This window comes from Solanum verrucosum, unplaced genomic scaffold (assembly GCF_900185275.1).
Source record: "Solanum verrucosum unplaced genomic scaffold, falcon-dt-bn FXZP01000049.1, whole genome shotgun sequence".
Lineage (NCBI taxonomy): Eukaryota > Viridiplantae > Streptophyta > Magnoliopsida > Solanales > Solanaceae > Solanum > Solanum verrucosum.
Window position 1 is genome coordinate 8,548,933 of NW_026020221.1, and position 72,089 is coordinate 8,621,021.

At 31.5% G+C, this 72,089-nt stretch overlaps 4 protein-coding genes and 3 non-coding genes across 7 annotated transcripts; 1 reads left to right on the forward strand and 6 right to left on the reverse strand.

Annotated features, from left to right (window-relative positions):
* Positions 1 to 4,743: 4,743 nt before the first annotated feature.
* LOC125831718 (uncharacterized) lies at positions 4,744 to 9,204 on the reverse strand. The gene is made up of 2 exons (XM_049510904.1): positions 8,751 to 9,204; positions 4,744 to 5,545 (listed from the first exon to the last, which is right to left on the reverse strand). Exons 1-2 carry the CDS (start codon positions 9,053 to 9,055, stop codon positions 5,071 to 5,073), a joined length of 780 nt encoding a protein of 259 aa, XP_049366861.1. The 5' UTR covers positions 9,056 to 9,204; the 3' UTR covers positions 4,744 to 5,070.
* A 2,480-nt stretch (positions 9,205 to 11,684) lies between these two features.
* Positions 11,685 to 13,277, reverse strand: LOC125831705 (delta(8)-fatty-acid desaturase-like). The gene is made up of 2 exons (XM_049510890.1): positions 12,917 to 13,277; positions 11,685 to 12,812 (listed from the first exon to the last, which is right to left on the reverse strand). The coding sequence occupies exons 1-2, from the start codon at positions 13,107 to 13,109 to the stop codon at positions 11,686 to 11,688; spliced, it is 1,320 nt and encodes a 439-aa protein (XP_049366847.1). The 5' UTR covers positions 13,110 to 13,277; the 3' UTR covers position 11,685.
* A 4,298-nt stretch (positions 13,278 to 17,575) lies between these two features.
* On the reverse strand, positions 17,576 to 17,659 carry TRNAL-CAA (transfer RNA leucine (anticodon CAA)). Its single transcript has one exon. It is a non-coding gene; the product is annotated as a tRNA-Leu (tRNA).
* Positions 17,660 to 22,100: 4,441 nt separating this feature from the next.
* Positions 22,101 to 22,184, reverse strand: TRNAL-CAA (transfer RNA leucine (anticodon CAA)). Its single transcript has one exon. It is a non-coding gene; the product is annotated as a tRNA-Leu (tRNA).
* Positions 22,185 to 22,610: 426 nt separating this feature from the next.
* On the reverse strand, positions 22,611 to 22,681 carry TRNAG-GCC (transfer RNA glycine (anticodon GCC)). The gene has a single exon. It is a non-coding gene; the product is annotated as a tRNA-Gly (tRNA).
* A 7,092-nt stretch (positions 22,682 to 29,773) lies between these two features.
* LOC125831701 (uncharacterized) lies at positions 29,774 to 35,249 on the forward strand. The gene is made up of 8 exons (XM_049510886.1): positions 29,774 to 30,032; positions 31,207 to 31,474; positions 32,582 to 32,683; positions 32,807 to 32,889; positions 32,988 to 33,104; positions 33,927 to 34,029; positions 34,104 to 34,770; positions 35,043 to 35,249. The coding sequence occupies exons 1-8, from the start codon at positions 29,914 to 29,916 to the stop codon at positions 35,120 to 35,122; spliced, it is 1,539 nt and encodes a 512-aa protein (XP_049366843.1). The 5' UTR covers positions 29,774 to 29,913; the 3' UTR covers positions 35,123 to 35,249.
* A 1,030-nt stretch (positions 35,250 to 36,279) lies between these two features.
* Positions 36,280 to 39,206, reverse strand: LOC125831702 (1-aminocyclopropane-1-carboxylate synthase 4). The gene is made up of 3 exons (XM_049510887.1): positions 38,829 to 39,206; positions 38,072 to 38,232; positions 36,280 to 37,357 (listed from the first exon to the last, which is right to left on the reverse strand). The coding sequence occupies exons 1-3, from the start codon at positions 39,144 to 39,146 to the stop codon at positions 36,346 to 36,348; spliced, it is 1,491 nt and encodes a 496-aa protein (XP_049366844.1). The 5' UTR covers positions 39,147 to 39,206; the 3' UTR covers positions 36,280 to 36,345.
* Between the last annotated feature and the right edge of the window lie 32,883 nt (positions 39,207 to 72,089).

A 72,089-nucleotide genomic window follows, 5' to 3' on the forward strand; every position in this document is an offset into this window, starting at 1 on the left:
CAATATCTCTATTTCATAAAGAAAGCAATAAAATATGTGTACATTATATTATTTCTCAAATTCTACTTGTGATAATCAACTAGGGTATGTTAAAGTTCTCCCGAATTTTCAAAAAACACTTTAACTTTGCAACCGTCCTATTACCCCACTAAATAATATTGAATTGATATTATTATATCATTTTTCGATTAGCCCCAGATTTTAAGAAGCAAGTGTGTTCACACACCAAATCATTACATGACACGTGTTAATTTAATTAATATATTTTTTTCATTCTAAGTTTTTCTTTATTTCTCCCTCTCTTACTTTTTGACTTATTTTAATTTTGATTTCATTTTAAATTCCACTTCATCTTCCACACACCCCTCCCCCACGTCAAGTTGAACCTCTCTCCCATTTTTTTTTCTTTTCTTTTTCTTCTTCATCTCCAATCAAATTCTTTATTTCAATGTTTTTTTATAAAAAATAATTATACTATTTCCTAGACTTTATTGAATTATTGATAACAAAACTAATTATTTTTCTAAGAAAATTTAAAATTTTGAAGGTATCAACTTCAAAATTAGAAATGATAATTTTAAAAGAATCAATGAATTCCCCGAAAATTGAAAGAACTTGATTGAAATCGAATAAAAAAAAACTAGATATGATACCTCCTAATCATCTTGAAATCTAATGGGTTTATCAAATGTTCGAAATGTAAGAAAATATTTAGATAAAGTTTTAAAATTAAAGAGAGTAAAACTAATAGTAGTAAAAAGGGGATGATGAAGTTGTGGTAAAAATGGATGACATTGAGAATGAGAAGTTTCAATGGAGATGACAATGAATTTGTGACGAAGAAAGAAGAAAGAGAAAAAATAAAAATAAAAAGTTAAAATAATAATAATAAAAAATTTATAATAAAATACTTGTAAAAATAAAATTATATTAGTTATTTTAAGTTTGCTTACTCTCTTTGAGAGAGTGCACCCACTCTCTATGTCGGGTGGACAAAAAATGATGTAATAATATCAGTTCAAGATTGTTTAGTGGGGTAATAAGATGCCCGCATAATTAAGATATCTTTTTGAAAATTCAGGTCAAGTTCAGGTGTCACTTTATGTCTTTTCTCTATAAGGAATACTGATATTAAGACTTTAAAGAATCTAAAATCAACGAAGTGTATAAATATCCATTTTTGGAGTCGTCATTTAATTGATGTTTGTTGCATAATATTTTTATAAGTTTATCCAATTTTGGAAATAATTTAGGCATACGCAATTGAGGTTGAAAATTCGCATAGAAGTGCATGTAAAAATTGTCTTAAATCTTATGCATGTGCATCTCAATTTGTTTTTGTCAAAATTATTTGGAAAAATTACCTTATTACACTTTTTTTTTAATCTTATTTTCTATTATTCCCTACCATTTTAAAAAATTACTAAAATTCCTTTTTTCCTCAAAATTTCTCCTTTTTCGGATACATTACTTTTCCAAATCAACTCCACAATTTATCTTTCTATTTTTACGCCAGCAATTACCTCCATCAATCAATTTTTGAATTTCAAATATTTTTTCTCTCTAGTCAATCAATTTCAACTTCCTGATCAATAGGTAGTTCTCCTTCTTCTTCTTCTCCAATTTTTAGTTCATCAGTTTTCATCTTTTTTTTTATAAATATTTTCATCTACAAAATTTCGATACTCATAGATGATGCTCCATCTTTTAGTATTGAAATTACTCAATTAGTCTCATCTAATGAAATCTGTTGCTTAATTTTGACAACGAAGATTTTGAAATCGAAGGTGGAAAAACACTCAAAAAGAGAAGAAGAAAAAGATCAAGTTATTCGTGTTTATGGTAAGGGCTTTGGATCGAGATCCATAGATGACGTCATTATTAAAAATGGAAAAAAGCTACCAGAGTTGATATAGAGCAAAGGAGAAAGTGTAGAAAGATTTCTTCATCATATTTTTTTGCTTTCAACAAATCAGATTATTGATTTTTTTTCGATTTTTCGTTGTTTATCTTTTTCTGATATATATGGGTTCTCTGTCAATCGTTTAATATTGGTCTTACCCAATTAGTTTCACAAACGGAAGATCTCGTCCCTCGTGTTTGTGATTCAAAATTGATGAAAGATGCATTGCAAGTTCTAAATTACTCATTGAGAAAGATTCCAAAAACTAAAGGGGAAGCAAAACGTGTTACTAAACATTCTTCTCTACGCAAGGTTCATATCTTCAATGTATCTAGTTGATTTTGATTCTTAATTTAATGTATATTGTCTTCGTTTCAACTTTATGATACATTACAATTTTATCATGTATAATGTATCGTGTTCAAATATTATGTATATGACACATAACTACGTCAAATTGTCTGATTGACTATGTATTAGATGTTGTTATGTATCTGCAATATTGTTTTATAACTAAATGAGTGTTTATCATACTTATAGTTTATCATAACTAATTTTTTTGATTTTTTGTTGTTCAACTTTGTCTGATACAAAAAAAAGGAGGAGTAGAACATGTTGCTAAACATCCTTCTCTATCCAAGGTTTAGTTTTTTAATGTATCTAGTTGATAATGCATTTGTTTCAACTTTATGATACATTAAATTAACCTTTATTAGCGTTTTCACTGATATCATACATCACTGCTACAGTAGCTTTTGTTGTTATGCAATGTATCATGTTTATATTTACTGTATTGATACATAATCATGATGTTATTGAATCTTCAATTAGTGTTTATCATGTTTAATATAAATGTATTTGAGTATAAACACCACTTAATGTATCATTTAGATGAATCAAGTTATATAACATATCTTCAATCTTGATACATAAATCATAATGTTCTATAACTGGAGCATTGTGTATCAGATCCAACAATAAGTATATTATACATATCAATGACAATCTTTTACTACCAGATACATATACCCAAAATTATTCAATTTTATGAGCACGATACATAAATACATAAAAATTGATACATGTAAATCTATCAAGTCTTGTTTTTTCTACTTTGAAAGGATCTTCGATGAACTTGAAGATTCACAAAAGAAATCGTTTGTCCAACAACAATTCCATCACTTTTATATCCTTCATAACTCACCTCACTTAAACAAGGGGGACGAAGCAATTTGAAATTTTGAATTTCTCTGTTTTGTTAGGATTTGCATATAATTGAAAGTAAGAAGAAACGTAAGAAGATCGAAACATTCATTATGTATCTTATGAAATTTTCGAATAATGGATGAAACAGAGAGAACGATGAACTGGAAGAAGAAATTTGAATTTTGATTTTTTTGATTTGTTACGCTCTATGATTTAATTCTTGACAGTAACTTGGAATGGAATAGCACAATTTATGGGATCTTAATTTGATTTTTCAGTTTTTTCCCTTAATTAGCGCAACGGATGGATACTATGAGATCTTAATTTGATTTTCAGATTTTTTTCCCCCTTAATAAGCGCAGCAGATTGATACATAATGTATCAACAATAATGTATCCGGATCCTTATTATGTATCCGGATTGCCTAAAAAACATGGGATTTGTGTAATTAGAAAAAAAATAGGGATAGAAGGTAATTTAGATTTTATATGGGATTTAGGTAAGTTATACAAACTATTTTTGTTCTTCGAAATTCAAATATTCAACACCCAAATCTATTTCAAATAAGCCCAATTTTAAACATAAGTTTCATATACAATAAAAAGATCAAACTTCAATGAACAATTTGTCAAACAAACAATAAATCTTACAAACTCATTATCATTTATATTATTTCTTTTCATGCATCTTTGAGTTTCAGATATACATGACTGAAACACATGTTAAAATTATCTAAAATTCAAGCGTGTACATTGGAAATTCTCGTTACATAAAAATTCGTCTTGACTCAAAATATGACAAACAAATTGAAATGAACAAAGTACAATATTAGAGAAAGAATAAATATTAAGGTCTAAAATCTAAATATGTCACTAGCCTAACTATATATACAAGTCCGAAGCCAAAATGATCACCATTCTTTTTAGAGAAAATGTCAACACGAACCATCCTTTTGATCACCTAGTATTTTTTGTCTCCATTGCTGAAATTTGAACCACATACCCACTTAATTGACTATTAGATGAAGTTCAAGTGGCCGATAGTAATTAACTCATTCACTTGTTATACCATTTGTGAGGGGTTCTAATAAGTATGGAGGTTTCATGCATGCTTTGGAACATTTTTTAACAATAAACATATTCGATTTTGCAAAACGATTTGTCACATGACTTCTTGTTAGAGGTCCACGCCATCAAATTAAACTGGTTAAATATTTAATTAAAATCAAAATGAAAATCCAAATCCATTAATGAGGGTAATTTTACAAAGAGTGTACCACTATAATGAATGTCATTATTGTTATACATAAAATGTTGTTATAGAAAAGCAAAACAGAACGTAAAAAGATTGATTTTGGAGAAAATCCAATTGTTATAGTAAAATGATGTTATAATGAGATTTGACTGTATTTGAAGTGAAATAATGACTTTGATTGACAAAATTTCCATTTTTTTTCAAGTGAAATACATGTCCAAACGCACTACAAAATCTACACAAATTGAAGTGGATCAACACCTCCTCAACCACTGGGTAATATGTCTGCTGGGACCATTTTAGATTAGAAATAGTAGAATTGTGAACTCTCCAAAACTATTTTATGAGTTTGGATATCACAATTTCTATATAGGGAAATATTTCATTATAAATTGTGTTGAACATATTCAGCCAGATAATAACTGCAAACTCAGTAGTAAGATATACTATACAAAAATATACACCTGTAAAAATTTCTAGCCCAAGTCAGTAGCTGGAGTTCAAAATGAAGAACAAAACACTGATAAGTAAAACCCAGAAAGACGAGAATGAACTCCAGATACGTAGAGCTGATCCTGAAAACGTTGTATATAATGTATATGAATAAATACCTATAGTTCTGATGCAAGTTTGCAACCCACTGCGAGGATTGATCAAAACTTTTAGCACTTTGTCACAATGCTGTTTCTTGCTGTGATTGTTCCTCTTCACCTCTCTTTAACAGAGGCTGAAAATTGAACCAAGGCGATGTCTGTATCTGCAAATTTCGCCACTGGCATTGTGTTAACAAAGTAAGGGAATGAGATCTTAAAGAAAGTAGGCTTTGGCGTGGAGGGACGGCTAATATATCCAATTAATTCCTGTACAGCAAGTACATGGAACTTTGGGGGTCCCTTTAGTGCAATGTTGTGAACGCGGTGTTCATAAATCTTTCCATCTTTGTCTAGTTTATACTCTGAAGTGCCATCAAATCGACCACGGCTTTCCCATGGAACACGGGGAATGCCATGAACAGTCCATCGGATCATGATCATGCCTTCCACCGGCTGCCATACACTAACAATGTCTATCCACAAAGCCCTAAAGAATATCCTGCCATGAAATCGTAAAGCCCAAAAGATCGATTTATAATTCTCAATGCCAGTAAAGGTGTTGAGGGGATCTTTGAAGACTATATCATCCCTGTAGAGAATAGAAGAACACCATCAAGAAATAGAAATATTATATCACGACAATAACAGCATCAATAACATTTGCACCTTAATCCCAAAGTAGTTGAGGTCACCTAATGAATCCTTTATGTTCATTCCGCTTTATTTGAGCCGGTTCCATTTCAGTATACATTATTTGTCTTGATCATCTAAAACTAGAGGTTCACCAATCTCACCTTGTTACTACACTGACATACAAAACTAAAGAAATTGAAAAGACTACAGAATGACATAACTTCCATGCATAAAGGAACCTTTTGGATGCACCGAAAATAAAGTGATAAATTACTACTCCTCTACTGAATAAAATACATCTCTACACCCTAAAGCTTTCTTATTTCTTTCCTTCCAGGCAACACACATAAGGTCTAGCGGCCCCAAAACAACAGCACCAGCTGGCCATTACCTCTTTTATTGTGCCAAGCAACACCAAAAATACCGAACCAACATGAGAATTTCCCGCCAGTCTCAAAATTACCGGATGATGAATAAGGAGATGATCAATGTCTTCACCTGAATTCGTGCACATAAAGCACCAATTAACATAGGTAATATACCTCTTTGAAAGATTCTCAGCTAGCAAGATCACCCCTCTAATTGCTAACCAGGTAAAGAAACACACCTTTCTCATCTGCAAGATCCAAAACAACCTATACGGAAAGCAACCTCCTCCCTTTTCAAGAGTTTCTCATATTAGGACTTAACAAAGAACACTGCATTATTTCACACCCTCCATCTCCCTACATCCTGAATATCCTCTGGTGCACTCTGTTTGTGGAATAACTCGACCAAATTTTAAAATTCTGCAACCTGTAACTCGTGTAAAAGACTCCTAAATCTCAAATCCCAAGAGACTTCACCACCTTGTAATCTTTGGACTTATTGGACTGTCATAACCTTTTCGCATGATATCATGTAGATGTTTAGGAAAGTGATGCAAAAGTGTTGTCCCCATACCATGTGACCCCCAAAACTAAACCTGAAACAGAGACACAAAATATGTGGGATGCTTGATAATGTGCTCTTAATAAGTATTCCTTCCCATCTTTGGATAAGTATATTTTCTGCCATCCTGCAAGTATCTTTTCAACACTATGTAGTGACATACTTCAAATTGTTTGAACCTCTTCAGACACACCTAGTGGCAAGCTAAGATAGGTAGTGAGAAGTTCCCCAACCTTACCATTCAACACCTATGCCAAAGCACTTTTTGAGGTTTATCTTTAGGCCTGACATTACCAGAAACCACGTTAGCATATGTCACAAGTTTTCCGACTGAGACTTGTCCACATCAGAAAAAACCCAAGTGTCATCCCTATTCGATTAAATGCTAGTCGCCCTTAGACCATCAAACCACTTCCTCTTTGAATAATTGACTATAAGAGTCTAGAATAGCCCCTTCTACGTCCTCATTTCCCCTCATGATGTTCAACCCCATTCACCTCCATAAATTTATGAAATTTTTCATTATATTTGCAAGCTAACCCTATGAAAAAATTGAAACTCCTTACTCCAATTACAAAGTTACATCGCTCTCAGCTTCTGTCTCCAACCCTATTTCCTCTCTTTATCACTCCCTCCCCTCTTCTTCCTTCTCTAGTTCCCTCACCTCATTTGTGATTTCCTTCATTTTCACCTTTACCCTTCCAAACACCTCCTCGTGCTACACTTCGAATTTTTTTTAGCATCTTCAACCTTTTCACTAATTTGGATGACAGACTTCCCGCCACTTTGTAGTTGTTCCATCATCCAGCCAACTATTATATCAATTATCAAAGTCCATCTCTCGTAGCCACATGTTTTCAAATATGAAGGTAGTTCTAGTGTTTTTCCTCTTCCTATCCTTGAGTTTATTTCTCTCAAGTCTAAACAGCCGATTCTGAGATGCAAGTATAGATTGAAAGCTACTAAAGGCATAGGCAATCTTCTTGCTGACTAAAGACTACAAAAGGGTACGATGAGATCGAAGTTGAAGTATTAACTAAAAGAAGCACTTGCCCATAGGCCAGATGATGATAACTAGAATTCTAGCTAGTGTACATAGAACCAGTTCAAGAAAAAGGAAGCTACTATCACTACAATTTCCCACAATGAAAAGACTGATAAAACAGCAAACCAAAAACACAGGATATTTCAACTAATTAACCTTGATCACAAATTAGTTAGGGTCAGGTACAAGAGTTTAAATAAACGAGAAGTTTCAACCTCCTGCACCAAAACTTGATTAATATTTTGTGTTCATCACCTGTAATCCCAACTCCCAAAATGTGTCTACAAAATTCTGTAGGATATTGTTATTGGGCACACTCGGTTGCTCACAACTTGAATTTTATTATTGCAAAGTAAGGATCTGCTTTGGTGTTATAGTTCTTACGCACAATTCTTCTTGCACTAACACTCTAGCAACTCTAACTTATTTCCCACTCACTTGTTGCTTGCTAACTTGCTTTCTCTTACTTGGCAACAACTGAACTGACCACTTCTATTTATAGGTAGTGATGGAAGGATCTAGTGAAAGATATTTACTATTCTCTTCTAGAATACTCCTCCTAGTTACGTTTGTCTAGGATCACTCTATAATTCTCATTCTAGAGTGCTCCTCCCAATTCTCTACAACTCTTTGACTATTCTAGATCCTTCATGAAATGACTTAGATATTAACTAAGTTGGTGATGAATGCTTAACACTCCCCCGTCGACACCAACTTAATTTGTTCTTTGCATCCGTTGTAAGTGATTCCTGAAACTCAACAAGCATCATCATATACATGCCATTAAAGGATCATAGCCTTTGTCAAATTACTCATTCCCTACTCTTTAAAGCTTCTTCAAAGATAGTAATCTCTTTGATATTGACCACCTCAACTAACACTGCATCTATATATTTGCCGTTTGGGCGTTTCACCTTCTCAGTTGAGGTTCAGAGCTAGCATTCCAATTACGAATTCGGCAAAACTCAATAGCTTTGGCATAAAACCACTTAATATGTATAAGTAATTTATCAAAAACACAATAACTTTCTTGTTTTAGAACTTACCACACATAACCTCAAAATACAGCTCCGTCCCTATCAAACTCTCCTACTAATTTACTAGAGTTGGATATCTATGCCTTGCAAATCACATATATAGATAAAATTCAAACAAAATAGGATATTTTTCAAAATAGAATTCTAACCTGTAGATATCAAAGTTTGGCTCCTTATAAAATAGCGCTGGAAACTCTTCTCTGAGAATCCGAATAGCAGAACCCGTATTCAGATAGTAATTCCTCTTCTGCTCTTCCTCCTTATCAAGTTTGGAAGACGACATCGTATTAACCTTCAACGGAGCAGAAAATTGTCCGTACAACAATCCAACATCCTCCAAATCCTTCACACTCGAACAGGCCTTAACAACTCTTCTTCGTAGCACCAGTTTCTTTAGGTGTATTCGTCCGGCGGAGAATGAAGAAATGTCCGGTGACGGCAAAAGAGTAGCCATATGATGACGTCAGATTCCGGCGAAATTAGAGATGGTGAGTGAACATTTTTGTTTGTGCGTATAATTTAGGTGATGAAGAAGAAAGAAGAGAAATTGTATGCGAATATTCTAGAGAGATGGATTTTGTTTGGTTGCGGAGAAAATGAAAAATCTTATCGGAAAAAGACATAGCGCGGCTGAGAAGGAGGGAAATAAAAGGATAAGCTTTGTTAGGATAATTTGAAAAATTATGAATTCTATTGGTGGATGAAATTCAATATTCAACTATCAATATGTCTAATCAACATTATTAGGAGTTTTTCCTAAATTTGTTGTTTTCACATTTTCCCCCTTATTTGTATTTGTATTCTTAAATATTAACTCTTATATAGATATATTTTTTTCGAGAACATATTCCTTAATTAGAAAATATAGTTATCGAGTAATTGGGGAAAAGTGATTAGACAGGACATGACACTGCTTCATATTACTGAAGACATGATTATAGATAGGAAAGAGTAATGGTCTCGTATTAGGGTAGAAAATTATTAAGAGTAGAGTGTTGTCTTGTCAAGGTGGTATGTTGTATGTTGTAGAACTGTTGAGTTTTAAAGGTGTGAATAGGAAGTGAAGGGTTGTGGCCTGTTGTTTGTGGTAGGATTGTTGGGTTTTAAAGGTGTGAATAGGAAGTGAAGAATTGTAACTCTCCTGAAGGGTTGCGACTTTTACGAAGGGTTTTGACCTTTACGAAAGATTGTGTCTTCTCTAAAGGGTTTTGATCATTCGAAAGGTTGTGCATTTTCCAAGAGGTTGTGACATTTCTGAAAGGTTGTCTCTTTTCTAAGGGATTGTGACATTTCCGATAAGACACAATTAACACATTCTCATACTACCTTTTGTTGGCTATAAATAGAAAGACTTTTTCTCATTTTTCCAATATTGAATTCTTCAATTCTTTTGCATACATTTCTTACCAACAAAATCAATCGATCATGTATGTGTGTGTAATCTCGTTGTTGTCTTTTTGAGTTAATTGAAACTATCAAATTAAAGTTTGAGGTGCTGCTACTTCTTTAATGGTTAATCTGTTTTATCTTAGGAGGAATTAATCTACAACCACGAGTACTTGAGGAGATTAAATTTCTTAAGGACACACAGTGGGTTCTATGGGATTGGATAGTTCTTTATTTTTTCTTTTCATCTTTAATTATTTCTGATTTGCTAATCTTAATACATGAGATAACAAGGACTAGCCATGCCATGTAGTTCTCGTTATCCCGCATGTTGTTTAGTGTATTTGAATGATCGACTATTTTTTGTTGTTTTGTTTTTGAGGGTAGAGTTTACGGTACTTTTCTTATATCATTGTTATGCTTTCTTCCATTGTTTGCTTCTTCTTTTACTTGGATTTGATAAACTTGAACCAAGGGTCTTTCAAAAACAGCATCTCTACCTCCACGAGGTAATGACAAGGTTTCCGTACACTATGCCCTCCCAGGATCCCACTTTAGAGAATTTCACTGAATATGTTATTGTTGTAATTAAAAAATATAATTGATATTGATACATTCAGATGTCACGACTTCAATAAATCGCTTACTCTCATTCATTTTAAACACAGAATAGAAATGTATAAATTTCTTAAAAGATGGTGCGTAGATAACTTGTAGATGCAGGCTAATTATTTTTGTCGAAGTAATATAAAATCATGGTATAGATTTTCTTTCTGAAAATTATTACTAGTAAATTGAACTTTTTTTTACTTTGAATTTTGTATATTAGTTAACATACACAAAAAAATAATTACGATATTCTCTATGACGTAACAGCGCAGACCAAAAGTATGTGGCGAAGAGATTTGGTTCACTTTTTTTAAGTGGCACGTTCGAGCTCAAAAGGCCACAATTTCCTCCACGAGGATTGCAGTTATATATCCACCAATTAGAATTGAATGAATAGAATTTCTCCGTCTTCAATCAGATATCTCGAATTTAAGCTTGAAGGTATGATAGAGAATGGACCTCAATAGAAAAGTATATACAGTAGTTTTTCGTATAAAGTTATTGATTCTAGAGAATTAATAATATGGAGAACACAAAAAAATTTCAAGCACGATAAAATCGGAAGCCCACTTCTTTCAAAGAGAGGAGGACGGGTTGTTCACATTTTATTTAATGGTCAGAGACGAATTGAAAGTTAAGCAGTGAGAATTCTAAAGATCCTCCGGAAGAACAATAGAGACGTCTCTTACGTTACCTATAATATGTGAAAGTATCGACGTAATTTCATAGAGTCATTTGATCTCAATGCTACATGAGGAACATAAGCCCAAAACCAAATTCGGGAGCACTTCTCTTTTAATGGGCTTAACATGAATCAGCGAATCCAGATTAGTCGAGCATCAATACAGATATCATACCCCGAAATGAGAAATAAAAAATATATATATGTCCAACTAATACCAAAACCATATTTTTTTTTGCATAAATATATGCTGAAGCAGATCCAAGGAGGTTGCTTAAAACAAAATCCCATATCAACAACACAGCAAAAAATACATCCAACAACATAGATTAAAATACACACATTACATAAACAACAACATACTACTTAGTACTTATTTGTTAAAAAAAATCTCCATGTCCCAAATATTAACCATGAGTATTAACAGCTTCCCAAAGAAGACCCCTGGCTTGCATTGCTGCTGTCTTTAAAGTCCTTAATGTCCAAACATTAGCCTCATAAAATGACAAACTCCTATATGGCAACTTATGTTTTTTGCACAAATCTTGTACAATTGGTGACACTTTCCTCAAATGGCATCTAGGCAACCTTGGAAACAAATGATGTTCAAGTTGAAATTGTAATCCTCCATAGAACCAATCCATCCATGAAACACACGCGATATCGATAGTACCACTTGTTTGTTTCTCAAACCAATCGTTCCCTTCTGGCTGTCCAACGTATACATCAGCCGCGAAATGATTAAGAGTGAATTGAATATGTTGTAGTGATGTAACACAGAAACTTAAAAGCACAAACAAGAACCTCTCAGTCCAATTAGGTAATGTACTAACAAGAAGAGGAAACCAAGTCCAGAAAACAAGTATTCCCAATATGTTCAAAGCTCTGTCTGGTACTTTCCTTGTCGAAAACAATAACAAGAATGTTTGAACAAAGAGATTCACTCTTGCTACGCACATTATAGGGTAATACGTAAAATGTTGATAACTCACAAAGAATTTTGCAACTGAATCAAAAGTCAGCTCTCTTCCATAAAAACTAGAGTTCAATGATTTGAAAAACTTTGTAGAAACTGCAAACACTGGCAAATGTTGTAGATCAGGGTCGTGATCAAGGCTATTACACGCGACATGATGAGCGTTATGTGTCCATTTCCACCAAGCAATACTTATCCCAGTAAGACAATTTCCTGTAAGAATCTGTGCCAATTTGTTGAATCCCCGATTTGTCATCATCACGTAATGACCCGAATCATGTCCCAAATAAGATATTTGCATCCAAGCTAATCCCAATAATGCAGCAGAAAGCATATGAACCAAGAAATTTTGGCTCAACAAAACACCACAGAAACTCAATGACATTAACAATGTCACAAAACAGAAGGAATAAATCACCCCATGCCCCTTTTTTTCAAACATCCCTGCTTTCGAAAATTCAGAACAGAGTTTCCTGTAATCTTTAGACACCTCTGTTACCTCGTAATCTTTTAGATGATATCCGGTGAAAAACTTGTCAAGATATTTCCAAGCAGTACCTATGAACACATTTCAAAATCTAATTAGTCAAATACGAAATGATCATTAATGTATAAATTAATTCGAATTCTAAAAGCAATGGATTCAGTTGAACTCGTAGAACCTGGATGAAAAGCAATGAATGCATCAGTAGCTTCTTGTCCAGCCAAACTACGAATCGGAATATCGCCACCTGGATGATCTTTCACCCAATCTGTAACATTGTAACATTTTCCTTGAATTGAAATCCATAAATCATCTTGTTTGTCATGTTTCTTCAATTCCTCCGATGTAATGTACTTTTTATCATCACTCATGATGAATAAATTAAAATTAAAATTAAAACAAACGATTATTAATTAATTAATAAGATCTAACAATCAAGAACAAAAACCAACCCCTTTATAATATGATTAAACAATAATGTAACGTAGGAAAAAAGGGTTGGTTTTTTTTGGGGGGGCTGATTAGAGCAACCCTAAAGATGTTTGTAACTACTTTAGGGATGTTTGATTTTTTGTTTTGTTTTTGGTTTTATGAATGAAAAAGAGTGAATTATATATAGAAAGAAAAGATAAATGATTTTGAACGTTAATATATGTATTATTATTATTATCCTTTTAAAAATGGTTTTTCAGTTTGTTTTGATTTGGGAAATGGATTTGTGATTAGAGAGAAAAGTACGGATAGAGGAACGTCTAAAACGGTATTATTTATTTATTTATTTATTATTTTTTAAAAAGATATATATATATATATATATTATTATTTTTTTTAATTTTTATTTATTATTATTTTTTATTTATTTATTTTATATTTGGAAAAAAATAGGGGGATAAAGTAGCAATAACATAACATGTGGTTCACTGACTTTCACGTCTCGCAAAATTGCAAACCACTATCCACGTAGGGATTAATTGGAGACCTTTTTGTCTATCACGATTAAAAGAAAGAAAAGAATGGTATTTTTTTTTACCTTACAGGATAATCCGTTATCATTTATGTCACAATTTTTGTCCTTCGAGTGAGCACTTTGTGCATATTGAGTAAATCTCCTACTTTGTAATAGCCTGCAAACCATATAGAAGATGTAAACCGCACTAGACAAGCAGGGGGAAGCCACGTGGTTGTCAAGGTGTCCAATTGGACACCCTTCATCGGGGGAAAAAAAATACATAAATACAATTAAAATGATACATGTGAGCTAGTGATCACATGTTCGAAACTCACAAACACTAGGCAAGTCCTATGCAACAGACTCGAAAAGAATTATTCTACTTTCCTGCTCAAATTATTTATCCTTATTTTATTTATAAGTTTCTAGAGTATATGAACCTATGCAACAGACTCGAAAAGAATTATTCTACTTTCCGTCTCAAATTATTTATCCTTATTTTATTTATAAGTTTCTTGAGAAATTAGTTAGAAGAGTATATGACTATTTTACCTTTATTTATGTCTAAGTCATAAGTTTTTATATTGAATGTTTATTTTATTTATGTGTCATCTCCATTAATAACAAAAAATTTACTAAGGGTGAAATGAGAAAAAATAATTAGTTATGTTTGAACTTCTAAAATGACAAATAATTTAATATATCTATTTTTAATAATCACAATAGATAATTTGAGATAAATAAAATAACAGTTTAATATATGATATGAGACTATGAGAATAATCTATTTACACAAATATTAACTCTATTTTTTAAGGAATGAGGCTCACTATGATAGCTTGCAATTGGGGCCTGTAAGTCGGGGGTGGACTGGGAACCTAAATAAGCCACAAAAACATAAAAGTGACCAAAATAAGCCACTACTTTAGGAAGTAACTAAAATAGGCTTAGTGGAAGAAAAAATTCCACTTTATCTAATATTCTAATCGTTTTCCGTTAGTCTCATAACGTGTATATTTTAATATATAACGGAATTATTTTCTACACTTTATAAAATGGAACTTTTTCTTACACTTTATAAAGTGAAACTTTTTCTTACACTTTATAAAGTGAAACTTTTTATTACACTTTTTATAAAGTGGATGGACATTGACCGATAAAGGAGAACGTTGTTGACTAGTCTTAGGCTCCTTCCTAACATAGATTTCAAGTATTGTTAACTTGATTTGATCTATGTAGTCATCTGGAACCCTCAAAAAGTCGGTCAACGATTCGTCATTATAGATAATTCACTCTCCAAAATTTACTTGTCCTTGTGATAAAAATGAAGTAGGGTATTTTACGACTATAATCAAATTATAAACAGTACTGTTTATACCCATTCTTTTATAAATTGATGAAAGAAATTTATGATATCGGACATTAATTGAATATTTAGCATTGTGTTTGGGAGGACAATTATAATAAACGGTATTTCCATCATGTATAATTTCGCCATCCCAATAAATCAAAACTCTAACTTTTGGTTTAGAAGACATTTTTTTTTGAGATTGAAATGAACAAATATAGAAAGTATGTTGTAGGTGCTACCAGTTAATGTTTGAACGTCCTCCTTAAATAGAGATTGGAGGATTTTTCAGAATAAAAAAATAAAAATACATAGTGTAATAATTTTTTCCGTTTTTATGATATGTCAAATCAATATAATTGTATGACAAACACTGCAAAAGAGATAAAAACGTGAAAATATTTCTCTTTGTAAAGTGGAATTTTCTCTGCCACTTTGTAAAGTGTAAGAAATAGTTCCATTTTATAAAGTGTAGAAAATAATTCCGTTATATATTAAAATATACATGTTATGAGACTAACGGAAATCGTTTAGAATATTAGATAAAGTGAAATTTTTCCTTCCACTAAGCCTATTTTAGTTACTTCCTAAAGTAGTGGCTTATTTTGGTCACTTTTATGTTTTTGTGGCTTATTTAGGTTCCCAGTCCGTCGGGGGTGGATTTACCTCGACAATTGATAGCTTGCAATTGGGCCTGTAAGTCGGGGGTGGATTTACCTCGACAATTTGGTAACTAAATAAGATTTCAAATTCGTACTTTTTTTTTAATAGTTGGTCACTTAAAAAGACGGTCTATTAGAATTGATGGTGAGACCTGTTGATATAATAATGCACATTAAAACGTGACAAATTCATTACACATAAATCACTATAGATATATTGAAATTGATCAGTAACCTACTAACCTATAATAATAAACAATTATCTTGCTATGGTCAATTAAAAGCGCAATGATAATGTAATTATTTTTCAATATTACTGTATATAACTTAAATCCGAACGTTATGATCTGGAATTCAATTTCCTGATGCATATATTTATTTCTATCCAAAATTCTTTTTGGAAAAAAAAAGAAGAAAAAAAAAAACCCTTCTAATAAGAAGAATAACACCTCAACTAGTTGGACTGCATGCGACTTGGAAAGTGAAATGACCTTACGAAATAAACTAGTTAAGTGTTGGGATTTTATCCTATTTTTTAAAAATAAAATTTGAAATTTAATTTTTTACCGAAAAAAAAGTTAAACTCTAAAAGAAAATATAATTCCTTTCCATATTTAGGTATTCTTTCCGGAAAGCTTGAAACTCAAGATCACTATTCTCATACCAAGAACATAATAACATCCACGATGTAGTTATTTAGAGAGTTTTATTTAGGGGGAGATTTTTCTCCCAACATATTTAAATATTTTCTTTTATATTATAATTTTTTTATATGTAGGTGAATTGGTCAAACCATATAATGATATTATGCTTTTAAGTATAGTTTTGGTCAGCTAACTTATCACTTTTATAATTTACAATTTTAAGCTTCCTCATGACATTCTAATTCATTCAAATCCAATATTAAGCTGCTAAAACGCCAAGGAAAATTCTTTGTAATAATCACAAGTTAGAGTTGCAATGTCTGTTGGGAAGAATCCGAAAGTGAAGGAAAAGAGGAGGAAAGGGGATCGTAGGCCAACCATTAATCACACGTTAATTCATCGATATTTTTTATCCATCAAAATAATAGCCAAAAAATATATATACTTGTACATAACTAGTATTTTATATATATATATTTAGTTAGCGACTATAATTATTCTTGGTAAGCAAACAAATAAATATGATTGTTTGTTTGATTGATTGATTGGGAGTATTGGATGCCCCTCTCTTCTCTCTAAATGGACATTTAATGAAAAACTAGGAAATTTCGTTTAGATAGACCATGGGAAGATTTACACATCATTTCACAGGAATGTTCACTATTTCTAAATCTTGAATAAATTAACTATTATATTAAGTGAGATTAGTGTGTTTGCAATTATAAATGTCAATGTGAGATTTTATTTATACAGATTTAACAATTTAGCTTTTTCCTTAAACTAAGTTTTGTATGACCTGTCATTATTCATGAGCTAATTTAGAGATTTATTGTGAACGGAGTATTTTTCTTCATCAAAGCTCACTGGTGTATTTTGTGTGTATGTCTTTATTGTACGCATGAAGAAATCAAATCGAATATAGATGTGTAAAGGTACTAAGTTGAGCCCTATATCATTACTTTGTCATTTTATTATTCGTCTTGTCACTATGGGACTTTATTCATACGCACCTAATATATATACTATGGGACAATTTTCCACATACATTTTTTATTGACCTGTGTAATGATCTTGGGTTGAAAAAAAAAAATATGACTCTCAATTTAATTTTGTCTTAGTTAAATACTACTTAGATAATTAAAGAATATTTATTCTTCTTATAATTTTATGTACCATATATACTCCAAAAAATTTGTGGCATCAAAATGATGAGTTAGGAAAAAGGAAAAAGAAATGTCAGAAGTGGGATTTGAACCCACGCCCTCTTACGAAGACCAGAACTTGAGTCTGGCGCCTTAGACCACTCGGCCATCCTGACTTATTTGTTGTTTAGATCTACGATTTTAGTATTTGTATTAGTTGTTATACTCATTTTGAGATAAAACATTACATATATATATAACACCAAAGTGCATAATATAAATGGAATAGGAGGACAGAGTGATTAAATAAGAAATTATGTCTGAATCGTCGTTATTCAACTTAATTACTCTCACATTTGATCACCTTTTGCTTATAAAAAACTTAAAACATACTTTGAATAAGATTTTTATAGACATTCTTAATATTAGAGTTTAGAAAGGTGTACTATAACATCCTTCTATAAATTATAAATACTAATAATAAAATTTTCAGAAGGCAAGAATACAATGCATGGGAATCGAACCCTCACTAACAAAATTTTGACGCATCAACAAGGTGATAATGTTGGTCGTGCATCAAGTGAAAAGGGGCTACAGATTCTTGGTGGACACGAATTATTTTTAGCTTCGAAGCAATACGAGCTGAAAATTCTAGCAAAGAACACATTTGAGAATTTTGGGCAGAGACTAATTGATGGTGTTGAAGATGCTAAAAATATATATGTAGATGGTGTTTGGATTGATTTAAGAGTTGGTCAAATTTATTTTTAAGTCACTTTTTGACTTCTGAAAGTGTTTGACAAATATAAAAATAACTTAAAATAAGTCAAAAAAATAACATAAAATAAGTTAATAAATGTTTGACAAGGTTAAAGATAACTTCAAATAAGTTAAAATTAAAACCAAAAGTAGGTCTCCCTTACTTTTTAATTTTTTTGACTTAAAACTCATTTAAGTTTGACTTTTTTATTTTTAACTTAAAAACTATTTTTTTTTAAGCCAATCCAAACTTATTCGCAAGACAAGAATTTGAACAAAGGGAGAAAAGTTGACAACAAAGAACATTGGGACATAATAATATACATGATATAATGCTTCTACAGGTAGTGAAAAGAGGTAGGATATTGTGATGGAATCAGGTTAACAAAGTAATGCCTCAAAAGACCTATAACCTATTGATGTTCAATAGTTTTGATGCTTTATTGAAGGCAATTGAAAAATATGGTAATGTTATGGGTCAAATATTACATATTTCTAATCCTGAAATAGTCAAGATTATTCAAGAATATCAGATTGTTACGTTGCTCAAATTCAATACATTAATCAAGCTCATAATGTACACCTCAGCTCATGAGGTCTCATTGGTGGACTCCATCAATTTGTTAATGAACTTATTACTATAATACTTTTTAGAAAAAATCGTCAGTTATTTTTCGTATAAAAATGCACAAAAATTATTTTTAAAAATGAATATTATTATTTTAAAACAATTAACATCTGTTTTTAAAAAAATAATAATAAAAGTATACAAATTTGTCTATATATTTAGGTCTTTATTTGATAACCGTGTTACTGAACTATCTGACTTGAATAATCCCATGAAAGACCAATGTGAAGAAGCATTTTGGATTAATTTGTCTTGTTCGTGAGTTTCTCTTGTCAAATGATTTGTTTATATAGAATATATCCATCAATTAGAATGTACAAGGAATTGCCTAATTCTAGACTTACATTGACGTATGCTTACTGTACATATGGTTTTGGATATGATGAGTTTCGTGATGATTATAAGGTAGTAGGTACGTGTTTTTTGTATGTATGGAAGTTCGCCTGATCATGTTGAAATCAAAATTTATAGTTTAAAGAGTGATTCTCGGAGAACGATTCATTGTTTAATGGATTGGATGCATTTTAGTAGCTAGTTCGAGTGTGTTTGTGAAGGGGAAATTTCTTTTGGTTTAGCTGATGAGAATGTGGGCAGCCTTACTATGGAGAAGGAAAAAGTATTTCGGAGTTGGGATGTGATCTTTGTGGGTTTTCTCATCATTTGACAATTGGCGTAGATGTTTGGATTATGAAGGAGTTAAAAGAATTTTGGACTAAGATGTGCACCATTGAGTATCCTAAACTCAAGAAATATCGATCATATACAATCCAAAGGATGTCTCTTTCAGATATCCAGAGGTTATTAACCGTGATTACTGGCATATGGGGATAATCTAGCCTAGTTTCTCCTCTTTCTACTGAAGGGCTTAGGTTGCAACAAAAACAATGTGTGGAAAAGCTCAGATCAAGACGAATCTAGTAACAAATAACCTGTAAGATTACTTTTTCTACTGCGTAATTCTGTTTGTTATTTCAAATATATATAGAACTAGAAATTGCATATGTAATAGCTAGGAAATCTTCAAACCATATTGCTTGGGATCTGATCGTTAGTTATTTTTCCTTTCATGAACAATAATTTTGTCTTTAAACTTCTCGACATTTTTCTCTTGTTAAGAGAATGTAGACATAGTAAAATAAAGATCGGAATGTGGCAGTTGAATGCACCAATTACACTGAGGTCCTTCTCTAGGTTGTAGTTTGATCGATAGGGATTCTTCAATAAATCTTTTTTAGGTGAAAACTTAATTGATGTAACTTGATAATTCTGGAAACAAGGATTATAGTGTCTAATTTTGGATTTTTCCCCTTGCTGCTAATAGCTAACTCTATAATTGTATGTTAATTTTCTTTAGGACTATCTTAATTCTCATTGTTTTACTTATTTAATTGGTCAATCAAAGTATGAGTCTTATTTTACGTAGCCAACAAAATTCACATGAACAAGACTGCACTGCAAGGAAAAAACATTCACGAGGGTAGAGTGGAGGTCCTAAATAAGATTGGAATATTAGGAGAAAAGAGATTTTGGGATGAACTTCTTTTAGTACTACTATTATAAATTCTGAACAAGAATTAGTCCCTCTATGGCAAACTCTTTAACGGTATCTTGTTTCTAAATAGTGGCAATTTGTGCTCCCTCTGTTTATTTCTACTTGTAATGATTATTAGAGTGAAGTGAGACTATAGAGAATATGGAAATTGAGGAGAGAGAAGTAGATTCTTATTATAAGAGGGTCCTAATCCGAGTTACTTTTTCCAAGTTCTTTTTATTTGATCATAAATAGAGTTGCAAACAGTAATTCACTAGGTAGTCATACAATGCTCGTCCCAAGTTTGACCTAGCCCTGTCAATTTCTTCGAGTCTCGGTCTTGTGATCTCCCTACAAATGTATCGATCACACACATTTAGGCCAGTCCTAAAAGAGAGAGGCTCCAAAAGTACCGACTCGCAACTCCAAGCATAGGGAATCTATTCTCGAGTGTGCTCTAATTCATCCAACTTCTCACTTTGAGCAGCATAATGATCTCAAGTGGATCGGTGCTAGTACTCCTTGTGACTTATTATTAACGGTAAAGTTGTATTCATGAACCTATACGTTACGGGGTTGAGCCGTGGAAGCGGCCAATAATGCTTGCATTAGGATAGACTGTCTACATCACAGCCCTACTGCCCTTTTTTATTTATTTTATTATTAATAAAAGACAACATATGTCTCCTGAACTTGCACCTGTGCTGCTGTCTAGACATCAGAAAAGTTAGCTATGGTGTATTTCTTCATGTTTCATTGCTTAAAGTCTATTTGAATCACTCTTGTCAAGTCCCAAATGTGGGTTTTAGGGAAACAAAGCTTGTCTTTTTGCTTAAACAAGACAACAATTTCTAATGGAAGTGATGTTTGCTACACGATAAATGCAGATTGTGCGCGAGGACAAACCTACATGTGGTGCTTTTCTATATCTACCCTGTTCTTGCTTGTCATTTGACATGTAAGCGAGGTGCTTTGTTAATTGCTATGTAATAATGTACTTTTGTGAAGTGAAAGCTAGCCACGAAGTTGAAACCTCTGGTGTTCGGACTCATCAAAAATATTGTCCTACCACTATCGGATCCTCAAAAAGTAAAACTAATTTCAGAGGATCCGACTTGTGTTGCTCGGACTCTTCAACTTTACCTATTAGTTTATGTTCCCAAAGTTTCATGGATTCACAAATGCATCATGTTGTAAGGCAAACAATACTTGAGGTGAGGCATTTAATGAGCACCACAAAGATGCATAGACCTGTGTTCTGGGGAGCAAGTAAATGCCAAAAATTATTCTTGAAAGAGTCTTGGGATAAGATTTTAAAAAAAATCAAGTATCCCAATGATTCTTGCCCCTTGAGCAAAAAATGCGAAAAAAGAGAAGGAAAAACTATGGACTGACCACATCATCTCCACCTCATAGGAATAATGAGATATATCACCCCAAGGACGCCTTCGGCAACCAGGGGTTAATGACCATGTTCAATAAGTGAATGCAAACCAAACTTTTATGACGATTTAAAACCATATCTATACTGAGGGATACAACAACCATGAAGAGTGCAAATTTTCTTATTAACTAGTATGGATCGGTTTTTATCCAAATCGTGAACATTCGGTAAGAATTCAATAGTAATTAACCAAACAATAGTAAACAAATAAAAATACTAATTAACCAAACAATAGTAAAATATATATTTTTTAAATGTCAGAAGAGGGATTTGAACCCACGCCCTCTTACGAAGACCAGAACTTGAGTCTGGCGCCTTAGACCACTCGGCCATCCTGACTTAATGTTCATTTATCTATTTGTTAAATATTTATTATATTGAACCTTTTCTATAAATTTTAGATCTTCAGCTGACAAAAAGTTTTCAACTTAAAATGGAGTACTAGTGTACGTAAATAATGTATGAAATATTGTTGGGTTCTTAGTTAAGACGTAAATAGAAAATGGAGAGACATGAAACATTTGAAATGCTTCATTTTACAAGGAATTTTGTCCCTCATTAAATAGGAAGATGAGAATTATAGTGCTTGCTTATATAACGAAACACTTTTTAAAAACTTTAAAAAGTTGAAAAGAGAACAAATCTTGTAAAAAATATTTTATAAGTGGCCAACAAAACCAAATATTGTTCATATCGCGAAGCATTCCTGTTTTTTTTTTTTTTTTTATTGGTTTGTGCAATTGTGATTAAGGAAAAAAACAGTAATGCACCAGCCGGGAATCGAACCCGGGTCTGTACCGTGGCAGGGTACTATTCTACCACTAGACCACTGGTGCTTTGTGACTTGGTTTTCATTGTTACTTAACAAAACTAGTTGTAAAGAGTACACTTATTATATTTGGAGCTGTTACTCTTTTTTTTCAAGTTGTTTTTCAATATTATATTGAAATTCGATCAATCCAGATTCGTGTTCGGTAGGACCCCATTTGGGGTTTAAGTGTGCAAAGCAAATCTTCTATTTTTGCCCCCCTATGGCTATGCATAATTGTAGATTCAAATCAACATAAATAATCACTCACATAAAAGCCTCAATACCAATATTAATCTTTGATAGTCATTCGTACAAATTTACATGCACTATTATAACAAATGAACTATTATTCTACACATACTATAAAACACAAAAAAATTATTATTATTATTTTATTTTTTAAAAAGGAAGAATTCATTTCAAGTGATGGTGGAACAAGAAATTTATCTAAGAGATTCAAAAAGTTACAATTAAAATGTCATGCTTCAAATTTAAATGAACGATTAAAGTAAAATTTTGAATTGTGACTTCATTGAAATTCTCCTTTATATCAAATGGAATTTAACGATTTATATATAATTATTATTTTTTTACTTTATTTGCATAGTATATATTTTTAGTAAAGAAATTAATTAGTTAACTATCTTCTCCTACTTAGTTTCGCCTTTGAATTTCATGACTTTTTTATACTGTGTCAATCATCACTAGCTACGAGTTAGTGTTAGTGTCACCTTTAGAATTAACTTGCAAGTGAACTGGTTTGTGACGACCGATTTTGACAAGGAACTTATTGAGATTTTAAAGTGTGAATGAAAAACACTTGTCATAGAGGAGAAAATAAGATTTATATGTATTGTACCGATGTGGTACCCAATCCCACACAAACCACTTGTCTGTAGGTTCACATTGGACTTAAGCCACTCATCATCCGAAAAATGATTATATACTCACTATATCTGCATATTTCAATATATGATATGCTCTCCAATTACCTCTCATGGCTGCACATCAAGCATAACGTAGCTACAATATCATCATTCATAACATCACCACCGCATTATAGAGTAATTACAAATTCCTAATTGGTATTATCAATGAATAATCAATTCAACAATTTACATGCTAAATCTTACAAGCAACACATAATTTCATTGAAGCAACAATTATGTCTGAAGATCAATTAACATGCAATACAACTCACATGACATATTGGCAACTAAGCAAGTTCTAACTCCAAATAAATCATAACCTACCTCAATCGACGAACTGGAAGCGAACAAACTAAATTGTTGATGCCTTTCCTTTTCTCTACTCCTCAGAATGCTCAAAGTCTAATGCAAACAAAGTATAAGGTCACTTTAATATCGTATTTGATCAAATGAAGGTCTTGCGGTATTCAAATCACCTAGTTCTACCTTTTTAGAAGGTTTAACAAATAATAAACGAATTATTTTATTAAATCAGAGATTTCCATGATCAATCCAATCTCATTCATAAAGTTCTAGTCCCATTAACCTTTCTTGAATAGTTTATATACTCAAGAACCCTTTTAAATGCCTAAATATCGAAATCAAAGTCTAAACTCACAATTTCATGCTAGAAGACCAAATTCAACGGAAAAAATATATATTAAAAACATGCATAAACAATATAACTTACATTTTGCCCATCAATAATTAGCGTAGGGTTTATCCTACAAAGTTTTACAAAGAACTCATTCAATTCCATAAAGAAAATGTATTATGTAAGGAAAATTAAAGATGGATTGAAATCACTCACCTCATGAGAGAAAATCCCGAAGTCTTAAAAATATCGTCATTAGGGTTCTTTGTTCGTATATTCTAAGCTATGACTTATGAACAAGACGATGCGAAAAACTGATTTAAAACACGATATAAATTTTTCGACATTCACCAATGTAACACCTCAGACTTCGGAAGAACTAACTAGAAGTTCGTACAAATTAACCATCAGTTTTTAGTTTTGGGTCAACTTCAAACGATCATAGCGTTTAGCACATAAAGAGTTAGGTGGTCCATGAGCTATCAAATAGAAGGTCTTTTAGTCCTCTTTCCAATGCCGCCAAGTTTGCTAAATTTCGAGCTTGGAGTAAAATGTTATGGCCATTTGAGTGAAACCTCCCAATTTAAGGCTTTCCATCCATTTAAGGAAAGGGTATTTCGCTCTTTTTCTTACCCCACTAGGCCTAACACGTTTTTTTCACTCCTAATAAGGGTCTAATCAGATTTATACCACTTTTTCACGTTCCTAAATGCTTAGAGTTTGAGAGAAGGGTTTCAAGCGTTCTTTCAAGAACTGAGGAATTCGTTCAGGAACATTGTTCTTTTCAGGCATGTAAGCCTCTCATAGTGTAGGACTCGTTCGTCCTCACGTCATACCTATACTTCATCCATGAAATCGTTTATTAAGATGATTTCTGATTAGTTCTTGGTTTTAACTTCTTTCATTAACAATGTAGGTATTGAGTTTCTTGAGTGTGAATTGTGAATCTTAATAGGGTTTGTGTGAATTTAGATGAATTTGTGTTGGGTTTGTGAATAAAAAAGAGTTTGGAAGAAATCATTCGATTCGAGATGAGTTAGGACCCGAAACTTAGAAGGAAAATTCGTTAGAAATTCTGGGCAAAGGTGTGGGGCGGCGCGCCATCTACTGCGCTACTACTGGTCAGTAGTTTAGGGCCTGGCGCGGCGCGCCAGCAGTGCGCCCCAAACTCTGGCCAGTAGTTTAGGGCATGGCGCCCTGTGCCACTCAGTGCGCCAGGGTCGCCTGGTCCTTTCCTTTTCTGCCCTTCATTCCGTATATGTTCTTTTGAATTGTGTTTACGTTCTTTTCTTAATATGAACTCTTAAAGTCTTTATTAATCCTTGAGATATCATTCATGTCCTAATCACATGTCCTGATTTACATTTCAAATTAAAGTAAGGTTAAGAAAAAAGTTCAAGAGGTCCTTTTGAGTCATTTCGAGAATTCTTTTGCAATTGATTATAATTTTGAACTAAGTCTTGAGGAAGTAAGCATGAGAATGAGAAAAGTTGTATTTCTTCTTTCAAAAATGAGTATAGGGAAACGAAGTGTTCCCAAGTGTAACACTTTTACATTTTAAAAGAGAGAAACGTCGATTTCTAAATGAGTTATGAGTTTAGAGATGTTTTCAAAGTACTACCTCTTTTAAGAGGATCTTTTGAGTAATTACCTCAAATTGAGAAAGAGTTATGTTTTATACATTTGAGCATGAGTTTATATTATTGAGATTAGTATTAAGCACCGATATGGAGATGAGTTCAGACAACTCAGATTTCTCATAAACCATGTAGCCAACATGGGTAAAAGGTCATACTTTTTAGACGATTCCTTATTGCTTTTAAGCATAGCTTAGTGGATCCACTTAGTTGAGGTGTTCTATACCCCAAAAGGTATATGACAGTTCTAACAACGTTGGTGAGACGATGTATCATCACATATCTCTTAGTGATGGTTGTCGATTAAAGAATCTCCCAAATAAGAGTAAATAGTATGTTACTATATTTTTATACATTTTGAGTTGATAACTACTGTTTTAAAAGCTTTAAATATTGCATCTCTTATTATTGCTTTCATATTGGAGTTGAGTTGAGGTGAGTATTGTCTTTCCATGTTACCAGTTCAGTTATCTATGTTTCAGTTTCCCCCCTTGCATACTCGTACATTCAATGTACTGACGTCATTCAAACTGCATCTTATTTATGATGCATGTGTTTAAGGTCATCAACCGGTGCTTTGTTGATACCATTTGCACTTCAGCTAACTATGGTGAGCCTCCTTGCTTTGGAGGACTCCATGTTTACATTTTTGTCTTATTAAGTTGTCGAGGGTCCTGTCTCGATATCTATCTTAGTATTTAGAGGCTTCATAGATAGTTAGAAGTTGGGGAGTCTCCTACTATTTCCCTTGTTAATGTTTTGAGACTTTGAGTCACTTATTGATGTTTATATAAGCATTTCCAGATCTTTACTGAGTTGAGTTATTGTTGAGATATTTTGAGTTAATCTTTGCATTTGGAGTTCTTGTTTTTGCTTGAGTAAGTCTTCCGCTAAGTAGTCAGTCAGACTAATGGTTCACTTGGGGACCAGTAATGGTTCTCGAATGTCGGCCATGTACAATGTGTAGGCTCGTGACGTGACAACCAAACGACTTTAGTGTCTTCGTTATAGAGAGCTAAACAATTCTTTTCGACTTGTTCATTTTTTTACTTTTGCCAATTCTCAATTCGTAGAGACCTATACAAATATATTATGATCTTATACAACTATAACAACGAAATAAGCCCGTTACAATAATACTTTTTTTTAATCCAAACGAGCCAAATGGCTCAAAATTTACCGCTCAACAAAATATGTACATAAACAAACTAAAAAGGCTGATGGGCTAAGACCCAAAGCCCACCAAATTAGCCTAACAAAAAAAAAATAGAGCAACTTTCACATATAACTAACATAAAATTCATATTTGTATGTTATAGCTATAGTTTGCATAATTGTGCTCCATAGCAAATTTTATGTTTGCTATAGAGCTTTTGATTTGTATAATTCGCTACAAACATCCAATTTTATACAAATTGTTCAGTTTTGTATAAATTCATTTATACATTATAATTTGTATAATAAGATCTGTATTTGTATAATTATAAGTGTATAGGACGAAAATATATGTATTTGTATTTGTATATACACTTTTCTCTCGCTTTATACAAACACAAACACATTTTATACCAAAATGTATAAAATGACTAATTGTATACCGAAAATGTCTAATTGCATACTGAATCAGATGACAAAAAAAGAGGATACTTGCTGCGAATTACAATTAAAATAAACTATGACTATAACATTTAATTTGAATTAATAATTTGCTATTTCATACAATTTTCCCAAAAAAATAAGACAACCAAAAAATCTGCAAAACTAAAAGGAAAGAAAACAAAGAGGAAATGAAATGACATAGGCAAAAGAGGAAATACCAAGAACAATAACTTTTTGATCTACCACACCGGAGATATATGCAATATCACAACTGAAGTTGTTAATCGATGGTAAGCTGACCGCTTTGAAAATCGAGAAGGTAACTCTGCGTGAACATATTTTCGTCACTATTCTGAAACTTCTATAGTTAGCTAGATCTAACTTGAATCATTCCTTAAATGCAAGATTAAGCTGATTTCCTAGTTCGAATCCAAGTTTAGCGGTTTCTAAGCTCTCACTAGACGTTGCGTAGTCGAATCCAAGATGAAGTTGAACTTAATCAACTTATCTATACGAAGTAAACAATGACTCAAAGATATTTCTTGTTGTTTCTCTACAAAGCTGAAGACATAACTCAGTTAATTTTAATTGACTTTTGTTCAAACAAAAAAATTACAATGGAATGAAGCAAATACAAGACTAATATCACCATTAGTAAATTTGTTATTTGTACATCGGTCAAATAAAATCAATCAAAAAAGATGGCTACATGTGGTTCCCTATTTCTGAATGTGTTGAACCTTAGTTATGAGATTTGTTGTTTGTCGATGTTTAGTAACCTTCTAGCTTGCAATGGTAACTCTTGGAAATAATTGTATTTTATATCTTCTGTACCTGCAAAAGAAAAAACTTCATTAGCTAAAAAATCTGCTAGTGCATTTCCTTCCCTAAGGATGTGGGCAAAATGCATTATCCCTTTACTCCTCCAATATTTAATTTTGTTCATCTCTATTCTAATATTCCATGGAGTCTTCCATCTATCCTCAATCATATTGACCATAGATAGTGAGTCTGACTTTATTAGAATTGGAATCCTCTGTTATTCAATACAAAATCTAACACCATCTTGAATAGCTGTAGCTTTTGCACACAAGATATTAGTTAGCCCTAATATTTTTTTGCTTCAGCATATATCAAATCCCCATTAACATCTCTCAAACAAAAAGCTGTAGAGCTCTCTCCTGGGTTACCTTTGTTTGCCCCATCAGTATTACATTTAAACCATCCAGCATCATGCTTCATCCACCTCACCAACTGTGACCTAATTAAAGGTTTATATTGCTCAAGATGATGAATCAATTGAGGCCACTGATTTGATATTTCTTTCATCCAAGGGTATTTCAACTTCACTAATTTCACCAGATTATTGTTATCTCTTGAATAACCCTTACACTAATCGTAATTCCTTCATGATGAATAACATTTCTTCTTTTCCATAGCTGCCAACCGACAAAGGCAGGGACTGCCTGTAAAATAGGATAAAGCTTAGCACAACTCTTTAGGTTCCATCACTTTTTAATGGCCTGTTGAATCTGGATTAAAGGACCAAGTAATCCCACTGCTCTAGAATAATATTTTCATATTGAAGTTGCAAAATCACCAGTAATAAATAAGTGAACAATTTCCTCTTGAGCATTTTCACAACATCTATATTTGGAAACTAAATTGATCTTAATTCTTTTCGGCACCTCATCCACTGAAATCTTATATTTTCATACCCTCCACAACAAGAAAACAATTTTATATGGAACTCATTTAGCCCAAATATAACCATAGTCCTCCATTTGTTGTCCTTTTTGTCTGATTTCCTCCCAAGCACTACTAATCATAAATTTATCAGAACTGGTTTTCATCCACCAAGAATTATCTGGAAGATCCGATTTAGCATCACAGTTCAACATTCTGATACTGTTGCTTTTGGTAGATATTCATGAAGCTTGTCTCTGTTCCACCCATTAGGTTGCTAAAAAAAAAACTCAAGTTTTCACAATGTTGACTCTTACAACATCTGGATTAGTAACTTTAATAGCACCCAGTCTAGTCCAGTTATCCTCCCAAGAGTCTTAATACTTTAATACTCCTATAATAAAAAACATTACTCTCATAACAAAATATCTTACTCCAAAGGATCATTTAGTGTTAAATCAACCAAATAATCTAAGAGTTAATATTATTTATAGAGTTGCATAGATAATGACTATCTTAAATAAAAATCAATATACTTTTTTTTTTTTTATAACGGCTGTTCCAGCTTAGCTTAAACTTGATATATTGGATAGTTTTGTCAATTGAAATTAATAAAATTGTGGTGTAAGGGTCTTAGTTCTTGTAGTATAAATTCCCCTACATTTACTAAAATTTTCCCTCTTCTTCCCACCCTACCGTTTCGATTTCGTTTTCCCTCCTCCTTTCTCCATTTTCCACTGATGATCCAGAAGCAGAAAAAAGGAGGAGAAAAATGGTTGGAGTGAATAGCTTTGGGAAAACCATTTGCTCAATTTGCTATGAAGATCTAAACCCTATAATCGAAGATCTTCAAGCTGTTACTATTTGTGGTCACGTTTTTCACGAGCTATGGTTAGCTTCTCCTTTTCTAAATCTATTTGGGTACTCTTATTTCAGCTAATCTTGATTCTAATTGAGATAAATAGTTGTTTATATAAGAATTTTAATTGGGTTTTCTTTGCTTGGATTCCACTTGATTAAAAATCCTTTTTTTTTTTTTTGAAAACCCAGAATTGGTATTTTGTTAGTTACCCTTTGTGCCTATGAGTTCGTTGATTGTACTATACAGATTTGTAACCTCTGAAAAATTTATTTTTTGGGTGTTTTATTATGACAAAAATGCTATTTTCAAGCTGCAGTGCCTAGTGGTTAGTGAATTGGGCTGAGAACTAGGGGAAACAAGAAAAAAACTAGAGGGTCGTTTGGTACAAGTGATAAGAGTCTCGAGATAAAATGTAGGATTATTGCGTTTGATTAGGGGGTATTAGTTAATCGTGAGATTATTTGTCTCACTATTTGTACAACAATGATGTGGTAAGTTATCCCCATATATATAGTGGGATAATTAATTACGTGGGATAGCTCAATTGATGGGATAACTTTGTCTATCCCATCCCCGTACCAAACGACAGTTAGGTGATTTCTTTTCATAGTTACTCGATACATGTTGTTGGTGTAAGGTGTTGGAACCCTGTGGGGTTAGTCGAGGTGCTCGGTTATCAAAAAAAGAAATGTTTTTTTTTTCAAGAAATTGGTTTCTATGTTTAGTTACATTGTATTGTGAAAAATGTTTTCTCCATTTTTATCCAAAAGGTATGTATTTCTGCCACTTATGAGCTGCAGTCCTTTTCTTTACAAACAAATTTATTTCTTATTTTATATAATTTGTTTTAATCAACATTCATGTATTGTTGTTGACCTTAAATACTAAAAATATCACTAAACTTTTCTCCTGCACCACTATTCTACACCTTGTACATTTACTTTACGTTAGTTGCTTTTATAGTCTAGTAAACACTGAAGATGATAAGGGAAATGATTTCCTATGGTAAAACATTTTCCTTTAAACCAAACACACCTTTATGTTTCCTTCTAATGAGAAAAAAGAAAACATTGCTTCTACTTTAAGTTGTTGCTGGTTTGGCTTGTAACAATTCTATATTCGTACTTGGCTATTTGATGGAGATAATTGTTGTCCTTATCTGACAAGTATCTGTTTGTGATATGTTATGGTTGCAAAAACAAGTCTTCAGCAATGGTTTGAATACTGTGCAAAAGGAAAGAAGAAGAATTGCCCAGTTTGTAAACAGGCTTGTTCGGAAGACAATGCAAATAGGCTTTATTTCCAATCTATTGGTGATCCAAATGTTACAAGTCTTATGCAGAAGCCTCCTGATTATAAAGAGGATCACCGGGAGTTGAAAAATGAGGTCAAAAGATTGGAGAGGAAAGTTGTAGGACTGACTTCCACTCTGGAAAAACAGCTGAAAGATCTCAAAGACGTCAATGCAGAGGTAATTGTTCATCTTGCTATCTCTTTGGTTATGAATTTACAGAATATAAAGCTGTCGAATTCTATGCAATTGCATCATGTTTATTCTATTCACAATATTTTCTCAATTTGATGAAATAAAAAAGGGTATATATGATGTTACCTTTCTCAAAAAAAAAGAAGGATATATATGAGCGAGTCCTGGAGTGATGAATGGCAAATGAGCGGGTCTGTTAGTCTTTCTAACATTCTGGTCAAAGGATGAAACTTGCTAAATTTTGGATACTTAAGGATGTTCTTCTTCACTGTGGTAGTTAACAGATGTATCCTAAGTTTTGGGTATAGTCCAAGTATGTTTTTGGCCAAAAACTTCAGGATAGGGATGATCTATTGAGAAGTTATCAGGGCTACTAGTCAGATACATCAACCTTTCCTTCATGTAAGAGATACAATCAACATTGTAAATATAGTACAAAATTGACAGCTAGAGAAAATATAATTGTGCAAAGAAACTCACCATGCTTCTGTGTAGCCGTGATTCTCTTCACATTTGAAAATCATTGGGCTTCCAGTTCTCCATCCTCAAAAAGCCTTGAACTGGGGCAATCAAAAGCTATTGCATAGAGAAAGATTCAAAAACATATTTTCTACTTGATTTTGAATCTAAGCATGGTGATCTCTTCCTTCAAGCACCTAGCAGATGAGTACTTGCTTCACGAAATCATCCATCGGTTAGATGTGAAAAGTCAATCTTTTTCCATGTCTCTATTCCCATTGTTGACCAAATGAAATGACAAAAAATTGATAGATATAAAAATTTGTGAGTTCCATGAAGAGTTCTAATGTCTAAAGATCACATGTGACAAATGAAATAAACATCTTTTGCAGATGTAAGTTTCATTTTATTGTTTGGCTAATGATTGAAAAGAGCCACTCTTTTGCTCAGAACCAAAATACATGTTCTTAGGTGGAATAAGCATGGCTCCCGCTAAGTTGAGAAGTATCTGGTACCATTAACTAAAACTAGAGACATTTATGTGAGCATATTTGCTTCAAACTTGATCTGCGCAAGACTTCATGTCATCACATTTTCATCTCAACTATTTCGTTGCATTGTTTTTTTTTTCAGCTGTTCACGTGCAAGGAGGAGTTGAAAATGGAAATGACTCTAAAGATTGAAGCTGTGAAACAGGAGGCAGCCATTCAACAGTTGCTACATCTTAAATCCAAGGTAGATATTTTTGCCTCTTGATGTTTCCTAGTGCATCTATTCAGGCATGCTTGTAAGTAATTCTTCTTGGTGTCATGTATGTAAGTTATTAGTTACTATATTCTGGACAAATTTATGCTGTAGGAGCTAGATCAATCAACTTTGGAGTGCATAAGGCTACAAGATAGAAATAAGGCTCTAGCTAAGGAGCTTGCAACACTCAAGTTGTAAGTCATATCATATTGAGGGCAACAAGTACTTTCATCCTAATATTATATTTACAGTAGTTCTTGTTTTCACTTTGCCTTCATGGTTATTACTTCAGAGTCTGCGATTTTAACTTGGAGGAAGAGGAGGTCTTGAAACGTGCTTCGTTAAGAGATGATGTTAATAGCAAAGAGACAATTGATGTCTTGAAAAAATCACTGGTCATCCGTAACAAGTACGCTTTTACTTTCATTTAGGAAGTTACAGTTTCAGCATGAAACTTGATATCTACTAATGTTCTTCTGCTTTAGAGATTCTTTTGGCCTTGTTTTTATGTTGTAGAATACGATCATTGGAGGTTCATTTCCTTGGGAAAATCTGAATTTTAAAACTTTGATATATTACACTAAGTTTCCTCTCAAGCTCAGGCAAATGATTACTTTCTGATCTGATATCGGGGATAGGGCATGTAGATAGAAAGTCCATTCGGTAAAACATAAGCTTGATGTAGCTGAACAATTCTGCTAACAGTCAGGCTTCCTAATTCTTCTTTATGAAAAGAACCGTTAATTCTGAAAGGACAATGAAGCTATCGTACTGAAGCTTCTAAATGCAAAAGCGAAATTTAAAAATAGTTTTTGTACGTTGTGCTATATGCTTACATATAGTTGGGTAATCTTTTCTATGCGGATTAGTTAAGTAATGAGTTTTATTGTTTTCATGCAAAATTGTGTAGCTACAAGTTGATGGAGTAATATTGTTGACTTGTCAATGGAATGATACTAGTGTTATGCTTGTAAAACCGTTCGGTTTGGTTCTACAAAAGAAATCCTTTTCCTTCTATCAGATCTTTTTCCTAATTCACTCCTGTGGTATTTTCACCTGGTAGGGTAGTTTCCAGATCTTTGAGCTGGGTAGTTTGTCATTTACAATCATCTCGTTTTCGCAAGCTCAAAAGCAATCTTTATTTTCTTGATTCAGTTTTATCAAGCACAGAAGTAATCTTAATAGTTTAGCTGTAAGTTTGACGGAGAACTTTATTGCATTTATCTGGCAGGAATTACGAAGAACTGATGACCAAGTGCAACACTCTAGACAGGCGAGAGGTTCGTTATCTGAGGAAACTTCAGAAAACTAAAGAGAAGAAAAATAACTTGAAGGTAAGTGTTTGATGTCCTAAATGAAATATGGTATATTACAATTTGAGCTTTGAACAGTGTGCGGCTATTTACAGGCCAGGGTCCAAGAACTTGAGATGGCACTTGAAGGAAAAGATAATGAAATTTTGAGAATTTCGAAAGCCTCCAAGAAAAACTATCAAGGGAGTAAAGAACCCAAAGTTGACAGATGTTCATATGAGAATCAGAATAAGGCACCTGCTGAGACAGAAGTAGATGTATGCATCGTCACTGGCTCATGTGATGATTTATCTAGACCAAAGAGAAAAAGAAAGTATAAGTCTAAGGATAAGAGCATACCAAACATGGCAGAAGATATTATAGCTAGCAGTCTTCACAAAAATAATCATGAGAAAGAATCTTCCAAAAGAAACAAAGATGGAGGCACTCCAGAGACTTCCAGTTATGTGCATGAAGGATCATATCAAAACTTGCACCAACCATTTGACCATAAAAAGGCTGTCCATGATAGTTTTTTGTCAAGGCCGGAGGCAGTTTTTGGGGCCACTGGTGGAAGTCTAGGGCATGGATCAGGAAATAAGGATGGAATGTCAGCCTCAAGGAATTGTAGCAAGAACAGTAAAGAAAACATGCCCCCAGTGATTATTCTTGATGATGATGATGATGATGATGATCTTCTGCCTTTAGATGATATTACACAACACCAACCCGCATTTCACATCAGGAAAGAGACTTCTTCACCAGTTGTACTTGCCAAACCAGGTTTCTATCTGTCTCATCTTGATGTTAAAGTGCTGTCTGTTGTTTGGGTGATGATGATTTATTTCTACCAAATTATCTTATTCACTGATCAGAGAATGCTCTTAAAACTTGATTTAACCCTTAATTAAAAGAATTACATAATAGTTCATTTTCCAAGTGTTTACTTTTCTCTTCTTTTGACTTTCCTTGTGGGAGATCCAAGTTCATTTAGGGAAAGAGAAATTACTTAATAACAAGTACATGTTTCCTCTGACACTGAGTGAATATCGCAGGAGACAGCTGCTTTTCTGGTGGATTGTTAGGTCCTGATGGGAATTACTGGCACTTGGGAAAATGGTGTAAGAGAAAGTAAACGACAAGGATCTGGATTGCTGTCTTGATGCAAGGATCAGGTGCAAGTGCTGGTGATTTGATTGCTGTAAGAGCTGATGGCAGAGGTGGTTGTATCAAATTTCTGCAATCCAAAAATTCGGCATCAGTGGTGGGTCTTATTTTCTTTATTTACTTATAAATGTTACATGTTCAGTTACTTCTCCTCAGGTGAAGTGGTAAAGAAACAAAAATATGAAAAAACGATTTGGGCAATGATTTAAAAGTGATCCTGCCACTCTAGAATGCTTATGTATTTTACGCTAAGCTACAAATTAGAGGACAACAAATGCAAGAAACTCGAAGTGATAGTAGTAGTATTTATGCAACTCTTTTATTCGATAAGTGTTTAAAGTATCTTATATATCTATTACAACAACATCCCAGTGTAGTCCCACAAGTGGGGTCTGGGTAAGGTAGTGCGTACGCAAACCTTACCCCTACCTTGTGAAGGAGATAGATTGTTTTCAATAGACCCTCAGCTCAAGTAAATAACAGGAGTGAAGAATCTTATATATCTACATGGTTACTGTTTCTTTATGAAATTGTTTTAGAAAGACTCTAATGCTAAAGGTGGAACCTTGTTTGTGTACTGTTGCAGCATAACAATACCGAGAGTTTGCCATCATTACACCAAATCAAGTAGTTTCCAGTCTCAAAGATTCTTGCAAATAGATAGCTTCTTCAGAAGGGTCGGTGAATACCTGTATTCATAGTTATGGATTTCCTACTGTAAAGTATCCATCGAAGACGTAGATAGTCCATTCCCCTGTACAGTGTTTAGGGGTTTCATTTCAGCAACCTAGTTGTACTTACATTTGATTGATTCGTTATGTTGCTCGATCAATACATATTGAAAGTGCGCCTCTGTGGTTCTGAAGATAGCGAAACAGTTGTTCCATGCAAGCATGCACTTCATTTTTTCTAGTTGCTTACTAGGGGAAGACGATACTTTGTGTATTATCTGCTTGTGTTAATGCCCTGAATTGCAGCCGACTTTTTAGTACAAACAATCTCTTCACATTGAGCATGCGGTCTTCTTTGTTTTTGCAAAATTTAAAATGATATTGAAATCATGATTTGGAATGTATAGATTCATTTTTCAGGGGTTCTAATCAACTAAAGAGTATGTACAATATATTCATCTACAAGCTTTATAACCTTATTTGTTTGTACAACAATAATTTTCCTTCCTAATTTTCTCTTTTAATTCCTCGCTCGCACCAGCGGCGAGCGAGGAATCGGAGAATTAGGAGACATCATATTCAAACTCATAACATTTTCATCGTACTCCCCATTTGAGAAGTTAAGTCGTAGATTGTTCCTCTTCCATTGTTGCTTGTTCTTTAAGATTCCATTTTCATCAACATTGTTATTAGCATCCATAAACATCCGAATCCTAGCAAGCGCGATCTCCATTGTTTGATCATCGATATTTGCAAAACAAACTCGAAACCATCCTACCTCCGAGCAATTAAACGAAGATCCAGGCGAGACGTTGAGCTTAACGTCGTTTATGATTAGTTTCCAAAGTGACATCTCAGCATCAAGAGTTGGTTCTTTCAACAACAATCTCAAATCCATCCAACAATAAACCCCCGCATTGCTCTCTAAGCACTTGATTCCGATTTCATCGAGTCCCCTCGTGAATTTCTCGTACCTTTCCCTTAACCTTTTCGCGCTTTCAATGAGAAATTCTTCCACAAATTCATCGTCAGACAACATTGCAGCTAGCAAATGTTGTGTTTGAGTGGAAACAAGACCAAAACTCGACATTTTTCTAGCACAATTAACAACGTCATCGTTGAAAGAATACACAATTCCCACTCGAAATCCTGGAAAACCTAAGTCCTTTGAAAGACTAGATACAATATGTACCAAATCTTTATTAATACAAATTTCGTCGTTGATAATTTCAGCGATGCTGACGAATTGTGGAGCATCAAACACAGTGGCAGCGTAGATTTCGTCGCAAACAAGGTGGATGTTATGTTCGTTAGTGAAGGTGAAGATGTTTTTTAGTGTGTCCCTATCCAAAATGGTGCCTAATGGATTAGAAGGGTTGGTCAAAATCAAGCCTTTGATTTTGACATTTGCTTGTTGGCCTTTTTCATATGCCTCTTTGATAGCTTCTATAGTAATTTTGAAATTATTGGAACTCTTGCATGAAATGGGCAAAAGTTGTACACCACTTCTCCATCTTAGGTCCCTATTAAATCTGCATTTAATAAAAATGAAGACTTAGTGTATTGTCATGAATTTCTAGAGTTAAAACAGTTTTTTCACCTGAATTATTTATCATTGTGACTTAAAAATACTTTTTACATGGTTTAAAGATCTCTGGTACAAATTCAGGGTCAAATTACTTGAAACGTCTTGAAATTCAAACTATGTTATATAAAATTATTTATAAAATGAAAAAATTTAAAATTTTATATCTGACAAGAAAATTTCATTTTTTTTAAAAAAAAATTTGTAAAAAGACAAAGAAGCAAAAGTATTACTCTTGTTTGTTACTTTCAACTTTTTAAACAAATCACAGGTAGGCAAAGGGTCCGCCATTAATATTAGTTCTAAAAGTCCATAAGATTTGACCATTACGTATAATCTCTCTTTAATTACTTTACTAGTGCTATTTCATTAAAAAAAAATCTCCCCTCAATCAATTACCATTGCCAAATACTATTATATATTTCATCCGTCCATTTTTACTTGTTTAATTTGAAAAACACGAATCATATATATGTATCCAACCTTGCCGATTGACAAGCGGATTCTAGTAAGATACCGTATGAATTTTGAAAGTCAACCGAGTTTTTTTTTTCTCGTTTAAGAGGCAAAGAAGGGGATTCAATATTTAAGGAATGTTTATATTTTTAACGATTGATATATAAATAAGTTAAATTTGATATAGAAATATGTATATACATACCCTGGGTAATAGGGTGAGGGGACTAAAAAAGCATCACCAGGATCAGCCAAACAAAGTATGAGAGTCTCATTAGCTCCAGTAGCTCCGCCAGCCATTACTACACGTTTTGGGTCAAACTTAACCTTACCACCTCTTGTTTTCTCCATAAATTTTGCAATTGCCTACACAAAAGATAAAATAAAATTATACGAAAAAATTAGGAAGTTTTCCACTATTTCAGTGAGAGAATTTGTTCTCCTAATAAGTTGATTTGATGAAAAATGAATAGAAACTTTAAGTATAACATATGTTATTTTTTTTTAATCTTTAGTAGATAAGAAAATAGTGTCAGATAAAATAAAATGTATGTTTGAGGTAGAAGTCAAGAAATATATTTATTTCAACTAAATGTAAACTTAGTTCTTTATTCCAAGTAAATATAAACTTATAGTAATAAAATTGATCATAAACTTTCTTTTTTTGGTACAAACTCATAAAGACTTTCACCACTACAGTGTACTACTATTCATATATATATAGTAGTCTGTATTTCATATTCATCTCAAAAAAAAATTTGATTTTAACTTATTTCACGCCTATTAAGAAAAATAACAAATAGAAGAATTACTTCTATTTATTAGATGTTTCTTGAGAATTGAACACTATCGTTCTTTAATACAAAGGTATGATTGGTATAACATACTAATTTTTGTCCTGAATTTTTAATGTGACACTTATTTTTTGAACGGAGGAAATAGTACGTAAGAGCACAACTTACATTTGTGAATTCAGGCAATCCATGATAATCTTGAAAGTTGGCTATTCTCCTGAAAGATTCAATTCCATCATTTGTACAAATGGAAGCTTTTGGATTTATCTTAATCCAATCTTCAATCAAGTCAACTGAAAGCTGATTTTCCGCGAGACCCATTTGAATAACCCCATTCGGGTTATTAACTGGGTGGAAAGGATCGTTATCGTATGCTTTCCACCCATCAAAATATGGTGAGTTTTCACCATGTTGTTCGTTACTAGCCAACTTAGACAAAACTACTGATGACTTGTAATTTGAAATCTCACTCATCTCCAAACCCATTATACTCTTTCCTATTTTTATGAATTTATTAATAGCCTAGTAAAATTTGATGTACAAAAGATGTTTTGGGAAGAGAATGAAGAAGTGATGAGGGGTATTTATAGGTAAAGAGAATTAATCAAATGTCTTGTGTCGAAGTGTAGTGTAGTGTGGTGAGGTTATGCTTGCCTCACCGAAAGAGTGGGAAATTGGGATTAAAAAAAAAAGGCAGAATTTACGCTCTTTCAAGAAAAAGATTTTAATCCTTTATGGCACAGAAAGAGTGGGAAGTTGGGATAAAAAAAAGGCAGAATTTACGCTCTTTCAAGAAAAAGATTTTAGTCCTCCTTTATGGCTTTATGGCGCTTTCAACCCGCACAAAATATTGGCAACTAATGTATAGGAAATTAGTCTAGTGTGGAATTTTTGGCTAATAAAGCACGGGGAATAAATAGAAAACGTATGTTTCAACGTTCAAAAAGTTGGAAAATAGAAAACAAGCTCAAGTCTACAATACGGATCCTTAATTAAAAATTTCGAATTTAAATTTCAAATATAAAAAAATTATTGATAGAAATCACTTTTATTTACATGGATTCTACGCGATACTAATTTATATTAGTCAAATCATGTCTACAAATTATTGTAGTACCTACTATGTATTAACACACCCATCCCCGAATAGTACTAGCAACACGTCTCAACCTGTATTGTATTCATGCATATTAATCAAAATAATATATTGTCTCTTTTCTACCAAAAAAAAATCAATAAATTTTGGACACCAAATAATTATAGTACCAAAAACAATAAAATTCAAGACAAAAAAGAACACTAAATATTACTTGCTCGGTTTTAAATTGTGTCTTTTTTTGTTTAATTATATAAAAAATAATTTAAAAAAGAATGCTAGTTTTTTTTTTCATTTTGTACTCACCCTGGTTTTAATTTTTGTGTCTTAGTTAATTACAATTTGGAGAGTCAAAGGAACCATGATTTTTTTCGAATATTTTTAAAATATTTTGAATTGTTAATTATTGTGAATATTTTTTATGAAGTTTCTATAAATATATATTTCAAATTCATATTAGTTAGTTCGACCCTCCCTTATATTTCAAATCAGGCCTCATAGATTGAAATAAATAGATAGTAAATCTTTAATTCCAACATCTCATGTAACATTTATACAAAAGGATTCGAAGGACATTTAGGGCCCGTTTGACCATGTGATATGGAATCATGATATGATATCATAAATATGATATAATGAGATGAAATTGAAGTTTTGTTTGGACATGCGATATGAAATTTGTGTTGTATATTTTCTCATAAACATAAGAATCTCATAAGTTGTAAAACTATTAAAATAGCCCCAATTGTTTATTAAATCTTATCAAATAAACAAAAAATTATAAAATCGCGTAGTAAATTATTACAAAGTTATCTGTTCTCCACTTAATTAAGTGTTTCATCTAACTTTAATTCAATAAAAATATTGAACATAAATTGTAGTGTACTAGTATTTAATATAATCCTCCCACATAGTACGAACAATCTTCTCACGTTGAACTTGGATTTCTTGATCATATGACCGAGAAGACGAACCAACGTTGTTACTTTGAGCCATTTGTTGGTCAATATCATTCACAACTATATTTTCATGCTCATAGACCATAAATATTCCATCACTCCTTTGGTATTCTCGCTTATGTAACATTTGTAAAAGTTATGACAATTTTCACTTGTATGTCAATATCGATCATATGGTTCATGTCTTGTTTCACTTGTGTGCAATTACATATTTTCAGTGCATTAATTTCGTGCTAAAATGATTATCAAACATACATCACTAATTTTGTCCTTTTCAATATTAAATTGCTTTAAACATTTTCATATGTAGCCGAAAGAGAAGTTTTTTAAATTATGAAAAATCAAATAAGTATTACTACCTCCGTTCTTATTTATATTCACCAAATCAATTCCTACTTTATCATTTATAATCACCAAATTTAAAGCAACAATAAATTTTATATCGGTGAGAATAATAAATTTTAAAAAGTAATGATGTCATTATTAATTTTATTTACATATGAAATAAATGATTAGTAGATATAAATATGGGGTTGTTTTAACAAAATATAAACTTGTGGGTCAATTTTTGTATTTAATTAAAAAAATCTCAAATCATGATATGGAATTCCCAAATCACAATATGATTACTATCATCGAAAAAAAATGAAAAATCGTGACTAAGAAATAAAGAAGGACATGTGTTCTGGTGACATGGTAAAAGGGGAAAAAGGATAAATACATCATATATGATTGTATATTATCCTGCCAATATCAAAGGAATATTAGCTGACGTTGTGTACGGTATTTTCATAGAGAATAAATGATCATTGGGCATAGCACTTTATGGTTCTAATAAAGCTTTTGATTATTGGTTGATGTATTACCTTTGTTACCTATAAATAACACTTTTTAACGCAATTGTAAAGGGTTAATTGGATACTGAACAATACGAAAAAACAACATAATAAATTGATATTCTTGTGCTCCAAACTTGCGATATTTTACTAAGTCTTAGCTCTCAAGTCTTACTATAAACAAACTCCCCTAGATCCAATATCAAGAACACTTAAACATCACTGGATCCAATGAAAAGATATTGATGCTGAGGTCATTACCAACGAGTGTTGCCGAGGTCATTATCGGTAAGTACATGGACTATGGGTGTTCCTCATGAGTATCATTGATATTTGTGCTTGATAAACTTGATTTTTTGGTTGATGAACTTGATAATTGTGAGTGATAAACTTGATATTATGGTTGATGAACTTGATACTGTGATTGATGAACGTGATGCTTGTGATTGATGAACTGTAACTATTGGATTGTGATTATGGAACCTTGTGAATTGTTCATTGTAAACTGTTAGGTTGAGCTGATATCTATGCAAATTATAGTTATGGCAGTTCAGTTGGGAAGATAGGAATTCTCATTTTCTAGCTAGTTTTACTTTGTTTTAGTGGGTTGCTTGCTGAGTACCGTGTGGTTTAGTACTCACTCCTTACTTCTACACTTGTGTAGGGTCCGAACACAAATTATGTGATTGCCCTTCCTCCATCTTCTTTCGAGGGTTATTGAGGAGACATTGAGAGGTGGCTGCTAGTCATTCCGGTGGACCCTCTTATTCCCTTTTTATGTCTTGTTCTATTTGAGAAACAAAGACATTGAGATTTGTATTTATCTTTCAAGTTATTTTTTTTATTACACTAGTGGCTTGTACATGTGACTACCAGATTTTGGGGGTATCTGAGAGTGACTAAATTTTCCGCTCTCATGTTATTTTTAGTTTATTTTCGCTCTTTCAATCGTATTTTGGATTTTTGACTGACTTATCTTGATGGAAAAGATGAGTGTCATCACTATTATTTTTGGATCGTGACTGCGTGACATACATCCCCTTAATCTCATTATTCATTCAATTGTATTATTTTCTTGATAAACAATAATATTATAAGTAAAATCTAAGAAAGGTAGAATATATGCAACACGTAACTTCTTGCGTTCTGAAATAAAATAAGTAATATTTGGAGCAGCTAGCTCCACGTGTGAAAGGAAAATAAAGGCTTCCTTTTTTTGTGTACTATTTTAATTTCTGCTTTATTTCTACTAATTGGTGCCTTAATTTTTCCTTTTTATGAACGTGTATCATGGGCTGGTTGCTCTAGTCTTTGGTTAGGCAAATATCCTTATTGCATGCATGCATGACTTTTGAAATCCAGGATTTAAAGATTTCGGGTGCATCAAATAAGATTTCTAAACTAAACTCAAAATAAAAATAATGAAATAGCGCTCTAGGTGGATTCAAACCCTTTTCTTGCAGGTGGTCCCTCTACCTTGTACAAGTAGCACAAGAACAGTCATATGCTCCTCATGAGTGCACTATTTATTATAGAGAAAATTGTATAAAATAACAAAATATTAATTTAAATTAAATGTTATAACCACAGTTTCATTTAATTCTAATTCATAGCAAACACTTGTCATTCGCCTCTCTCCCAGAAATTTGGCTCGCCACTCTCCATGATCTCGCTCGCCACTCTCACTTTTATACAAACACAAATGTATAAATTGCGTTTTTGTTTGTATAATACAAGAGAAAACTGTATATACAAATACAAAAACATATATTTTCGTCCTATACACTTATGATTATACAAATACAGATCTTCCCCTACCGGTTCTCTTTTGCCTTTCTCTCTTTCTCGCTTTATACAAACACAAATTATACAAATTACAATGTATAATTTGTGTTGTATAAAACGAGAGAGAGGGGTTTGATATACAAATATTTTATTTCGATTTAATTGTATACAAATTCAAATTTTATGCAATTATACAAACACAATAATTGATACCTATACATAGTAGTTACATATATACAATTATCTAACCGATATACATATACAATCATTGCACTTTTATACAAATGAATGCCTACCTGCAATTTATACAAATCTGATGCTCCATAGCAAACATAAAATTTTCTATGGACCGCAATTATACAAACTATAACTATAGCATACAAATATGATTTTTTTGTTTGCTAAAACTAAAATTTACTCTTTATTATATCCTAATTTCTGCCAGTTTCTCAAGATAAATATACATATATGTATATATGACTTTTTTTCCCGAAGTTAACGGATGCACGTGCAATCCCCCATTGATAAAGATGAGTCCGCGCCTACTTTTCAGCCCTTTATTGGCTAAGAGAAATACAATTTTATTGTTATTTCTGCCATTTTTAGCTAATTTGTACTTAATTAGGTATATATATGCTTTTTCTAATTTGTTCAATAATGGATAAAAGTGAAGTTAGAATTTTAAATTTATGAATTCTAGATTCTAGAAAAAGAAAATACTATTGAACTTTTTATAAATTATTTATAAATATTAAATAATTTTTTTAAAAATATATAAATACAAGATATATGTCAAAGTTACTGAGTTAAGCTGATTTCCTACATTGATGAAAGACTAGCTACGCCCCTATAAACTGGTTGATTGTAATTATACAATGATCTATTATTATTACGAGCTTTTAAATTACATTAAATAATTTCTTATTCCAATATAATGCCATATATATAATTATCGATTGGGATAGGGAGAGTACTAAATATTGAAAAAAAATTCTAAACACTAAACAAGCCACTATATCTATATTTTGGATAAACTCTTTTGAATATTAAGGATGAAAATTTCCCCATCAAGAAACAATCTCCAATTCCACAACTTTTGGAAATATTAGGTAGAGTGTTGAGTATAATCTATGTAGAAGGGTCTAAAGAGTTCCTCGATTACTTGAATCAGTATAAATTTATCCTCCGTCCATCTTTCGGATCTTAAATTAATATTCCTGATGTCAACTTTTTGACTTAATTTCTAACGCTACACTCATAAGATGGATGTAGGACAATATTATACCAATTTTCATAATTTAAGGGCATTGGTTGACCTGATTTTGGATTCCGTAGTAACTTTAAAGGAAAAATTACATAAATATACAACTTAAGATATCATAATCTCTAAAATTTCCTACCATTTAAAAAAATTACGAAAATCCCGTCTCGAATGCATCACTATCTCCTCTTGGATACATCCATATCCCCTATCGGATACGTTTTTCCCTCTCTGATACATCCTGCCCTCTCGAATACATCCATATCTCCTCTCGGATAAATCCTCCCCTCTTGGATAAATCCTCCCCTCTCGGTTACATCCCTATATATCCCTTCTCGAATACATCCCTATATATCCCTTCTCGGATACATGCATCTCTCCTATTAAGTAATGTATCATTTGCAATACATCGGACAACCAAAGAATGTATCTGATAATAATGAAAAAATTGGGATAATTGGGAAACCTTCGGGGATAAGATGTAATTAGCCCCCAAATGTATGTGATTTCTATAAAATGCCCAAATTTAAAATTAAAAAAAAATTAGTCTTCTACTCACTACACTCACCTCCCACCCACCTCCTTCACTTCCTCTTTCTTTCACTTTTTTTTTCTTCTTAGATCTTGTCCACCATTTTAAATTAGTATTTTTTTTTTCAATTTATGACAAAACAAGGGAGCAAAAAGGGAGGAAATAACGATGACATTCATATAGAAATAATTAGTTTAATAGAATATGATTTAATTAATCAACTATATATACTACATTTTCTTTCACAAATCAGACAAAACTTTTATCATCTATATCTACATCTATATATACTATATTAAAAACATGACGATTCTTAGAAATATTGTTTGAACTTTATGCCTTTTATAAAAAATTCCGTTTTAGACAAAATCATCATTTTCACTAATTTTCTCAAGTTATTATTAATTATGAAAAACATAATTATTATTTTTACACAATTTTGTTAAGTTAGCTTGAAAATTATTTTAGGATTAAGATTCTTTTAACTAGTAATTTTGTACGGCTTTGTTAAATTAGTTTTGAGAGTCACTTTAGAATTTGGATTCTTTTAACTAATTAATTAATATTACTAAATTTAGGTTAGAAAAACATATTTTATAAAAAGCACCTAATAATGAATATAACTTGCGGTTAAACTTTAGCCACAATTATGATGTATGAAGATATCATTTGTTAGTTTGATTCTCGACTTCATTTTCTAAGACATGTCGACTAATTTTTTTGTATTTTGGGTGAGTTTTAGCTTAATTTGTTACAAATATTTATATTATGTTATTATGTACATATAGAACATAGTTTATTATTTCTTTTATCTTATTGTTTAGAGTTTGTTTTTTATAGTAATACCGTTGTTTTTCCATGTTACAACTTCCATACCAATTCGATCGATCCAGAATGAATCGGTTAAACATTCTATTAGGTAGCAACATATATAATTTTGACTTTTTATACCAATGACAAGTTAAGTACTCTTTTTGTTCCTATTTACTAAAAAATATAATGAGTAAATATGTTTAAGACCTTATCAATTAATAAGGGTAAAATGATAAACTTACTATGTCAATTATTGTTTTTTTAGTAAATGTGCTGAATCAAAATTTGACTAATAAATAAGAACGGAGGAAGTAGATATCAAAAACAACTAATATATCTCGAAACACCAAAATCAAATCATTTAAAGTTTTATACTTCTTCTTATTTTTCTTCCGTTTTAATTTGTTTGTCTTATTTTTTATTTTTATTTTTAAAAAATACTATAAATCATGATAACTGACAACTTAAAATATTTTTTTAAAAACATATAAGAAATTCAATTGGTTATAAAAAAATCGATTGATTCATAAAATTAATCTATTTGTGTCGCATAAAATGAGACCAAAGAAGTAACATGTATTATTTAACTTGAAAAATAAGTAAGAAGTATTGTCAATCTCAATAATTAACAATATGTTGACTCTTGAAATTCTATTTGTGCTACACTTATCGGGACAAGGGAAGTAACATATATTATTTAAAAATTACGTAAAAATCACTATAAATTACAATAATTAACAACTTAAAATATTTTAAAATCATATTAAAATTTAATTGACTCTCTAATTTTTATCTATATCACATAAAGTGAGACAAAAAATAACGAATATTTGGCTCGTACAAGCACATGCACTTCTGTGTAGTAATAATATAAAGTGCGTAACTTTAACTATAGTTGAAATAAAATGTATGTACAAAAACAAACTAAATAAATCAGGAGAAATTATCAAAAAGAAAAATTGATAAGTATCTCAACTATACTCTCAACAAGAAGGAGTTAACTATGAAAGAAACAGTTGCCTAGAAAAAATGGTTAGAATTCATTTGAATCTTATTTGCCAATGTTACTTTAAAAACGTTTTAAACTTTTTTCTAATAAATATTAGAAACTCTTTCTTAAATAATGGTTAGAATTTTAAAGACTCAATCAACATCCAATAAGGAAGAATATCAAGCAAGCATAGTTGAATAAGAAGATTCACCGCCAATTAATAATTAAAATTTGAGTCCCAAATCGAGTGGAATGAAGTTGATTGGTCTTTTTAAAGAAAAAATAATACTTATACCCAAAAAAAAGAATTTTTTTATAGGCGGCTATTCTTTTATTTTCATACCCCCTGTTTTTACTCCCTTTGCCCTTTTGACTTGGCACACCGCACACCTATTAAGAAAATATTGATTCCTATAATGAGCTTATCATTTTACCTCTATTAATTGATAGGATCCCAATTATTACTCACTACATTATTTTTAAAAAAAAGAAATTAACTTAATATTAATAAATTGAGGGTATAATAGGTTAAAAAAATTGTCCTATCTTGATTTATCAAAATGATATGTAAAAAGAAAAATTAGACAAGTAAAAAGGGACAGGAGGAGTAACTACTAATTCACGTTTACTCCTTGATACCATCAAAGTATATATATACTCTGATGGTATCAAAGATGAAGAAACAATACTTCAATGAATATTATCAGAGTATGTATAAACTCTGATGGAGTTCAGTGAATAGAACAAGGACAGACAGGTAAATAGTTTGGACTGTGGGTCCAATCAGGATAAATATATTCGATCGAATCCAATTTGGATAAATGCTTTACCTAATGGGTCTAATTTGTGTAGCTTTGCCCTTTTAAAATATGCTTAAACATTAGCTAGTTTTTGAAGTGAGCTAGACTCAAGATTCATTTCTTTACATGGTATCAAAATTAGACCCATCTCAATTTATTTTTTATCCGATCGACATTAGTTCCTTATCATATACTCCCTCCGTCGCGTTTTATGTGACACTCTTTGACTTAATCGGGTTAAGAAAAAATGAAAAGCTTTCAAGACATATGGTCTAAATCAGACAAACTAAAAAATAAAAGAAAGCCACATAAAGTGGGACGAAGGGAATATTGTTCACACTCCAAATATTCAATCATGAGTGAGGGGATATTAGGGTTGCGTATCAGCCGGTTCGGTTCGATTTTGAAGTTTATCAGTTTGACTCATCGGTTATCAATTTGTAGACATGCTAAACCGTTATAGAACTATTAAGATATTGACTTATTAGGGTAATTGATTTATCGGTTATATATTGATCGTTATCGATTCATTATCAATTTAACCGTTATGATATAATAATAATAATAATAATAATAATAATAATAATAATAATAATAATAATAATAATTTAGAATCACTTAGAAACAAGGTGACAAACCAAATGAACTATGCACATGAATTGACATATTGCATCTTGCTGAAAAGCAAACATCGTCAATTTGTAGAATAATCTAAAGTTGAGACAATCAAATATAAAAGTATGAAACTAAACCCTAATTCAATCACTTTATATATTGAGTGATACAAATCTAATTTATTAATTTACTATTGTGTCATCGGTTAGCCAATTAATAAAATTCTCAAAATCGTTAAAAACTGATAACCCGATTATAAAAAAAATAATCGTTATAAAAAATGTTAAGCCAATAACCTATCACATTTAGATCAATAACTTTTGTTCAATTTGAATTATAGATTTCGATTCAATTTTGAATTGTCCTAGCTTCATAGGTGAGATATTAAATTCCGCATTGAATAGAATGAGATTAGTTGATTTTCTTATAAAGATCTGAATAATTCTTTTCGCATAAGCTAATTTTACTGTGTTTCTAAGGCCATTATAAAATGCTTGAATAATAATTCACTTGCGCCAGGATGTAACACTACTAATATTGTGTTAATCCCAAAAGAGAAATAACCTGAATTTGTTTCAGATTTACAACATATCTCTCTTTGCAATGTTGTTGATAGAATCACTTGTAAAGTCACAGAATGAAATGATGTATGAATCTAATAATCTCTGAGGCCCAAAGTGCTTTCATTACAGAAAGATACATTACAGATAATGCAATGATTTCCTTTGAAGAGGAAAACAAAGGTAAATGGGTTATGCATTCACTTAAGACGTACATGAGTAAAGTTTATAATCGCGTTGAATGGGGTTTCCGATGATAAATTTGGGAATTTTTTGGGGTGGATGAATAAAGTTATACGTATGGTAACCACAATTACTTATCATTATAGTTACGGTGGCAAGCAGTTGGAAAATATTTCTCCAAGAAGAGGCTTGAGGCAAGGTGATCCTATATCACATTATCAATTTTTGATAGTTGCGGAGGGTTGTTGAAGCGCATGTCCATTCAATCTTTGCTTATATTCATGATAGAGTAATCTAAAAAATAAACAATTAGAAGTGTATTAGTGTTTAACGAGCGTATTGCTCAAAACAATGGTTCAATCAATTCCTACTTATGTGATGAATATGTTCTTAATTCCAGAATACATGTGAACTTTTTGAGCAAGGCATAAATGGATTTTTGTAAAAATTGAGAAATCGAGGGATAAGATGGATGTCTTGGCAGAAACTTTGTGTCCGCAGGAGGATGAGGCTTTCAAGAGCTCCATCATTTTAATATTGTCATGCTCACAATAACATGGTAAAATATGTTAACTAGGCTCTTGTGAGTAAGCTTTTTCAAGCTCGATACTATCATAAATATGATTTTCTCCATGCGGAACTAGGCACAAATTCTAGCTTTGTATGTCGAAGCTTATGTGTAGGCAAGTGAATTCTGAAACAGGGATGTCTCCGACGTATTGGGGATGGTAAGACAACAAGAGTCTATGCTGATCCATGGCTGCTTAAGAAGAATTCAAATTATATTGAAAGCTCTATTTTTCTTGGAAGTGAGAGTTTATTTGTGGCAGATCTGATGAAATAAGGTGCAAAAGGATGTCACTTGAATTTGCTATGTACTCTCTTTAATGACGTTGATATGGAGGCGCTTAGTTGGCTAAAGGAACGGTTCATTAGAACGAGGTTAGTTGTGGAAACTGATAATCTACTTGTGAAGCAAGAATTTGGTGAATTAATCTTATTTTGATTCTTTAGTTTTTAATTGTAAAACTCTTGTCAAGAGTTACTTTTTCTTTCTTTGCCGGTCGTTGTTAAGACATTAGTGAATCAGGTTGCTCATTATCTTGCTAGAACATCTGTTTCTATGTTTGATTCGATGAAGTAGGATACTAACCCTCCATATTTTATTACCGATATACTCATTTTCGATTCAAAAAATACTATTTTTTTAAAAAAAAGAAGCTAGTTTTACCGTGCAATTAAGCCAATATCCATATCATAATGTGAGTAATACGACATCCAAATTACGTATAACAATGAAACTAATTAGGAAGTTGGCGTGTAGTTTATTGTTTTGTATATGAATTTATTATTTCTAAGAAACGAGGAATACTACCTTTAACATTTTACAGCTGTTGCTTGTTGTGGAAAAAATATGTTGTTTTTTCTCTTGTTTTCTGTGATGTTTGGAATTTTATCCTTTGACTATTGAGTCCACAACGTGGGCATTTCCAATTTAATTGGAGAATCGTAAATTCAACATTCTTTACTATTTTAGTAATAATAATTGCACTCACCGGCCTATATAATCTGTTTCTAATTACTTGTTCATTTTTTTTTATAATTCCTAATTACTTGTCCATTTTGACAAATCAAAAAAGGATAATTTCTTTTTACCTTTTATACCCTCAATTAATTACTTTGAAAAAGGTAAAACTTTTTGAAAATCTTAAATTTTTAATTAATTCACTTCATAATTAATATGGGTAAAATGGTAAACTTACTATATCAATCATTGTTTTCTTAATAGGTGTGTCAATTCAAAAGTGGACAAGTAATTAGGGACGGGAAGAGTACTATTTAAGTGTCGCTTGATAAATGGGATAAGGATAATAAATTTTTGATTTTGTATGTTGATTTTTAATATATTAATAATTTTTGAAATTATGTTATCTCGCTATTTATATAAAATAGTTAGATCATAAAAATAAAATAATTATAAAAATATCTTAATTTGTAAGATATCCTTAATTATCACATCTTATGTATAACTATAGATTAATTATTGAGGTGGATGTATGCAACACGGATAAGATATTGTCATAATGATTAATTGTTTATTAATTGCAATTGCTAGAAGGTTCTTATTTCAATTAATTTCTTTATCTTATCCATTTTAGCACGATTATATGCAAAAGGTCAATATTGTAGTTGGTTTTACTTGACATACTTTAATTTTTGTTTATTTCTATCATTAATTAAGCTAATAAATGGGTGGAAAGGGAATAATATAGTGAAAGAAAAAATAGGATTAAATTAAAATTAAAATTAAAATTAAGGAATAAATAAAGGTTATATAATTTAATCAAATTATTTTTTGATTAATATTTTTTTAAGAAACGCGTTATAGATAAATATGATAAGTAAAAATGGAGCAAAACAAGTGTATTATTTTGCCTTTTTCTTAGATTAATCATATGATATTTGAATTAATCACATGAGTAATGTACAAATGTATGATGTGAAAAGTTAATTTTGGTGTTCGATCAATTTTAAAGGTTCAAATTTGAAATATCACATGAAAAGTGATCAAGAATCCTTTACCATTTTCCTATATCCTTTACTGCCCTTTTTTCCAATTTATTTATTATAACTAAACTGTTTTATTATCATAACAAACGGATCCATAGCTTAGCTTAAACACACAACACGCTATCCTTTATTGAATCCCACTTTCATCCATTTGTTTCCTTTCTAAGTTTTTTTATTAAAGTAGTCTTCCTTAAAAAGTTACCCCCTCAGGTTGGATAAGATCCACGTTATTTATTTATTATTTTATATAAAATTTATACTATGTTTGATAAATAGATAAAAAAAATTATTTCGGTATAAAATTAATATAATGTTTGATTGACAATTTTAGAAACCACATATGTAATACATGTACAAGTTAAGAGGGAATTTATATTATTTTATATATGATAGAAGATGGAATAACTAATACATGTATAACTAAAACATGAATAACTATCATAGCTAATACCTTGCATAAAAGCATACATAGATTCAATCATAATTAATTCTTACATCATTAGTGTCACACCCCTTTTTTCGACTGGCAGAAACTGTTCCAAGTCACCTTTTCTTTTTAATCCCTAACCAAAAGGAAACGACTCGTTATTATGGTCTGCGAACTAGAAATTCGGGTAAGAAATTTTGTTCACCGAGGGGAAGGTATTAGGCATCCCTCGAATCATGTGGTTCTAGCACGGTCGCTTTTATTGACTTATACTTATCTTAAACTATTTTGGATATATGGCATGCTACGGTTTGCTTGCATTTTTCTATTGTTGAACTTTTATTTGGTCTTGTAACGACCAGTTTCCGTCGTTAAAGAAAAGTCAACGGGGAAAATTTTTGGGCCGGACAACTTTTTGGTAGTAACTTGAAATTTCCAACCTAGTCTAGATTTGGACGAAATCGGAGTCAGTGAGGTCTAGGAAAATCTGGTAACAAATGGGAGATCTAATTATGAATTTGATTATATCATGAGTACATAGCTAAGACATTAAGGAAACCGTACGACTTTACAGAATTGAATTTGGGCGAGTGGAACTTCCGATAGATCTTAGCGTGAGAGGGTAGTTTCTGAGTGTCGTGGGATGAAGGTCTGTTGTGAAATGGGGGTTTGGGAATTCTTTAATCAGCTCTCTGTTTCGTGCAAGCCGCTATGATGGGATTTGTGCCACCAGGGCAGGGCCGCTGTAGCGGGGTGAGGACCGTTGTGGCTGGACAGACGTGACTTAAGTCGGAAATAAACCCCAAAAACATTTTACTCTGCACTTTTCAACTCTGAGAGCTAAGGAACGACCCAAGGTGTTTTCTTGACAGTTTTCCACCATTCTTGAGGCAAAAGGTAAGGTTTTCACTCCCCGAATCCATTTTTTGATCCGTAGAACTTAGTTTCTTGGGTGATTATTGTATGGGAAGGGCTTTGGAACTGTTTGGATGGTGGGAAAAAGCCCTAATTTAGATATTGTGATCATAGGGTTGATCTAGGGTTGATAGTGTTGATTTTAATCTAGGTAATTAGACATCGTTTATTGATTCCCGTGTTATATTGATTATTTGTAGACCAAGAATAAGCGGGAAAAAATCGAAAAGGGAAAAATCAAGTTTCTTAGGGGATTCAAGCTTTGTTCGAGGTAGATGATGGTTGTGATTTCATGTTGGTGTGATATGTATTTGTAATTACTTCATTATGATGCATGTATGTATGCGAATGTTGCATTATTGATCACACTAATCGTAAATGAGGATGATTGAATAATTGTATGTCATGAATCATGACTTGATTGTATGATTATGAGAATGTACATTGTGATTGTGGCTTGTTGAATGGATCTGGTGTTACGTTTCAACACACTAACTGGGATCGGTTGCCACGTATCGGCATAAACATTGGAACGGGTGTCACAATCCGACACACTAACTTGGAACGGGTACCACGTACCGGTACACTATTTGGGTGTGGATTCCATGAGAGGACCATTGACTTGACATAACTGTATATCTTGAGAATTGTGAGATTGTATGTTGTTCGTAAGTGATAATTGATATTGTATATGTTCGGTGTATGCATGTTTATTATGTTGTAATGACTTATATATGTTTCGCCTATTGGGATAGCCGTGTGATTCTACCAGTACACTGTGGTTGTGTACTGATATTGCACTTGCTCTTTCTTTGTTGATTACATGACATCTTCAGGCGGCTATTGACAGACCTCACTTAGAAGATCAGTGATCAATCGAATTCAAGGGTGAGTCAATTCTTCCGGGCTGCCATGATTTCTCTTCTCGTTTATGTCCACATCTTCAGACTTAGACTAGTACTTAAAGATTTTCTTATGTTTAATTGGGTTGTACCCATTTCCTTAGACTTATGATCCTTGTTAGTGTTTTGGTACATTGAATTTCAGGTGTTTTATTTGAAAAATATATTTTAGACTGGTTTAAGAGTCGCCACTTAATTTTTAAGAAAAATCAAGAAAACTATTGTTTTCAAAAGACTAAAACAGGAATCTAATGAAAACTTAAAAGAGGGGTTCGAGGTTCTTATTAATATTCTAGGAAGGTTTTTAAAGCACCTAGAATATCCGCTAATGCGGTTATCCGACAATTAATTTATTTGGCTAAAATAATTTTAACTTAGTTTAACTTGCAAAATTTGAACTATTTGTTAGTTAGGACCATTTTAAATAAAATGCAGAAATAAGCGAAATATTTTGTAAACTTATACTTAAGTTTTGTAAGAGATGATCGGTTTAGTTAAATTGTTAAATCAAAATGAACGTCTCTCGGGAATTTGAATTTTTCGACCTTAAGGTCAGCGGCAAATATTAACAAGTATACAAATATAATAAAATAAAGAGGGAAAGGGAGTTGGACCCAAATCTGGTTTCTGTCCGCCCGGACCAGTATTTGGGTCCATTTTTGTTTTGGGCCTCCGGCCCATTTGAGTTATCTGCACCTGTCCTAAACTAACATAAAAGTTATTTCTTTGGGCCTTAGGCCCGTCTTCCACCTGTCCTAAATACTAATAAGATGAAATTAAAATAACAAAGGCTTAAGCCCAAAAATTAACAAAATACAATCTTCTGAAATTAAGATTGGCCCAATTTTCAATTCTCCGAATTATTGCGTGTCCTTTCAACTCCGGGACCTGTTCATCGACTTTAAATGGCCGGTTGACTCGACAAAGGAATTTGAGCCTTTATGGGTCTCTCGAAATATGAGGGAAAGAAGATCGGAGTCCAAGAGGACTCGGATGGTATCACATGCAACAAAATGATGGTAAGGATTAGTATTCGAAAATAATGTCTCAAAGCTATAACTAAGTAAATAATTTAAACTTCTCATGTAATCGACATACACTCAAAATAAGCTACGCTAAGCAAGAATCTAGATGACTTTAATGAAACTTGCTAACTATCCTATAGTCAGTAGCTTGAAAAGAAAACACTCCTAATACCTTTTGAACTCTTAAAACAAAATATAGTAGGTAGTATTCAGCCCAAAATAAATGATAAATAAATAACAATCTATAGGAATAAGAGGTCCCCACAAATATGACAAAAGAAGGGAACATACGTGACTTAAAATTTGAGCAAAATAAGCTAAAGGTCAATTATTCAAACAACAACCCATTGTTGACTTTAACTCTTTTTTTTTATATATAAAGTGGTCGTTTGTGTTTTCTCAAGCAGCTACAAACAACAAGCACGGAATTGGCACGATAGCAAGGCAAAACTTTCGAAATAAAAGCCATAAAGAATCCAAGACAAATAATATCGAGTTATAAGATGCGAGATGGAATAAATGGCAACACGGTATTAAGGAAATCTCGAACTAAACTAATGCTATTTTAATCAGCTATACCATTTAAAAAGAAACCAAGAAAACATGGAACAAATTTGAGAAGACCAAAGATGCATTTCATTTTTTTATTTTTTTTTTAACTTAATCCGATAAGTAGAGCTATAACATCAAAGGTTTCTATGAAAGTGAAAGAGATATGTAAAACTAGGCTGGTATAAAACCAAATGCCGACCTCCAAACACACGCACAAAAAAAAAACAAAAACTATAGTCGAAAGCAAATCCTCGGAAAAAAAAAAAACGAGTATGACTTAACATATATATATATATATATGAAACATGAACCCCTTTCAAAACAACCCAACGAAATCATTATAATCATTTAGCTTCAAACTAGAATAAGCAGACGGCAAATACACTCAACAGAACTATGGAAACATGCTAAAGACGAAGAGGAATAAAAACCAAATAGGTGGTTACACATTCGCAATACAAAACAAGATGGCCATGGAATTTAATCAAGAAGAAAATGACCACTTATGCTCTTCGATCAACAGCTATGACAACATATAACTTCATACTAAAAGATTCCAAGATTTTCCGTCATCTCAAAGGAAGAACAGAGAACATCAACAGTAGTAAAATGAATGGAACTTTAATATTCAGGATGCTAAAACGAAAGACAAAAATATAGAGTTGACGATGTCCGAATAACAGATTTAGAAAGGCAAGATGAACCCCAAACAAAGAACAGAGGAATGACAGCATTGACTACGACACAATATGACTTTAGCATCAGCATTAAGAATAAAAAACAGAGCTCATTCGAGACAAACAAAACTTATTAAGACGCCAAAACTCAAACAACAAAAGAGCATAATTAAAGCTAACAGCATTGTATCGAAACGGCAAAGACGAAAAGAGTATTGTGCAGGGAAGAAGTATTACCTTTCTATGGGCAGCGACTGGACAAGCAACGAGCAGAGCAGTGAGATTCCTCCACCAACAGCAACTTAAAACCTTTTATATACTTGTATTCTCTTATCCCTTGCTATACTGTTTATTTCTATCTCTCTTTTAATGAACAATCACCAAATTTTCTCAACTAGAGAGATGCCTAAATCTTCTTAAGCAGAATTTTGTTCACTCCCAAAACAAAAGCCAAAAAATCCCCCTTTTTTTGAGAAAGAAGAGAGTTTATATAGAGGGACGCTAGGGTTCGGATTTGGGAGGGAAATCGATGAAAAACGGACTCAAGGGCCCAATTCCAAAATTTCAAACTCGAAAATTATTTCACCATTAAAGGAAGACATACTTTTCTCCAATTTTTCACCCCATTTCGAAAGAGGAAAGGGGAGAAAACGTATGCTGCTGCTAACGTACGGATCGAGAGGGACGTGAGGAAGGAGACAAAATCACAGCGTACCCTCTCTGTTCCTCGTTACTTTCCGTCTGTCTTCGTATAAATTAACGCCGCTGCTGATGGCTTGTGAACGTTAGAGAGAATTGGAGTTGGATGCCGTGAGATTGCTGTTGGAATTTGACGATGTACTGTGTTGCTTTCCGTTTGCTCACTGTTCTGTCTAAGAACATCTGGAGCTGGAATTGCCTACTGGGTTCTATTTTGTGAAGGAAGAGGGGAGTGGGCCGGGTCAGGGAAATCTGGGAATGGGCTGGAAATTAATTTGTTGTTGGGAAGATTGGAAAGGGCTAGAAGATAGGTGGAGTTGGGCTGGAACAGTGGGGAAAATGGGCTGGAACAGTGGGGAAAAAGGGCTGCTGGAAGTTTGCTAAAAATGCAAAATGCAAGTCCAAAATTAGATTGGGGGGAATTAACTTAAGCCTTTGCCATATGATTTAATACATAGCCAATCGGGGATTAGAGATGTAGCCAAATTGAATTAATTGGGATAAGTTTGGCTAGCAATTTAAATAAGACAAACTAACATAATTAATTTACGAGCTCTTTAATCTTAACGAAATAAAATAATTGATTTAATTATAAACTAAACAATTTAAAAATATAAACTATTATATAACCAAAATTAACTAACCAAATATCTAATTAAAAAAAAGAAAAAAATATTTTTGAGACTATTTTCGAATATTCGTAAAATGTACTAATTAGACACATAATTATATAGTAATTAACTTAATTATAAACTAATTAACTCAAAATATAAGCTATTAATTAATTTAAACTAAATAGCCAAATATTTAAATAAAACTAAAATCCTTTTGAGACAATTTTCGAACATTCATAAAATATACTAATTAGACACATAACTATATAAAATACCATATTTATCATTTTGAAATTTATAAAAATGACAAAACTACTTAAAATGACTTGAAAATTATTTTGAATTTATAAAGCCAATTATTTCAAATCGTTTAGAATTTAGGAAGCTCGATGATTAATTTATATTGGGGAGGGTCAAAATTGGGTGTCAACATCAGGTTCTAGGTAGTATTTTCGCATTTGTTTTGTTAGACTTTTGTTGGAGTTTATGGGAACTCTAGTTTTCCTTTAGCATTTAAACCTGCTTCCATATCTTTAAATGCGTTAGTTTTTGGTTAAGTTGTTTCGCTTGGGTTGTAGTAATGGTTCTTTACCAGAGGGTTAGTGTGGGTGTCAATCACGACTGTCTGGGTCGTGACAGGTCTTAACCTAGATGCGTAACCGTATTCTTGGTCATGACATTTCGAGAATAATTATCTTCTTCGAATTCACACCTAATAATTTTGTCGTCTATGCGTCTTCTTTTAAATTAATGAAAGTAAACTATATTACTGGACAAGGTGCGTCACCACATCCTTGAGTTTCTCTTAATGTCTCAACAAGATGCACAATCACATTCTTAATCGAAACAAATATTTTTAATGTACCTAAAAGTTCATCTAACGTTAAAAGAAAATACTTATTCCTTATTAAGAAAAATCAAACATAGTAAAATACTAAATTCTATAATAAAATTTTGGATTATCTTCATATCTTTTTATTTGTTACTATTCTTAAAGTTGACGTCAAAATTAAGCAAACACTTTCTAATCCAACAAAATCATACTGAATTGTTAAAAATAAATCTCATTTTTTTTTGTTTGATAAAATAAAACAACAATAATTTATTTATTTATTTAGCCTAACAAACCCTACTTTATCATTATTATCTAAATCAAGACAAAAACAATGCCATGACCCGTTCATTTTTAAGAGATCACAACTAACGAATAAAAATAAAAAAATAAAAAATAATCACCGATTAAAGCTACATTCATTCATTAAACAGAGATATAACAACTAACAAATTATTCATTTCAATTAAATTATGAATAAAACAAAATATAAGAAAATTTATCATAAAATTACATCAAATTCCATAAATAAATTAAAGAGATAAGACAAAATTGAATACCTCAAATTAAGAAAATAAGTACCGTAAAATTTTAATTAAAGCTCGATTAGAACACTCACGAATCTTTTTTTTAGTGTAAGATGTTGGGTATGGTTTTTTTCTTTTTTCCTCTTTTCGTATGTTGCTGGATGTAGTGTATATAGGATATGTGTGTATTGCTGTTGGTGTTTTAATATGTATTTTTGTTGTTGTCAGTGTGCAAATCGTTTTTGGTGGATTGGACGTGTATTTTTTTTTGTTCTTTGAATGAATGTGTTTTGTGTGTCGTTGCTGGATAGTGTTAGTGTAGTATATGTCGGGGGCAGATTTAGCAAGGTTATGGGGTGTCACGTGATACTGTTTTGTTGAATTTTTTTACGAAATATGTACAGTGTGAAAAGGGAAAAAACAGAGATAAAGATATATATTATAAATGTGACACTCTTGCGATCAAAGCTTTGTGTAGTTCAACTGATTTTTGGCTGGAAATTCGCAAGTCAGGTCGTATATTCAAACCTTACTGGCCTCATTTGTTTTATGTTTTTTTTTTTTCATTTTCTCATTTACCTTCTTTCTCACATGGTATTATTTTGAAGGGCAAATCACATAAATATGATATATTAAGAAAATATTTACCATCTATGGCAATATAATTTTTCTAACTTAATATAACAATTTTTTGGATTAAAAAATTGTACCGCTTCGCCTCTTTCTCTGTCCTTTTTCTCTTCCTCATCTTCTTCTTTTTATTTTTCTTCTTTTCGTCTCTTTCTGTGTAATTGTTTTTCCTCCTCTTCTTTTTTTATTCTTCTTCTTCTTCTTTTAAAATTTTCATTTAAATAATTATTCTCAAATCAATTTTATTCATATTTCACTATTTTTATCCAAAAACACGACGAGAAGAGAAATAAAAAAATAATATTTTTTTTACAATATCATATTCTCAAACAAAAATTTCAAATCTCTAAAATTGCAACAACAAGAATTCACCATTGATGGTCACTATAAAGCTTCAAATTTTGAATTCATTTTATGAATCTTACGAACTCGTGATTAGTTTGGATTGGTTGATCCTACAAATAATTGAAAATGCAGTTTAAAGTTTATATCTCAATTTTAAGAGGGTTCAGTTAAGTTTATAATTGATTTTAGGAGAAATATAAGATTGAAACTCAAAAAAGGTAAAGTTTATGGAACTATATCGCAATTGTATTAAAGTTGAATTAGATATGTTTTATAATTGTATTAAAATAATGAACAATATATTTATAATGCATATTGCAAACTTTACTCTCTTCTTAGTGAGACCAACCAAATGATTTAGGTAACACACTTAATAATACATTTATAATACATGCACACTACATTTTTAATATATATTGCAAACATCACTCATGTTCTTAGTGATACAAACCAAAATAATTTATAACACATATAATACATGTTTTATTCATGAATAATACAAGTTTAATTCAGTCTATAGATTATTGTCTTGTCTTTCGTTAGTTACGTTTTTCATTTATTCTTAATTTTCTCTTCTAATTCAACTTTAATATTGTGTATACACTTTTAATGCAAATTTAATTCATTTTGTAGTTTATTATGTGTTACTATTAGATTACTTGTTTAATTCATTTTTTATATAAGCTTAATTCACTTTGTAGATCATTGGCTGCTCTTTCATTAGTTAAATTTTTTATTCATGCTTAATTCTCTCTTCTAATTCAATTTTAATATTTGTGTAATACACTTTTAATACAAGTTAATTCATTTTGCAGTTTATTGGTTGATTTGTTACGATTGAATTACTTTGATTATTTCATTATTGATACAAGTTTTATTTAGTTTACAAGTCACATAATGCTCTTTAGTTTGCTACATTTTGCATTCATGTTTAATTCGCTTCTAATTCAACTTTAATATGTGTGTAATACATTTTTAATTCAACTTTAATTCATTCGGCAGTTTATTATGTTTCTTCATTTGTTATGATTAGATTACTTGTCTGCTCTTTCGTTTGCGATTAGTTTGGATAGGTTGTTCCTACAAATAATTGAAAATATCTTTTGGAGTTTATATCTCAATTTTAAGAGGGTTTGATTAAGTTTAGAATTGATTTTAGGAGAAATACTAGATTGAAGCACGAAAAGGATAAGTTTATGGAACTATATCGGGTTTGTATTAAAGTTGTATTAGATATGTTTCATAATTGCATTTAAATTGTATAAAATTCATGAACAATACATCCTACATTTATAATACATATTGCAAATTTCACTCCCTTTTTAATGATATCAACTAAAACAATTTAGGTAACACACTTATAATATATGCACAATACATCTTTAATACATATTGCAAACATCACTTACGTTCTTAGTGATACAAATCCAAAATAATTTATTAGACACATATAATACATGTTTTATTCATGAATACTACAAATTTAATTCAGTTTATAGATCGGTGTCTTGTCTTTCGTTAGTTATTTTTCATTCATTCTTAATTTTCTCTTCTAATTCAACTTTAATATCGTGTAATACAATTTTAAAGCAAATTTAATTTATTTACTTGTTTAATATTTGTGTAATACACCTTTAAATACAATTTTAATTCATTTTGTAATTTATTGATTTGTTACGATTGAATTACTTGTGAAATTCATTGTTGATACAAATTCATTCAGTTTACATAGAATGCTATTTGGTTTGCTACATTTTGCATTCATATTTAATTTTTCTACTAATTCAACTTTAATATTTGTGGAATACATTTTTAATGTAAATTTAATTCATTTTGTAATTTATTATGTCTCTTCATTTGTTACGATTAGATTACTTGCTTAATTAATTAATTATTGATACAAATTTTATTTAGTCTACGAATCATTAACTACTCTACAAAAGAAAATAGAGAGAGATAAAGGGAAAAAAAGTAAGAGAAAGAGAAACAAAAAAAAAGCAGCAAAAAGAAAAACAAAAGAGAAAGAACAACATAAAGGAAAAAAAGGGAGAAAGAGCGAGAGAGAAAAGGGAGAAAGAGGCAAGAGAGAGAGACAAATCTAATAAAATATATAGTATTGCTATATATTGCTATAAATGGTAATAATTAAAGAGTATATTTAAAATAAGTAATTATTTTTTAAAAGGGATCCACTCAAGTAATTAGCCATATTTTGAATATATATATATATATATATATATATATATATTATTATTTATTTTTTTTTTATTTTTTTAAGATCATCGAAAGTTATTAAAATTTTTTAAAACTGTGTAGTACTATAGGTGAATTTATATATATAAATATTATTTTCTTAATATGATGTTACATTGTTTATTTATTTTTTCATTTTACAAGGTGACAATACTTACGAAAAATCCTCCGTACCCCACTGGTATATGTATTGTGTATTGTTATAATGTTGGAAGTGGGGAAATGGGTGTCGTGTGAGGTGTGTGGGTGTGAGGAGTAGAAGAGGTTTAAGGGATGGGTAATGGGTAGTTTAGGTTATTTTTTATTTTAGTTTATTTTATAATTTTTATATATATATATATATATATTAAATTAATTATTTTGGATTAAAAAGTTAAATAGTCAAATATAATTAAGAAACACTAGCTTATTTATTAATCTAAATTAAAATAACACATATATTTTTTGTAAATTTTCATTTCTTTTTAAACAACTGAAAATAAACTTTACCTAAAAATGTGATTGTGTTTTTGTTGTTTCCAAATCTTTTAAAATAAAGTTAATAAAATAAGGTAAAAGTCAAAATATTTAATTTAGATTTTTATAAATATTTAAGGTCTAAAAATGATGTAAAACTTAAGTTCGATTAAAATTTACGTGTCTACAATAATTAGATCAATTCAAAATATAAATAGTTTTTTGTTTGGTCGGATTTTGAAGTTGTGAGTTTTGGAATTTAAAATTGTGTTTGAGTATGTATTTTATTTGTTTTTTTTTTTTTTATTGTTTTCAGTTTCAATATTTGGAAACTTGAAAATATTTGAGATCAAATTATATGATCAAATTTCATTACCAAATAAATTTTTTAAAATGAATTTTCAAAATTTAATTAATCCAAAATCTATGAGCAAAACAAATAGCTTAGAAAATTTTATTTTAAAAAAACCTTTATTTTTATTAGCATGTTAATTTACTTTTAAAGATTTTATAATGTAAAACGCCTTTTTCTCAGCTAACAAATATTTTACATTAAACGTAGGAAGTAATGTGTATACTTTGTTTTGCTTTTAATCTTTCCTAAAGAATATTTCTTTTTTAATAATCACACTAAATGCGGTCAAGAATCAAGATATATAGTACTTAAAAAAATCGGATTAACTTGTGAATAATTATATTACCCACTTTATTCATAGTTTTCAGTGAAAAATTCTTCGACAAATTCATCGTCAGATAACATGAAAACTAGCAAATATATGTTGCGTCTGAGTTGAAACAAGAACAAAACTCAAGACATTTTTCTAGCACAATTAAGGACATTAACATTATCATTGATATTTGCTTGTTGGGTTTTTTCATATGCCTCTTTGATGGCTTCTATATAGTGATCTTGAAATTGTTGGAGCTAGCTATTGCATGAAATGGGCACAAGTTGTATACCACTTCTCCAACATAGGTCCCAATTAAATCTGTATTAATTTGAAAATATGGATCAATAATCTGCAAAGTATATATGATAACTTAAAATCTTATAATAAAAGAATCTGCTAATAATGGGAATTGTTAATTCTTACTCTCGATAGCTACTAATAATGCATTTGTTGAGATCACTAGCAGACTGGACCATTATAGTAACATATGACTTGGGCAAGAACATCCACTTGATTTCATTATTTATAACAATACATAAATATTTTGTTACTTTCTCCTCCCAATTGGCAAAGTTACTCACCCTACTTTAGCCTGAGAAAGTGGATAAGTGGAACTCCAAATGATTGAAATGGTTAGTTTTTATGTTTGGTCGGATTTTGAAGTTGTGATTCTTGAAATTTAAATTTCATGAATGATTACTTATGAGTTTTTTTCGCCAAATTAACTTAACTATGTTTTCTAACACAAAATAAAAAATCACTAAACTTTGCCCTTAATTATTGAATTATATTATTCCCCAAGAAGTAGTCCCAATAACTTTTAATTCAAAACTGCCATGTGAGTGGTAATAAAAATAAATTAGCAGCCAGTTAAAACTTAATTGTTACAAGAAATTATTTGTATCATTTTTTCAAATATTACACATTTTTAACGTTAACAACCTTCTCTCCTGTTTATTTTCTATCTCCTCTTTAATCCTACTGTTTCCTTCATCTATTTTACTTATCCATTTATTTTTCTCCATCTACCTCTTTTTAATTAACTCTCTTTACTAAAGATAATATTCTTTCTATTTTAATTTATTTTATATATATATATATATATATATATAAAATTTATTTTGTATATATAAAATTTGAAATATCAATTATATTTTACATTAAAATTAAATAATAAATAAAGAGCTAGATTGAGGATAACAGTATCATATTAAAATTTAGAATTATTATTATTCGAATGATGCCAAAAAAATTTGTCATGACACATAAATTGAAAAAGATAAATATATTCATAATAACATAAATTCAATGATTATATTAACCTAATCGATCTCAACAATATGTGAACATACATACATTAATAACTTCATGTCAGAAAATGAAGAGCTCATTGACAAGTGAGAGAAGTAGCAAAAACTTGCATACTAGCTATATTTCTATCGATGACTAAAATATTTCAAACCCCATATATAAAGGACCATTATGGAGTACGGACAACAATAAACTTGCTCATATATAAAATTTGATGTTTTCATATCAGTTTTGAAAACTTGAAACTATTTGAAGATCGAATTATTTGATCAATTTCATTGCCAAACAATTATTTAAAAATGAATTTTTAAAATTTAATTAATCCAAAATCTATGGAAAAACAAATAGCTTGGAAAATGTGACAAGAAAAAACCTTTATTTTTATTAGCATGTTAATTTACTTTTTTAAGCTTTCATCATGTAGAACACTTTTTCTTATATAGAAACTAACAAATATATTAAATTAAAAAAACAAACGTAAGATCTAATATGTTGTGTTTGAGTGGAAACAAGACCGAAGCTCGACATTTTTCTAGCATTATTAACCACATCATCATTGAAGGAATACACAATTCCCACTCGAAATCCTGGAAAACCCATGTCTTTGGAAAGACTAGACACAATATGTATCAAATTTTTATTAACACTAATTCCATCGTCCTCAATGATTTCAACGATGCTGAAGAATCGTGGAGCAACAAACACGGTGCCAGCATAGATTTCATCGCAAACAAGGTGGATGTTATTGTTGGATCTATAGAAAGAAATCGACCAATTGTGTACCTTATCTTTTGCAGCGAAAAATCGACGGAATCCTTTTCTTTGAAGAATTGCTCCAAGCCAAACTTGAATCTCAAGGAAACAAGGTAAATGATTCACAAACTAAATATCTTTTGTTAGTGTCTTTTTCTTAGAAATATTTGTGTTCAGAGTGTTTAGTTTTTCTCTATTTTTCTTTTTCTGTCTCCAGAGCATAAAGTTTCTCTATTTAAAAAAATAAAGGTTTGTGTATGTTGGAGCAGTTACATAGTAATTGTTCCCACCCTTATTTTAAAATTAAGACTTATCTCCTTTTTTTACAGATAACATTTCGGGTTGGGTCAATCCACATGGGCGATCCATGACCCAAAACTTACATCTCCCACTTCGCACATAGTGGACAAGACCCAAGCCAACACAACATCAACTAGACACACAATCAATACGATAAATAGTTCGTGCGACATGTGAGCATCAAGAGCTTACCCTTAAGGTTTTACAAGCCTCACATAGGAATCCAATCACATGTGGAAGGAATTCACTACTTATATAAGAATACTATTACTCACAATACCCCAAACGTCATTCACTACTTCAGTAGTTACTTATTTGATCCCTCATCCTCTCAAGGATATTAACTCAAGTTCATATTTAACTTTAAACACACAATCACACTCAATACCAATATGGTTAGTGCAATAGCCAACTTGTGTATATAAGTTTATTATTCATTTATTTTTCTTTCCTTTCTACTCGAATTTATCTGCTCCTATTAACTGCTTTCCAAGACATGCACTGCATTGCTGAATCATTCATGCGTATTAGTAACATGCTAAAGTAGCAACATCGATTGAAACTTCAAGAAATAGCAAAAGGTCAAAGGATATTTCATTGAAAAGTCAATTTAACTTTTTTGGGTCTCACACAATGAAGAAGCAGGGAATATTCTTTCTTTGACCCATTGATCACTTGACACACGTGGTATGAAACACGTGTTACGATGTTTTCACCTTATACTGGTGTATGAGTCTCATCCTTTCGATTATCCAACATCGTACAGACTTCGATCTAAACACCTCAAGATGTTTAACCCTAGTTTCTCTTTTTCAGTAATCCTTAAACTCATCTTCTTAGAGAAATATTTGCCTGGCTCATAAAACAAGTCATAATATGGTGGTGAAATTCATCTCTTCACGTTCCTCGACGTAAAAGGTGATTGCTCGTGTGAGAGAGCCAATCCTGTGACTTGTTCGACATACTTTATTTTTTATAAAATATCACATGCATACTACATTTGAACATAAATTCAATAGTTTAATATAGAAGATAATATTATAACAATCAAGTCATTTTACAATACAGAAATATAATCATACTCTACGTAAACCTAGAGCCTTAACATGTTTTTCAAACAAGTCTCTAGAGATGGCCTTCGTAAAAGGATCAGTTATCATTTCACGTGTAGGAATGTATTGCAAAGTTATTTCTCTACTTGTCACTACGCCTTTCACAAAGTTATACTTGATGTCAATGTGTTTGGTCTTGTTGTGATACTTAGGATCCTTTGCGTATGCGATAGCCGCTTGACTATCACAATATAGAATCACGGGACCCTTAGAATTCTTTGCAATACTCAAATGCTCAAAGAATCTCTTTAACTAAACAACTTATTGTACTGCAGACGCACACACCACAAATTCAGATTCCATGGTTGAAAGAGTTGTGCAAGTTTGCTTCTTACTTTTCCATGAAATAGCACCATAATTTAGTAAGAAAGCATAATCGGATGTTGATTTTCTATCATCCCGATCACCAGCTTAATCAACATTTGTATAACCTCTTATGAATAAATCAGATCCACTATAACACTGTGTATGATTTGTAGTTTCCTTCAGGTATCGAAATATTCTCTTTACTGCTTTCCAATGATCTCTTCCAAGATTGGATTGATACATGCTAACTAGACTCACGACATAACAAATGTCTAGACAAGTACACATCATAGCATACATCAAACTCCCGACAACACTAGAAAAAGGAACTCGAGACATGTCACCACTAAAAAACGACGGACAGAAAAGCAACGGACGACGTCGCTCCAAAAAGCGATGCCATTTGCCACACTGTCCGTCGTTTTTTAATAAAAATAATTATTTTTTAAATTATTTTTCAAAAATTGACGGACGGCATCTCTTAGTCCGTCGCTTTTTTTCACAGATTTTTGCGTCAAATAAATATATAATCAATAATTAATTGATTAATTATTTTTTTTAAATAGCGACGGACAACATCTCTAAGTCCGTCGCTTTATGGTCAACATGACTGTTCAAACATTTATGAAAAGCGATGGACAGCGTCTCTTAGTCCGTCGCTTTTTTGGTCAAAATTTTGGTCAAATATTTTTTCAAAAGCGACGGACAAAGAGACGTTGTCCGTCACTTTTCTTAAAATATCTTTGACCCAGATCGAAATTTTCTTATTTTCTTCTCTCTCTTCTCTCTTCTTCTCTCTTCAGTTTTATTCTCTCCCTTCTCTCTATCGATCTCCCTCCACCGGCTGCCGCCTCCACTGCCGCCGTTGCTGCCCTTGCCCGTCACTGCCAGTCGTCGTCCGTCGCCTCTCCTCTTTGTTAAGGTTGGTGTTTAATTTTAGGTTTTTTTCAATTCTAGTGATTATAGTTGATTGTTAGTTAGTATATTATTGTTTTAGTATGTTGGGTTGTGTTATTGTTAATTTGATTTGATTATTGTTAGTTAGGTAGAGAATTGGAGATTTTTTATTTTAGGATTTTCTTTTTAATTGGGCATTTTTAAATTGGGTATTGTAATTAGTGAATGAATTAGGATTTTTTGATTTTAGGACTAGTTTGAACTTGAGAATATGTAATTTGATTGTGAATTGAGATTTTTTTAAAAATTTGATTGATATATTGTTAGTTAGTAAAGTGTTACTTTGAAGTTAGAAATTAGTAATTGAAGTGTATATGATGAATGTTTGAATGTCATGACAATATCGTGATGAATGTTTGAATGTCATGAATATATATTGATTGATGAGGTTTTTTTGAATTAGAACTTGAATAAATAACTAATTGTTGGATTAGAAGTTTATATATAACTAGATATGAACCTGAATTTAGAACTTGAAGTTGAACTTGAACTTGGAACTTGAATATAACTAATTAATTATTGGATTAGAAGTTTATATATAGCTAATTTTAGAAATTGGATATGAATTATTGAATTTAAGTAGAACTTGAATTTTTGTAGGATTTTAGAACTTTAATAAGGTTGTGAACTTTAGAAATCTTGAATTATTGTAGGATTTTAGAACTTTAGGTTGTGAACTTTAGAAATCTTGAATTATTGTAGGACTTTAGAACTTTAGGTTGTGAACTTTAGAAATTTTAAATTATTGTAGGATTTTAGAACTTTAAGTTGTGAACTTTAGAGAACTTGAATTTTTGTAGGATTTTAGAACTTTATAAGGTTGTGAGCGTTAGAAATCTTGAATTATTGTAGGATTTTAGAACTTTAGAGAACTTGAATTTTTGTAGGAACTTTAGGTTGTGAAATGTTAGAAGTTTTGAATTATTGTAGAATTTTAGAACTTTAAGTTGTGAATTTTAGAGAACTTGAATTTTTGTAGGATTTTAGAGCTTTAGGTTGTGAACTTTAGAAATCTTGAATTATTGTAGGATTTTAGAACTTTAGGTTGTGAACTTTATAAATCTTGAATATTGTGGAATTTTAGAACTTTAAGTTGTGAACTTTAGAAATCTTGAATTATTGTAGGATTCTAAACTTTAGGTTGTGAACTTTAGAATTCTTGATTTATAAAATTTATGAACTAATTATTAGGTTGAACTTTAGAAATCTTGATAAAATATAGTCTTTATGAACTATTTGTAATTTTGAAACGAATTTTGAAAGACTTTATAAGTCTTTAAATTGTGATTTAGATATTTTTGAATGTTAATTTAAGTTTGTTGTTTTATATTTTGTGTAGCTTCTTTATAATGTATTGTGTTTGATTAGGGTTGAATTGAATTGAATTGCAAGTGGGTAGGCCAGTTTCTGCTGTAAAAAAAATTGCAGAAAAAGCGACGGACAGAGTGGTTTTGTCCGTCGCTTTTCTGAATTTTATTTTAAAAAAAACTCAGAAAAGCGACAGACAGGATCCTTTAGTCCGTCGCTTTATTTAATTTTATTTTTTTTAAAACCCAGAAAAGCGACATATAGGTCCTTTAGTTCGTCGCTTTTTTGGACTTTTCAAAATTTTATTTCCAAAAAAGTGACGGACGGTGTCTCATTGTCCGTCGCTTTTCTAGATTCTAAGAAAATTAAAAATTAATTAAAGCGACGGACTTCGTCTCTTTTTTAAAAATAATTAAAAAAAAAGCAATGGACGACGTCGCATTTTTCAAATAAATAATTTAAAAAAAAAAAAATCAAAAGCGACGCAGTCCGTCACTTTTTGGCAGTTTTTTAGTAGTGTGTCTTCCTTTTCTTTTTCAGTCTTTGGACACATTTCAAGGCTTAAAGTTTCACCCCTTGCTACAGGAGTATCCATGGATTTGCAACTATTCATTCGAAAACGTTTCAATATTTTCTTTATATAAGTTTCTTGAGATAAACTCAAAAATTTCTTGGAACGATTTCTTTTTCTTAACACCCAATATATAGTCTGCTTCACCCATATTTTTCATATCAAATGATTTTGAAATCTATGACTTGACAGTTTTTACATACTCCAAATTATTTCTAGCTAATAAAATATCATCTACGTAAAGAGAAAGAATTATAAAATTTCCATTGGACTTTTTCACATAGATACTATGGTCTTCATCGATCATGATGAAATCAAATGACATCATCTCCTTATGAAATCTCAGATACCACTGCCATGAAGATTGCTTTAGGCCATAAATTGATCTTTTCAATTTACATACTTTTTTTTCTTGACCTTTAACAACGAAACCAACTGGTTGTTCCATGTAGATTTCCTCGTTTAATTCTCCATTGAGAAAAGCGGTCTTCGTATCCATTTGGTGTAATTCTAGATCTAAATGTGCAACAATAGCTAAAAGTAATTGTACGGATGTAAACTTCACAACTGGTGAAAAAGTTTCCTCATAGTCTATTCCAACTTCTTGAGTAAAACCTTTTGCAACCAATCATGTTTTGTGTCTTTTTATTGACCCATACAATTTACGTTTAACTTTAAGAATCCATTTATTCCCAATAGCTTTACTTTCTTTAGGAAGGTCAACTAGATCCCAGACTTTGTTGATTTTCATGGACTCTAATTCTTCTTTCATCGCTTTTAACCATTCATCCCTTTCAGGGCATGATAAGGCATCTGTTACAGAATTAGGTTCATCCAATTCTGTAGGAGATACCAAGAAAACATAATCCTCAATCTCATAAGATCGTTTAGGTACACCTTTTCTTGTACTCTTACGTGTTTGAAGTTCAGAATCCTCTATAGGATTTTGGGATTCATAACTCCCACTTGGACCAGGAATCATTTCTTGATCCATTGAATTATCAAGTATGTTTGACAACATTTTCTGATCTTCTGAATTCAACATTTCGTACAGAGGCTCAACTTCATCTATTTCACCCTTTTTGGGAAAATCATTTTCCAAAAATCTGACATCTCGTGATACAATTTCAGTAATACTTCTATCCTCCAGTCCATCGATGAACACATACCCTTTGGAGCGTTCAGAGTACCTTATAAACATACATTTCTTTCCTTTTGGACTTAGTTTACCAAACTCACCAAAACGATCTTTAATGTATGCTACACAACCCCACGATCGTAGATCATTCAGGTTTGTTTTATGACCAGTTCAAAGTTCATAAGGAATGGAAAACACTGATTTAGAAGACACTTTGTTCAATATGTAAGCCACAACCAATAATGCATCTCCCTAGAAAGAGATAGGCAAATTTGCATGCGCCATCATTAATCTTGTCACGTATAATAATGTTATATTCCTTCTTTCAACTATACTATTTTGTTGAGGTGTATAAGGAGTAGTTAACTGTCTGATAGTACCCTTTTTAGTACATAATTATTCAAATTGTTTTGACAAATATTCACGTCCTCGATCGGTTCTTAAAGCTTTTATGTTTTTATATAATTGATTTTCAACTTCATTCATATATCTTTTAAAGCACTCAAGTGCTTCAGATTTATGAGAAACAAATAGACATAACCAAAATGTGTGAAATTATCAAAAAATGTAATGAAGTATATAACACCAGACCTTACCCTTACATTGGACCACAAATATCATAATGAATTAATTGAAGTGGGAACTCAGCTCTCTTAGCCTTCCCAAATGGTTTAATCTTTTCAGCAAGACAATTTTCACAAGTTGGCATTTCAATTTTGGTGAAAGAGCCTAAATGCCCTTCTTTTGTCAACCTATTCATTCGATCTTGCCTTATGTGACCTAATCGTGCATGCCATGTAATAGCATCAACATCATTGTTACTTGAATAACATGTCATTACACAACGGTCAACATAATAGTCATAAGTTGAAAGATTACAATCTAATACGATAGAACGGTCATAAAAAGTCCAAAACCATATAAAACATTAACTATAGTTATTCAAACACCATTACGACTAAAAAACAAATAAAAACCAACGTTTAAAAGAACAGACATAAATACTAAGTTTCGTCAAATCTTTGGTGCATATAGGATGTCATGCAACATAAAAGAACGGCCACCACGCAAGTCTACTTTGCAAGTGCATATCCCTTTGACTTCTAGTTTAGCATTATTTCCCACGTAGATCCACCTTGATTTAGA

Coding starts and splice junctions, on each gene's coding strand:
- LOC125831718 (XM_049510904.1), bottom strand. CDS start 9,055: ATGGCTACTCTTTTGCCGTCACCGGACATTTCTTCATTCTCCGCCGGA. Junction 5,546..8,750: donor CCAAACTTTGATATCTACAG/GTTAGAATTCTA, acceptor TATTCTCTACAG/GGATGATATAGTCTTCAAAG.
- LOC125831705 (XM_049510890.1), bottom strand. CDS start 13,109: ATGAGTGATGATAAAAAGTACATTACATCGGAGGAATTGAAGAAACAT. Junction 12,813..12,916: donor ATTCATTGCTTTTCATCCAG/GTTCTACGAGTT, acceptor ATGTGTTCATAG/GTACTGCTTGGAAATATCTT.
- LOC125831701 (XM_049510886.1), top strand. CDS start 29,914: ATGGTTGGAGTGAATAGCTTTGGGAAAACCATTTGCTCAATTTGCTAT. Junction 31,475..32,581: donor TCAAAGACGTCAATGCAGAG/GTAATTGTTCAT, acceptor TTTTTTTTTCAG/CTGTTCACGTGCAAGGAGGA. Junction 32,890..32,987: donor GAGCTTGCAACACTCAAGTT/GTAAGTCATATC, acceptor TTATTACTTCAG/AGTCTGCGATTTTAACTTGG.
- LOC125831702 (XM_049510887.1), bottom strand. CDS start 39,146: ATGGGTTTGGAGATGAGTGAGATTTCAAATTACAAGTCATCAGTAGTT. Junction 38,233..38,828: donor GATTGCCTGAATTCACAAAT/GTAAGTTGTGCT, acceptor TCTTTTGTGTAG/GCAATTGCAAAATTTATGGA. Junction 37,358..38,071: donor CCCTCACCCTATTACCCAGG/GTATGTATATAC, acceptor TATTAAATGCAG/ATTTAATAGGGACCTAAGAT.